The 70,561-nt window shown below is 42.6% G+C and overlaps 4 protein-coding genes across 6 annotated transcripts; 2 read left to right on the forward strand and 2 right to left on the reverse strand.

The window, feature by feature from the left end:
- Positions 1 to 9,509: 9,509 nt before the first annotated feature.
- Positions 9,510 to 41,057, reverse strand: kdm4b (lysine (K)-specific demethylase 4B). Its single transcript, XM_030791101.1, has 22 exons — positions 40,965 to 41,057; positions 40,484 to 40,659; positions 40,041 to 40,155; positions 39,119 to 39,312; positions 32,694 to 32,743; positions 29,647 to 29,750; positions 26,693 to 26,830; positions 21,729 to 21,925; positions 20,840 to 21,057; positions 20,219 to 20,421; positions 19,710 to 19,833; positions 18,595 to 18,773; positions 18,174 to 18,378; positions 15,541 to 15,617; positions 15,060 to 15,115; positions 14,839 to 14,947; positions 12,422 to 12,610; positions 11,697 to 11,864; positions 11,247 to 11,366; positions 10,308 to 10,400; positions 9,782 to 10,094; positions 9,510 to 9,526 (listed from the first exon to the last, which is right to left on the reverse strand). The coding sequence occupies exons 1-22, from the start codon at positions 41,040 to 41,042 to the stop codon at positions 9,510 to 9,512; spliced, it is 3,123 nt and encodes a 1,040-aa protein (XP_030646961.1). The 5' UTR covers positions 41,043 to 41,057.
- A 10,862-nt stretch (positions 41,058 to 51,919) lies between these two features.
- uhrf1 (ubiquitin-like with PHD and ring finger domains 1) lies at positions 51,920 to 56,956 on the reverse strand. 3 transcript variants are annotated; one of them, XM_030791853.1, is made up of 16 exons: positions 56,786 to 56,956; positions 56,294 to 56,551; positions 56,019 to 56,197; positions 55,422 to 55,637; positions 55,204 to 55,319; positions 54,793 to 54,979; positions 54,536 to 54,659; positions 54,205 to 54,312; positions 53,928 to 54,032; positions 53,700 to 53,806; positions 53,421 to 53,583; positions 53,098 to 53,235; positions 52,884 to 53,010; positions 52,654 to 52,802; positions 52,172 to 52,270; positions 51,920 to 52,066 (listed from the first exon to the last, which is right to left on the reverse strand). In XM_030791853.1, the coding sequence occupies exons 1-16, from the start codon at positions 56,936 to 56,938 to the stop codon at positions 51,920 to 51,922; spliced, it is 2,376 nt and encodes a 791-aa protein (XP_030647713.1). In that variant the 5' UTR covers positions 56,939 to 56,956. The 3 variants fall into 3 exon arrangements, with proteins under 3 accessions (XP_030647713.1, XP_030647714.1, XP_030647712.1); XM_030791854.1 differs by having other exon boundaries at positions 52,654 to 52,805; positions 52,896 to 53,010; positions 56,786 to 56,941; XM_030791852.1 differs by having other exon boundaries at positions 52,654 to 52,805; positions 52,893 to 53,010; positions 56,786 to 56,938.
- A 2,471-nt stretch (positions 56,957 to 59,427) lies between these two features.
- ticam1 (TIR domain containing adaptor molecule 1) lies at positions 59,428 to 63,208 on the forward strand. Its single transcript, XM_030791102.1, has 2 exons — positions 59,428 to 59,489; positions 61,247 to 63,208. Exon 2 carries the CDS (start codon positions 61,373 to 61,375, stop codon positions 63,197 to 63,199), a length of 1,827 nt encoding a protein of 608 aa, XP_030646962.1. The 5' UTR covers positions 59,428 to 59,489; positions 61,247 to 61,372; the 3' UTR covers positions 63,200 to 63,208.
- Positions 63,209 to 65,200: 1,992 nt separating this feature from the next.
- On the forward strand, positions 65,201 to 68,744 carry LOC115827233 (interferon-induced protein 44-like). Its single transcript, XM_030791044.1, has 8 exons — positions 65,201 to 65,288; positions 66,190 to 66,706; positions 66,884 to 66,932; positions 67,027 to 67,222; positions 67,318 to 67,470; positions 67,575 to 67,746; positions 67,997 to 68,097; positions 68,228 to 68,744. Exons 2-8 carry the CDS (start codon positions 66,229 to 66,231, stop codon positions 68,405 to 68,407), a joined length of 1,329 nt encoding a protein of 442 aa, XP_030646904.1. The 5' UTR covers positions 65,201 to 65,288; positions 66,190 to 66,228; the 3' UTR covers positions 68,408 to 68,744.
- Positions 68,745 to 70,561: the final 1,817 nt, after the last annotated feature.

The following is a 70,561-nucleotide window of genomic DNA, read 5'->3' on the forward strand; positions in this document are numbered from 1 at the left end:
AAACTAAAAAAGCGGAGAGGGGAGGGGCTTGGATACAGTGTCAGATGTTTAGAAAGAGGATGTAAAGATGATGTAGTTATTTTGCCACACCTTAACCCAAAAAACAAACAAACAAACAAACAAACTTGCCATTGTACATTTACCAGCAAATAGCATAATCACAGTAAACAGTAAGGACTGTGTTTGGGAGGATTTTGCATGTGTGTGTGTGTGTATGTGTGTGTGTGTGTGTGTTTGTCTCAGAGAGGATGATAGATATAGCAAGCCCAGACTGAAAGATTCTGCAGCCACTCCAAGACTAATGGGGCGATTAAGGGCTTTGGTGGGGGGAGCCGTTTGTTTGTCTTCCTTGACTGGATAAAGATGCACTTCATTAATAAGCCACACACTCACCAACATTGTTTTTCATTAAACTTGGAGGATCTGTCTCTCCCTCTCTCTCTCTCTCTCTCTCTCTCTTTCTGTCTAGTCACAGCATCCCACAGTTAGGCTGAGCCAATGAACCAACAGATTCTTTCTCTCTCTCTCTCTCTTTCACACACACACACACACACACACACACACACAAAACCTCCTAAAACTGAGGTAATAAATTGCTAAATTAGTGGATTAACCCTTACCTCAAATGGCTATACAGCACTCATCTACCACGAAGGGCATTTCATAGACTCTATATTGCTTTGTATTTTATACACATTTCCATGGGCATGCAAAAAGGGGAGGGGGGGCATCCCTGCTCTTTTCATTGCAGGCATGCAAGAGGCTTTTCCACACAGATGTCAAGTGAAAAAAAAAAATATTTCTCACATCAAATGTGTGTCATTTCTGCCCCTACTGAACTGACTTACCCTGAATGGCCCATGCATGTAGTCTCTGCTTTAGCCCTCTCTGCCCCAAATGCCCCGGGAACAGTACAACAGACCCTGCCTCAGCCCTCTCTGCCCCAAATGCCCCGGGAACAGAACCACAGACCCTGCCTTAGAACTCTCTGCTCCAGGGGCCCAAGGACCAACATCAGAGGCCGTGACCTGACCCTCTCTGCCCGACAGGCCCTGTGTACCACAATCCCTGTCCCGGCCCTCTCCGCCTCACAAACTATGAGTGTGTGTGAGTTCTGTGGTTTAATTTAAGTGAACAGGCAGTATCTCTGAAGCTGCACTGAAATGTGTTGAAAGCAACAGAGGAAATCTCCTCAAGCCAGTAATTTTCTCTTAACTTATGCCTAATATTAATATTAATTCATATTATTTCAGAGGAACATCAGTTGATACGGTTTATATAGATAGGAGACTCATGCAGTAGTCCAACTACTAATTTTAGGACATTTTCACAATTTCATGAACAACTGTTGTCCCTTGTGATCTAAGAGTAAATTAAGTAAGATAAGAAAAACTCAGCTTTCAGCTCAGCTTTTCTTCAGGTTTGTGCTCAGTCATGATAAGAGGATGTACAGACCAAAGGAAATTACAAAATTCAGCAAAGGACTCCGACGGGTTAAATTAAACAGTCATTTGAAACTTCTAAGCTAATGTCAGAGTGCCAAGGAAAGAGAGGTTAAGAAAGCAGAAATTAAAAGACTTCCCAAAAGCAGCTGAAAGCAGTTCTACATTGACCCGCTGGCTTCATGGTAAGTCAGGAGATGAGAGAGAAAATGAAGGTAGGATTTCAAAGAAAGTACAAAAAAGGATAGGTAGCATCCTCTGGAAAACTAATCGCACCTAAAAAAGTGTAGGGCTTTAATTTTGACATCATGTAGCATAATCTTGAACTTCAAATCATATAAAATGATCTGGAATTTCTCCATTTTGTGTATAGTTTCTGAGGAACAAGAAGTGAAAAGACTTGGTGATAATTGTAGAGAGGGAGATATTAAAATGATGAAAGAGAGGAGGAGGCTGGCAGGGAGAACCATGTTGAAAATAAGGAGGAAGTTCTCAGAGAGAGATATGTTGAAGATGAGGAGGAAGTTGATAAGGAGAGAACTGATGAGGATGGAAATAATAGGAAGACAGACATTGACAGAGATGATAAAGAAACAGACGCAGGAGGGTGAATGTTTAATGGAAAGAAACAGTGAAGATTAACGGGATCGTGTTGAGTGGGCAGACCGATCAAAACATGTTTCATCTCCGGCCGTATCCAATCGATCCTTCACATGTTCAGAAACACAATAATACACTGAGCCAAGAAACTGATAGGATTCTATTGCTCTGGTGGGCCCTGACAGTTTGTTCTAAGGCATCCAAAGACAAATGGATATTCCATCCAAAGGGAATGGTGTCGTGGAAACCGCCCCCCCCCCCCCCCCCCCTTTTTGGAAAACTCAGCACTCTGCCTCAGATGCCGGTCGTTTTTGAGAGATTACAAGAGCAAAAAGGCGTGGTGAACAGGGGCTGTGGACAACTGGGAAAAAGGAACAGAAAATATCAAAGTGCAAACAAAAACAGAAGTCCATATGATAAGCATGGTCAGGTGGAGCCGTTACAGAGAGAGACCAATAAGGAGAAAGTACAGCAAGGATGGGGCGAGATTTACAGAGGAACTGAGACATATTGTGCATGCTGATAAGTGCGGAATTACATCTTGCAAGGCAAGATTTGGCGTTTAGAGTTAACAGTGAACACATCAGAACCTTGAACCAAGGCAACTACCGTACTGATTGATCCGCTTGCCAAGTACAATTCAGTCATCAAAACATGCATGGGCTCTACTGTTCAGTATCAAAAGAGAAAAGAGGTGACATCGCTGCCCAATAGGACATGGAATGACATAATCAAGTCACTGGCCATTTATGTCAGAGCAATCGTTAAGGAGCACTTTGCTCAAGTATGTGATGTGACGTCATCAGTAGGTGCAGAACTCGAGAGTGTCCTGATGGAGCTCCTACATGTCAATGGATTGGAGGCAGAAGGTGGAGGCAGCCAAGGTTATGACGGGGCAGCCAATATGAGTGCCAGTTATAAGGGACTACAGTCCAGAATCCAAAGCTGAAATGAAAAAAGCGTTGTATGCTCTTTGCCATGCCCATGCCCACAACTCAGTTTTGGCTGAAACCATAAAATCCCGCTGTTTTTTTTGGGGGGGGGGGGGGGGGGGCGTTGATTTGGCAGAGAAGCTGTATGAATTCGTCTCATCTGCAAAGTGAAATGTGGCATTTGTACAAAAGCAAAGGTCGGTCTATCACCGCGAGAGAGTGCAATGGCTAAAAAAGCATGAGTGAAGATGCTCTCAAAACATTTAGAAAAGTGTTTTTTGTTCTGGCGCAGTTTCCACGAGACATGGCAGAGAGTGACCACCTGATTCTGCTGCTGGGGTTGCCTAGATGCTCCTCCATGGCATAGATTTTGAGTTCATACTCTGTATGGACATTGCTATACTGGCCATTTCAGACACTGCCACTGCTTCAGACAGGCGGCAAAACCTTTATCTGGTATCATTTTACAGAATCATTGAGAGAATTATACAAAGACTGGCGGTCCGAAGAACAGATGCAGATGATGAATTCAATATTTGGTTTGCAAACGTCCAAGAAAGACAGAGTTTTCAGGAAGTGAGATAACAGACGACAGTCTTTTACAAGCCAGAGAGAGGACAGAGCCAGAACCATATAAATACAATGCAACATCGATGATCAACAAGGTTGGGCCAAACACCAGTCCCTCACTCTAAAGAAAATACCACGGGGTGAAAATGTACAACGCCTTTTGAGATGCCATCACAGCAGAAATGACCAGATGGTTTCAAGGAAAAGAGAAGATCACAATAAGAGCCATTCTGTCTGGTTTGCGCAACTCAACCGCTCCCTCACATTGGACCAAGCAGACACACAAAACCGAAAGAACTGCCCATGTGGTCAAAACCGTGTCTAAATTCTAGAGTATAGATGAGGAAAGACTGTTCACTGAACTCAAAGTGTTCTACTCCTCATAATCCCTTCCCAGGAATAATGTGCAAACCATGCTGCAAACCTTAATGGAGAACGAGGTAGAATCTGTGTTTCACTCTCTGAGTGAACTCCTCAAAACCTGCAGCACATTGCTTGTTACAGTGGCCTTGGCTGAGCACTTGGTTTCAAAGCTGAAACCAGTGAAAACAAAGCTACACCAAACTACACTGCTTGGGTAAAGAGAGGCTTTCAGACTCCCTCCTCATATCTACTGAGAAAGACATTTCCATAGATCACTCCAAAGTTATTGGTATATTCAATCATTAACCGTCTGACGGGATGATTTTGCTGAATATTCAGGAGCAACCTAAAAATAAGTTCACAGAAAGTTTGAATAATGTCACATTGTCTCATTTTGCATATCGTCAGATAGATGTACGACCTTAGGGCAAATTTTATACAGGTTACATTTGGTTTGCTTTCTTTTTGCTGTTATTTCGAAAGAAACCTTTTGTTTTGTGCATCACTGCATATGTTCTTATGTGCTACACTATTGATGTTGTAGTGATGCCTTGAACTGCCAAATGTTTTCCAGAAAACCAGCTGTGAATGGAGTATCTGGAGCATGTGTCATTTGCTAAATAAACAGAATAATTACTATAATTGTGTGAATGTGACTACTGCCAGTATTCACTCAACAGCAAGGGCAACAGTTGAGGGTTCTGATCTGGACATGGACGTAGTCAGAGATACTATGACTCAAAGCTCTAATACAAACTTTTGCATAAAGCACCAAACCATAAAACTTTAAAAAGTCACATGGATGAGTTTGCATTTTATTTATTTATTTTTTTTTTTCTTCAAGGATATTGCGTTGATGTTTTGGTTGTACTTGCATTACTATAGCAGTTTTATAGCATTCCATCAAAGACCTTTGTCTGTCTCAGAGATGTACCCTTTTTTGTTTTTTTTAACCCTGCTGCTAGAAGAAGCACACCACCATCATCCTCCATAATATACTGACTATTGACAACATTTAATAGGCTTAGTAAATAAATAAATAAAAATTAAATGTTGCTCTCCTTGGCATGGAGTTGTCTACTTCAAAGCCATTTGAGAAGTTTTTCTGAGCCCTTTGCCAGTCATATCCAAAATTATGAAGAAAAAAAACTTTCCTAAATGCATTTTAATGTTGGTAATTGCAGAGTTGGCGGTGCCCCACAGCTCCGCTTGAAGGAAACTGACACCTTCAGAATGCTAATGTCCGCTCTGCATTAGAGAGAGGTCATGGCAGGCCGCGGCATCTCCAGCTCGACGGCACCCATCGGATTTGTAAACGGCAGCTCGGCGCCTCCCTCTGGCGTCCAACCTGGTGGCTGTAATTAGTTGTCCGGAGCACACATCAAAAAGTATCGGGGTCGCCGTGTGGTTTGCAAACCTCAGCCCTCGACACGTCGCCGCTTTTCATCCCGGTGACTGCAAAACAGCTCTCACTAGATAAACGGAGGCACGCGGGGCCGCGCTGGCCCGACAATGGCATCGAAAATCAGGAGTGAGGAATTCCTCTCACGTTTGTCGACTCAAAACTGAGACGGAAAGTAGAACAGACGGGAGAACAAGATTTTTGTTTGTAGTCTCCACTGCCCGCAGTACTTTTCACTTTGCCTCGAGTCTAGATAACTAGGTACTAGCATATCCCTCGAACAGAAGTTATATATCACATGAAAGTTAAAATGAATGGATGAATAAATAAATAAATAGACGCATGAGCAATTGCCACCGGACACAGAAATACAATGTTGAAGGTATAATGAATGATTTTGGAAGAATGCAGTAAAGTCCAGAACCAGTCTAAATCCGTGTCTAAGAAAGTGATCCACAAAGTTGTAGCTAATTTAACAGAGCACTGCATTCAAGTGGGAGTTTTTATTGGGAGATTTGCAAATATTGAGTGGTGGTACCAAAGCCACCAACGTGTACTCAAACCATAAAACTATGGTGTAAATATCCGTGCAATGCGATTTAAAGTATTATCTCACAAAAATCCTTTCCAGCTGTCCAACCGTCAGCCAAATGGGATTGCCAGGTTACATCACTACATAGCTGCAAACTGATCAGAGCTAATACTGCAGGTCTTATACTATAAAAACTAATTGAACAGATAACTCCAAAGAGCATCACGCTTTTGATTCCTCAAGCTATTTTTATCGGCTTTAAAACACTTATCTTCACATGTGACTTGGGACATGCCTGGACGATAGTGATCCACAGCGTGTTCACATTTGACGAGAGTCAGCTTCGTGACAGTGAATTAATATGATGTGGATAGAGAAGCCTACACGTGACCGCCTCTGCTGTGATCAGCATGTGAGCCGGGGCGAATTAATGAAGAGATGCACATATGTACTTCAGTTAATGAGCACGGGTGTCATCTTGCATCGACGCAAAGCATCGCGGCTTCAGTTAAGAAAACCTAAGACACACATACACACACATACACACACTCTCCCTCTCTCTCTCTCACGCACATACAGTGAAAATGGAAAAGCCTGTGAAACACACAAGACCCACCATCTGTGCCATGAACATATAGTTTTACATATATGTATTTATACAGATGACCGGTTCCACTATAGCAGTAACATAAGCAATAAACTGTTTTTGGATTGAGAGGATAGGAAGAACGTCGTAGATGCCTTTTTGTATAAAGGGGAAGATTAATTTCTCAATCACTTTATGTATCTTCTTTGCAGCGAAAATGTCGTTTTCTGTGTATAGCACTCTACTAGCGCAAATAATGCTGCGGTAGACCGTATTTTCTGTGTGAGGAGAATATTCACTCTGAGGTGAGATGGATGTCTTGAGACAGCCATTTGCTTTCAAAGTACCGTCTCTCTTAGATGTTAAACACATGAGTTTTTCCTCAGTGTCTCTTAGGAACACTATTATGTTATCAAACAAAAGGCAGGCTTCAAAAACGGCTTTCATGAATTAATAAGCAAGTCTTTCGAGGTTGATTTCCTTGGTCTTTGAAAGTACACCACAACTTCTCTTAGATAATGTGTGACAGCAAAAAAAAAAAAAAAAGTACACTGACACGAAGAAACGAATTTAATGTGTATTTAATGTGATCTGTCTATTAAGTGCTGATAAGGGAGGAAAAAAATGTACGTACCACGATGGAAATATCACTTCACATTTTAATAAGATTTTTAAATTTATTGAGTAACACATATATAAACATCAGAAAGGGTATCAGTGTGGCTCTTTTTTGTTGAGATGCCATCTGTGAGGTTACAAAAGTTATTGCAAACCAGTAAGAAACCCCGAGTGGAGGGAAAAAAAAAAAAAAAACTTTTCAAACCAACAGCCTCTAATCTCCTCAATGTGGCAAGAGAAAGGCATCAACTGAGGACGCGGGAAAGCAAATAGCATGTTTGATTATGTAAGCAATGAGATGAGAAGGGAGGTTGTCACATCAAACAGAGAGGGAAGAGCAGCTTCCCTGTGACTTAGGGAGGATCTCACACAGGACCAGGTTCACCTTCTGAAGCACCCCCCCCCCACCCCCCCTTCTCTCAAGTCTTACCGTAAGTCTGCCAGACTGACAAAACAAAACACAGAAGCGTGGAGGTGAAAATCAACACATTCTGATACAGAGACACACACTGAACATCTACATACTTAACAAAACTCATTCTGAATTTTTGTTGTTGTTGTTGCTGTTGCTGTAACACTGCCTTCAGAAAAAAAATATTCACCCGTTCCAAATGATCAAAGTGTCAGAGAGCCCTGAAAAACTGACCAGGTTGTCAGTTTGGTTTTTTTTTTCCTTTGTGCTGAGGGTAAACGGTGGAAGGAAGGGGGATGAGAGGAAAAGCGTCTTGCTGGAGTGTTTATTTAGGGATGACACCTGGCTAGGAGAGCGAGAGCTGTTTCCTGTTCCCAGCAGGGAGTTACTCCAATCTTGCAGGAAACTCTGGAACAGGCAACCTGCCTCCCACTTAGCTATTAAGCCTGTGTACGGCTGGTGGGAAGGGGAGGAGGGAACACGGTAATAACGGTAGTTATACCTCCACTGGGCTCAGTCACACCATTAAAGCAAAGTCAAAACCCAGGCAGCCAGAGAGCAGGAGGGTGGCTGGCCTGTGCAAGGACAGATGGATGGATGGATGGAGAGGGAGAGAGAGAGGGGGCAAATAGGTCTCTCTCCACTCTGCAATATGGAGTTCACTTAAATGCTACAAGCTGCCTCCACCCCTTTTTATTAAAGCATGGTGACGTTATTCAAAAGAGAACAAAGAAAAGGCTGCTTTGACACAGACAGAGCGGGACAGCCAGTTTATCCACAGAGAGAGACAGAAACAGAGAGAGAGAGAGAGACACACAGAGAGAGAGGGAGAGAGAAAGAGAGAGAGACAGAGACAAAGAGAGAGAGAGAGGGAAAGAGAGAGAGAGAGAGAGAGGAGGAAAGAGGCTGTAATATCTACACCACAGTAAAGGCTAATGCGAGATAGACCCTTCTCAGTAGTCTAAGACCTCTATAGCACCATGAGAAGACAGCTCACACACCTTCCTACCTTTTTTTTTTCTTTTTTCTTTTGGAAACTGTAGAGTTTGTATACAGTCAAACTTGACTTCATTCTAAAAATAATAATTATAAATCTGTCAAACTCATTCTTTTTTTTTCTTTTTAAACATAGTTTCACAAAATAAAAAATAGAAATAACAATATCAGCAACAACAGTGATAGTAATACAAAAACAAACAAAAAAACAAAAACAAAGAGAATAGTATCCAATATTAATTCTACAGTTCATGAAGGATGCTACAAAAACAAAAGAAAGAAAAAAACAAACAAACAAACAAAGCCCAACATCTGGAGCTGGAAAACATCTTACTTTTCGTGTATAGTTGCTACAAGAAACTCATGAAAACGTTCATATCTATCATAACACAGTAGCATCACACGAATCCCATACAGAAAAGTCTGGCCTCTAACAAGGGCGCATTCTCATAATGCTTTATACAAATATTTAGTCTATAATGCGACAAAGACATTTAAATACTATAAGTGGGACAAACCCCACCCTGGACACTCCCCCTACCCCTACCCCCACCCCCCCTCCACACAAAAATACCTTATTGAAATTGTACAGAAATAATGTTTTCCCCCCCCCCTATCGGTTAGCAGTCCGTTTTGTGTTGATTTAGAAAAATACTTGTGATTGGTTTGCTGACTATAAAGCAAATATCACAAACAGTAAATGAAAGAGTGCCTGATTATGTTAAAGCTGTTAGCACATGCAAAAGTGTTTATAACTTACTATGAAATATCACAACATGATCAGTGATTAGGTCATAGCAAATACACTGACCAATAATTGTTAATACTACTTTTTTTTGTGTGCACATGTGCACCACTCACTCTCACTTTACCATGTGCTAATGGCTTTAGTAAACCTGCCATCGAAAAACGTGGTGTGGTTTTTCCTCTGTCACCAGAGAGACAGAGGAGAGACAATAAGAGAGAGAGAGAGAGAGAGAGAGAGAGAGAGACACTGATACAGAGAGTTAGAGGTATGGCGTAAACTCCTGGGGAGCCGGTTATCTCAGCAGTCCTTCACAACACCAGATGCACTGAAAAACGGAGCGGGGAGAAACACACTCACACGCTTACTCTCCGGCCACAGACGACGGGAGAGCAGAACGGAGGGGCGTGACAGCGACGAGAGGAGCGAAAGACAGGAACATGCAAAAAAAAAAAAAAAAAAGTGTGCTTCTCCATTGAGCAGTCAATAGGGGGCAGAAAGCAGAGTGTTTGGTTGATATGTTGGTGTTCTTGGCTTGGTTACAGAGGGTCGGTGAGGTTGGGGAGGGGAGAAGGACACTAACACATGGGCCCCCCTCCTCCCCCTGTCTCTGATGGAAAGTCTGAGTTGAGCAGAGATTCCATGTAGGCTATATAGCTGGTGCTGTGTGTGAATCCCTGGCTTGGCTTCGGGGCTGATGCGGACTGAGGGACGGGGGCTGTAGCGGAGGTGCTGGTTTTAGGGGTAACACTGGGGGGCAGTGAGGCAGTAGCTTTGGGGCCGCGCGTCGCGGAGACCCCGTTGGCAGGCGTGGGCGGTGGGCTGGGAAGGCGTGGCCGCTTAGCCGCTTGAGCTTCATCTGCTGATTGGACAGCTTCTTGTGAGTTTGAAGAGACCTGAGCAGGTTAAAAAAAAAAAAAAAGAAAAGAAAAAAGATAGATAACAAAAGCAAATCAATACACAAACAATTTCAAACTGAATGGATACGCAGGTATGAAGTATGCAGGATAGGATGCAGCCGTTTAGGCAACATGCACAGGGCCTAAAAGTGGGTCCCGGATGCTTAGCGTGGGCAGTCCTTCCTAAACATCTTACAGCTGGTCGCTTACCAGGCGAGACTGGACCCTCTTGGGCAGTTCCTTTTCCAGAGAGTGGATGTCAGTACGCTTCAGCAGCAACTGTGACTCATCCTGGAACTCTACCTATAGCCAGACAGAGCACGGTGGAGAAGGACGTTCAGGAACATTCCGGGTCAGTGCTCTTTAGAGACATGATTAACAAGCAAACTAACCAAACTATATAGCATGTCTGAGAGAGGCGTCCGGGTTCAGTGGTTTAATCGCCTCTTCACGGTAAAGAGTAAAACTTTTGACTGCACTGTGAAATAACCTGATCAGAAAGGTCAGCTATAACTACCTAAAAATTCATAAAAACGGGTAGAAGAACTGAACAAAATTTTGTTAGAACGTCATTTTTTTTTTTCTTTTTTTGGTTGACTAAATTGATTTGACATGTAAGTCAGTAACCACCTAATAAGGATGAGTAAACAAATTTCAAAAGAATATTTTCATCAAAAAGCTCATCAGGAAGCAGTGTTTGAAATGTAGCGCTAGTTAAAGTCAGCTCTGAGCAGGTGATAAATAATACACTGTTATTTTTTCAGTGGAAACCCAACAGAGATTTCTGGGAGAGTACGCCACCTTCCTGGCATACACATACCCCACCCCCCACTGACATCATGAGAGACACACAGCAGGACTCAGCATATGTGAGCAGGAGCATGAGGATGTATGTGTGAGAAAGAGAGAAAGAAAGAGGAGTGATAAAATGAAAGAAGTGAACCACATAAGAAAATCTTTTTCTCCTTTTCTAAGCTGTACAAATAACAACCTGTGTGTGGGTGTGTTTATATATAAACAGATATTGCTATATAGACATATAGATATAGATAGATAGGTACGTACACACACACACACACACACACACACAGGCTTAAGGGTTTTGCTGGAAGGAGCAAAGGGAATGGGAACTGTAAGGGTGTCACTCACCTGATAAAACCAGTGGACATGCTTCTTGACGAAATAGGCATTGACCACCTGGTCGTCTAAAGTTTTCACCACGATGTGTTCACCCGTGGCTGGAGGACCGGACCGAAGGCAGTCATGGCTCTGAGAGAGAGAGAGAGAGACAGGCAGGAGTCAAAGGTCACTACTGAAATCAATGCTGTAATTGGTTCTGGCAATTTATGTCAAAATGGCACATTCATATTCAATCTGGAAGATAAGCTCTGGTATTTTCAAAAGCCCACAGACAAAAAGAGAGAAGAGAGAGGAATCTACAAATTACAGAAGTGTATTTATGATAATTCTTCCATATCTGAGCCAATATGAAAAGCCACAGAAAAATGACATTTATCTCTTTTTTTGCCCATACTTTAACAGAGAATCTCAAAAAGGGTACGGAAGTTTCTGGAAGATTAGGCTTTAGCTGTAACTCACCAGTACATTCTCAGGGTAGATGTTGTCACAGTAGGACCCGTCCCCAAAAGTGACCTCGTAGAGAGTCTGAGAGCTGATACCGATGACGGTGCAAGGATAGAACCAACCGTCACTGCTCCTCCCCACCACCTGCTGGCCCAGAGACAACTCCCGAGATCCCAACTTCACCTGGACCACACCAAGACAGAGCGGCCGTCATGCACTGAGTGACGAGCCTTCTACGTTATAGGGCTCCCTTTTTGGGTCAGCCAACAGTCTTTATAAATCACAATAAATAACACTGACAGAAATGATTCAAAACCCAGGGGCAGTACGTGAGTAAAGAGAGTTAAGTGCTTTGGAGCTAGTGACAACATTGGAGGTAGGTTTGCTCTGTTTACTCTATAATGTTTTACTCATTTAGTTAGTTAGTTAGTTTTATGGCTGTCATATTAACGATGTTCTAAAAGAAAAAAAATGAAGAGATATATTTTTCAGGTGTGTTTTGTCAACTTTTGTCCTATTTGCACAGTTCAATTTAATCCAGTTTCGCTACAAAAAAACAGAGGCCAAAAAGGGACATCCATTGACGGGTGAGTCATAACCCTAAAAACCACTGCCTTTATGTAGGGGGAGCCTCTATACCGAAATCGCCGTGACTGTACCCACAGTGCATGGACAGCCAAAACTTGTGGCGGCTGTTTTGAGAGATTGGGCGTTTGCTTTGAGAAAAACATGTAACTTACCTTTTGGATCTTGTTCTCTTTGTGATTGTGACAAGTGATGGACACCACGTACGGCCAATCAGCAGGCTTCATGACCACCCCTGCGAGGTGGGCGCAGGTGACGTGGAAGGAGGTGGAGCAGTTCTCGTAGGAGCACTGGATGCAGGCGCCACAAATCTGCTTTGTGGTCTTGTAACAGTAAACACACTTCTGCGTTTCGGAGAGAGAAAACAGGCATCTCTCAGTATACTGACTATTTGAAACATCGCTGGAAATTCACAGAGAGTAAACAGTATGAATATCGAGCCCTTTTAATGGGAGTCGTAACCTCTCGTCCTTACATCTGTCGTTTCCCTGGATCTCTAACACACTCTAACCCCCCCCCCCCCCCCCCGTCTTTCCTTCTCTCCATCCATCTGTCCCTCTTCCCGGACGTCTTTCCTTGTCTATCCATCATTTCCCAGGCCAGCCCACATACAGGCTGCTGTGACCAAGGGAAATCAATGAAAATAAAAATTCTTTATTACATTGTCAATACTTCATTTTAGCACCGGTAGGGCAGCGTCGGAAATGTACAACGGCTCTCACACGAAGGGACCGGAGCGCGGAAATATTTCACTGACCCAAGCGTCGGCTGATTTAATATTCCGACGGGAAGAATCATGAGACAGGCAAAACAGACGACAAAAAGAGCGTGGAAAAAAAAAAAGAAAGAGGTGCGCAGAGAGGTTTATCGACATCAATCCCTCGTTCTTTTATTCATTTATCTACCCGCCGTCCCCATTTTGCAGGAGGGAGCGAAGAAATGGCTAAAATGAAGATTCAAGATGTTTATTTGTTTTTGTACGCTGCTGAGCGCGATGACACGCAAAAAAAAAAAAACCATTCATATTCTCATTATAAAAACTGATAAATGTGTTGAGAAGGTTAGGTTATGCTCTCGTACATACACCCAGAATTGAAAGCAATGAGCAAGAGCCGAGAGAAGTGCATCCTTAAAGAAAGGTTTGAAGTAATGTCTTTGCAATTGTCCATTATCCTAAGAGCTTTTTGGCTTCAGTCAGGTATTCATTTTCTACCCGCTATTAGGCAGCTCCGGACTGCTGGTTGAATAAGGGAAAACGCAGAAAGCTTCTCTGGATGGTGAGATGATAATTTAAGTGACTTAAATAATAGGAGAGGTACCTCCGTTGTATGGATAGCCTTGTAGAGGACTGATCTGATGCCTGATGGAAGTAAACGATTCAGCAGCAAATCTCTGGCTTATTTGATAGATTATTCTGCGCTGGGGCAACATTATTCTCACATTTGTGACAGTGTGCTGAGTGACATTGGAGCTGGGTTATGTGTGTGTGTGTGTGTGTGTGTCTGTGTGTGTGTTGAAAGGCGTGGCAGTGATGGGAAATTGCCTCCTGTCTGAGGGATTGGTGCAGTTCATTTAGCACACAGAGAAATGACACCTGATTATTCAGCCATTCCACATCATTAATAATGCAGAGCCTTCCTCCACTCACACTCATCCAGGAGGGAAGAGGAGGGGGGAGAGAGGGAGGGAGGGGGGGGCTTTCCGCTGCCTGTAACACTGCTTATCTCAAAGACAAAGTGTCTGTGGGTCTCTCCTCCCGTCTAATTGTCCATCTGTCCGTTCATCCCTTCAGTTCAACTGCCCGTGTTTCTGTTTACTTACGCCACCGTTTGTCTTCGCACCCCTTCCTTCATCTCTGTGCCTTTAATTGATTTTTAAATGATTCATTTGTCTCTCTGTTCGCTTGGCTCTATGTTTCTTCACTGATTTGTCATTGATCTTTTAATTCCTTTATATCTCACTGGTGAGACGACATGAGACAAATTGGTGGCACAGTTGGACCAGAGCGACAAATTGGTATTTGGGCGCTGATCAGAAGTTTTCTAACCACCTGTTTTGGAGGTAGTGCGGACAGACAGGGAGAGGCAGCAGTGTTAGCCCTTTAGCCGGTCTGGGAGCGCGGCGGTGTTTACAGAGAGACAAGCATGTTAAACTAAGCTTTGGGCACACGCTCCCTGTATAGAAACAGAGTCTGTCTCTACCAGCCTGAGTGAAATGACTGCGTGCGTGTGTTCCTCTACCCTAGAGGAGGATATCGTTGGCATGTCCAAACAAAACTACAGCTGCGGATCCTCAGAATAAAGTGTTAGGTTTGATCCTCAAACACAGCAAAAGTGCATTAGCCATGACCTGCTGCGGAGCTCTCTCAGAGTCTGAACAGTGACACAGCACAGACTGTCCCAGCTACACATACCAGGCACATAACAACTGAACGATGGAATGTTCTGGGACTTTGCAAGGAACGAGAACTTGCTCCTGGCAGCTGACCAATCAGAGCATTGTCTCTGAGATTGCTCTGTAGAAACACAGTACTGTCCTCTTTTTCTATCTTTTCCATAGGCTCTACACTCACCAGGCTTTTCCTGGTGCTGGGGATGGCCGTCACGTCCACTGGCTCTCTCTTAACAGTGTTGACAAATCTAGCTTCAGCCACGGCGATGGCACAGATCACATGGACCCACCTAGAGATGCAAACACAGTCAGCATAAAGCGAGACAAACAGACATGTGTGAGGAGCCAAATTTGGAGGGGTGGGTACGGTGGGGCTTGGGGTGGTACGCTGAAAGAACCGACCTATCATCCGTGGTCTTCTTTAAAGCACCTCCCCTTAGATTGCACAAGCAGCAGCCCTTTAATATCACAGCAAAAAAAGAATATTGTTAGAAACGGTTTTTAGGGAGGAACACAACCAAAAGTAAACAATAATTTATGCAAAAATCAAAGAGAAAACATCTTAACTATACACAACTATATGAATTATATAATTAATACATCAGAAGAGATGACAGACTCTTCTCCAATGCAGTATCACTATTTTCAATGTTTTGGCAGCCAGATGTTCGTCACACCCAAAATATGTAATGAACAATCGCAAATGACTGATTCTCATTTGCATCCGGTTTCTTGAGAGTAATGTTAATAGCTGATGAAAGCCTGAGACTCTGTCAGCAGGGTTCAGTATACAGTTGCATCTGTGGTTGAGAGTGAAGGCAGATGATTGTGTGGGTGTGAAAACAGGAGAGGTGAGATCGTAAACACTGCGTGTGCCGCTCACCGCCGTCCAGGCCACCGCGGTGCACCGAGAACACGTCCAGTGCTTCTCCAACGAGTCCAGACTGACGCCATAGCAACCTGGAGAGAGAGAGAGACAGAGACAGAGACAGAGAGGGAGGGAGGGAGGGAGGGAGAGATGGAGAGATGTAAAAACGTGAAGTGTTGACACACACAGAATACGGGATAATCTGAAAATATGCTTTTATTTCTTCTTTATATCAAAAATGCAATGTGCCCATGGTTTGTGGTAAGTTGTGTTGAATTATAACGCTAGGTGACATATATTTGAGTGATTGTCCTACAGATGGGTCAAACAGCAGAGTTAAAAAGTTGCCCTCCTGTTCTTTTTTCTTTTTTTTTTGTTACCCAGAAAGCACTGGTCAGCCATGCCCCAATAAGGAGTCCATGATGGGCTTAAGCCATAAAACTCAGACATTGTGTAAATGTATTTTCAGTATGGACAGAATTCCTGTCAGAGTTCTTCATCCTCGGGAACACAGTTTCTCACACACAGGTGCACAGACACGGAGATATGCGCCCTCCTTTTCACTCGGAGAAAAACAAAACAAAACGAAAAAAAGAAACCCATAAGAGCTGACACATCTGTAAAACACATTATAAGCATTCCATTTCCTACCAGCTATCTATCACTGAGTGTGGATGTTAGGTTAGATCTACCTCAGTCATGGTGTTAGATGCTTGAATATACATCCAACTAAACTCACCTGCCTACAGAACAGAGAGGACGCGTCTGATGCACACAGTCACACAGACAAACATTCACGCTGACTTGCTCTTACACACACACATACACACACGCGCACACACACACACACTTTCACACACTGCTGGTAATAAGGCGCCTGACATCTGGTGCAGTGTTTTGACGGATGCTTTCAAAACCCCGAACATACTTGGGGAAATAACAAGAAGGAGTCAACAGTGGAGGGAAGCAGAGTGTTTTTTAGGGCATTTCCACTGTTCAATCTACCGCAGGTTCACCACTGCCAACCAAGCAAGTGGAAGAGACTTTGAGCTCTAAGGCCCTTAAAGTTCCACAGGGGATTTGAACCACCAGTTTGGTGTGTGCTTCTGTATGTGTGTGTGTGTGTGTGTGTGTTTGTCTTTTTCCACAACCCAGCATCTCTGGCTCTCTGACTGTGCCTAAATTTAGCTCTTGAGCAGCTTGAGGGCAGGAAGAGTAAGGCAAGCGTGGCACCAGGTCTGCTGCAAAGCTGTTGTTTTGGGTGAATGATACTGTGCGTCTGTGTGTGTTGTGTGTTGTGGGGGCAACTTGACTACAACACTGTGGTTTGTAAACTCACATCCTCCGTACCTGGGGAGCGAAAATGTCAGTATGTCTGTCAAGCACCGTTCTGGAGCAACTGCATCCTTTTTACCATTCAGAGGAAAGCCAGTGGTGTCACAGAATGTGAACATTATGTTTAAAAAAAGAGAACACTAAAATTGTTATTAAATGTCTACAGATTTTGTTGGTAACTTTAGAGGTTGTTTGGAAAAATACATGAAAAAGAGTGTGTGTGTGTGTGTGTGTGTGTGTGTGTGTGTGTGAGTGTGTGTGTGTGTGATTTGCTTATGGTGCTGGTTACAGTGGTAAAGGAGTTGCATGATGAAAAGCAGAATAGAAATGAGCATCGTGTTCTGTTTTTTTTTTCAGTTTGTGTAAATTAGGAGAGACACAGAGAGGAAGCGAGAGAGAGAAAGAGAGAGAGAGACAGAGAAGAAGAAAAGGCAGGAGAGAGGGGGCAGAGAGATGGAGAACAGGAGTCTGCTCAGAAGCAGATGTTCCTGTCCAAAGCAAGAGCAGCTTTGAGCAAAAGCAAGAGCAATCAGAGCAGTGTGTCACTCCACTGAACATTCTTCACACATACTCTAACCCCCCGCCTTTACCACACACACACACACACACACACACACACACACACATACATAGCCTAATTGGCTACGGGGCTTAGACTTGGGCAGAGGAGAGACGCACAAACTAAACAAATGGCTTTTTCCCACTTCTCTGTTCTCCCCTCCCCTCCCTCAACAAATAACAACTCCTGAAGTTCAAGCTGAGTGACAGTAAATTGGCTCCAACAATTTGATTGACATTTTGATCCCCATGGAAAAGTACTGTTGAAGCCAGGGAGGGAGGGGGAGGAGGGAGGGCTGACTGCATAATGAGAATACTGATTAATACAGAATTCAGACACTGTGTGTGTTTATAGCAGTGACTGTATTTGGTTTGTCTTGAATGTTACAGAAAAACTGAAACAAACCATGCCCATTTCTACACCACAAAAATGAGAGACTTGGAGTGACCCATCTAATACAGTGGACACAAATGGCATGTGTGTGTGTGTGTGCGTGCGTGTGTGTGTGTGGTTTAGTTTCTTGTGAAAATGTGTAGGCTGTAAAATCCCCATGAGAAAAAACTAAGGGAGGAGAAGCTGCAGGTTCCTGCTAAGGGAAAAAGTATATTTATAAAGATGACATGGCTGGTATCACTGAGTTAAAATATATCTTTGGTTACATTTCCATTATGTTCAGTTACAGTAACATGAAATTCAAGAGGAGTCCCCATAAGGATATAAGCATATATGTGTGTGTGTGTGTGTGTTTACTCACTTGCATGAACCTGTAGACAGCAGCTGGAGCAGGACAGTAGTGGGCTGGTGCCATCGTCTCCAGTGTGTGTGTTGGAGGGTGGAGGCTCTGTGTTATCTGACCCAGCGCTGAAGCACATTTCTGGCACCAGCGGCCGAGTCAGACTGCCACAGCGTGGAACTGGGCCAGCAGGGCTCTCAGTGGGGTGGAAAAGATCCTTCAGAGGCTACATACGCACAAATTCACACACACACACACACACACACACACACGCAGACGCATGCACGTACACAGGAAGGGTATGTCAGTCAGGGTGTTGAACGTAAGGGAGAAGATTTGCCAATGTGTTTGTGCAGACTGTTGAGAATACGAGGTGTCGGGGAGCTGGCGGATTCTTTGACTGGAGCACATGCGGGTGTAACAGACAGCAACAGAACTTCACCTGGGTGTACGGGCAGAACAAGGTGCACACGCCGCAGTAGGGCTCAATGGTAGCCATGGCGGCGTTGAACTGCCGCTCTGCCAGGAAGTCGGGAGAGCGACTCTGCCACAGGTGGCACTGCTCCGTCTTCTTCACTTCCTGCTCTGCACCACCACCTACTGGAAGCCCAGGGTACAGCTCTGAAAGAGGAGTAAAGAGAAAATAAAGAGTGAAATGTTGGATCAAACGAGCCATTTTTACCACTCTCACACAGACCAGAGGGAGAGACACAGAGAGAGAGAGAGAGAGAGAGAGAGAAAGAGAGAGAGAGAGAGAGAGAGAGAGAAATTGAGACAGACAGGCAGTGAGAGAGGCAAAAGTCTGGATGAAGACACTTTGAGGTCCAGGGTTCTGGGTCAAAATAACGCCGACACGTCGTGCTCACTTTTCTGCTATTTTCCCATCGCCCTGTCTCCATCTCTCCCCTCCTCTTTGTTTTTCTCTCTGTGTGTGTCTCTCTCTCTCTGTCCTATGAGCTATAGATAGACAGGGTTGAAAATGTTCCCCTGCTGCAAGCTCAAAGTGACTTTGAAAGCATGTAATTGGGAGTCATGATCCTCGGATCAATAAGTGTCAGTCGCGCGGAAAGGGGAGGTTTTAAAAAAAAAAAAAAAAAAAAAAGAAAGAAAGAAAGAAAGCAAGGGGGTGGAGGAGAGAGGGAGGGAGAGAAAGAGAAAGAGAGAGAGAGAGAGAGAGAGAGAGAGAGAGAGAGAGAGAATAGAGACACAGAGTCTGGGAACAGCACCTTCAAGCACTGCATCAAACCCTCTACCAAATATGCAGAGGACAGTACATTTAGTATGATCTCAGTGTAAAGATCTGGGGATGAGTATGATTCACTGTAACGGTATGATAGAGAGGATCCTATAGGAAACTGTAAGAGGGAGTTGAAGGAGATGTTGTTGTGGCTGGAGGCCACACAGAGCTCTGTGTCAGCTCTGGGGAGACAAGAGGTCTTTCGTAGCCGTGGTAACAGAGAAGTAGCAGAGAGGTAACACGGAACTCTCAGAAACTGTTGCGTTCTAATGATGAATATTTGCGTTCTCTGGAACACAACGTTATTAAAACGTTCTAACCTTCGTCGCTGGAAGCCTCCTGTTTGACGATAAAGAGCGGCGAGCGCATGGGCGGTTTGCTGAACGGGTGCCTCCGACTCTTCTTCACCTCCACCTTCATCTTCAGCTTCGAGTACGAGTGGGACTGGGTAAATGAAAATGCATTTCACCAAGCGCCTCACATACAACACAGAATATGAATGCACAAAAGATTCTGCCTCACAGTAGAATTGCGTGTAATTAATAAAAGGCTTTGTCATGCACCAATCTGTTCTAGTCTGGGCACGTGGCATCTGTTTTAGTGGCTTTTAAACTAAATCTGGTCTTCAGATTTCAGCACAACTACACTGAGTTTAGTGCATTAAGTCTTGCTTTTGGCTGAAAGGTGAATCATAGTCCTTCCTGTCTCCCACCTGTTTGCTGTTGCTGTCTGGATCAGCCTTAGTGCTCTCTGCAGAAAGTCAGCTCTGTTTGCTGTTGCTGTCTGGATCAGCCTTAGTACTCTCTGCAGAAAGCCAGCTCTGACTCACCTGTTTGCTGTTCCTGTCTGGATCAGCCTTAGCGCTCTCTGCAGAAAGCAAGTTCTGACTCTCTTCTGCTTGACTCGTGGCAATGTTCTCAAAGGTTTCCTGGAGGGAGAGCTGATCAGCCTTCTTCACCTTCCTCTTCTTCTTCTTCTTTTTGGCCACCTGCTCCCCATCCTGGGCTGGGGGCTGAGGCTGGGCTTCTTGCTCTAAAAGTAAAAAAAACAAAGGGTATTCTCATGGAAACACAGTCGAAGGCACAGATTTAACTGACCAATATGTCATAACATGGAAGTCAGTGAATGAACTACAGTATTCAGCTGTTGTCTCATTAAAAAAAAAGGCAGGTGGGTCATCCTCATCAAGCCAATATGAGTGCACACATTTCTGCTAACCAATGTCTTGAAGACCCACCGCTCAATAAAACTTGGTGTGTTAGGACATAGTTATTACATGATTTGATATCAGAGTAAATCTCCTTTAAATGTATTAATCATGATTAACTGAAGCCTAAAAATCACCATTTGGTGAAAAAACCCAGAGTCTGGGAGCAGAATGTGACGTGAGGGTTATGTGGAGATTGTATGAATGAAGATTCTCAGATGGTGGATGGTCTCCTCATCTTACCCTCTCCTTCTCCTTGGGCTGCTTCTTGTTGCTCCTGCTCCCTTATCTCCAACGCCTTCTGCAGAGCTAACCTGCGCTCCTCTCTCTGCTGCCTCCTCTGGGCCTCCCTCTGCTCCACCTGTTTCTGGTAGTCAGGGTCCAGCTCAATGCCCTCCTCCGTTAACACCTTCACCTCCTCCAGCTTCAACCGCTGCAACATCTTCTTCTTATGCAGGGCCCTGAGAGAACACACACACACACACACACACAAAGCCAAAGGCCAGAGCACACAAACACACCACAAAACAAAAAGCTGGTTTATCTCTGGTTTTGTAAATGCTTTGTTCTTCATCTGTGTAAGTGTAGATAGAGTTTTGTCGGGTTGCCCCTGACAGCGTGTTTTGGAAGATGAAGTCTATGTCGTGTTGTCATGTGCCAGACAAGACATGAACATTAGGTTCACGTAAGTTAACGTGTGACGGGCGACGAACGATCCTCAAAGAAACAATCCTCAAAGAAGTCTTCGACAAAATGAAGTGACAGGCCTGTCACACCTCTAACAAGCTTTACCGTGCTGTCATCACCTTCAGTAGCACGAATGAAATTTTTAACACAAAGACGAGATGTTCCCCATGTCTGAGTGTGATATATCTGTCTAGTATATAAACATTTATTGTATGCTTAAAATGACAAAAGTAGAATCCATAACTAATAATTGTGACATTGGAGTGGTCTACACCTGCATTTCTCGTAACCAGGTACGACATAACATTCGTTAAGTTATGACCTAACAAACACGCTGTCGCTCAAACTGCGTGTCCCAGCCGAAAAGGACCGTGACACACGGTTACCATGACAACACTGTGTGGCATTTCGTATTTGACACGGTTCGATGTCACACCCCATTCACCTTTGGAGCAGCCTCTCCCTGTAGGGGACACGGTTTTTTCTCCAGTGCTCGAGTTCGGGACAGGTGAGGGTGGTAGGCCTCTGGTGATCCAGCACAGTGACGTCTTTGCCCTGTTTCCACTGTTCGTACCGCTCCGGCTGAAGGCAGCGTACAAACACGTCCATGGAGATCTTCACCATGTCCTTACGGCACGTGCACTACAAGGGGACAAGAAGAAGAACAGTGAGACCTGATTGGTTGATGTGAAAGGAGGGGGAGTGGTCTGAGATCATAACATTATGATTATTAAAATTCTAACTGTCAGACGTTCATTGGGATTTGATCAAGAGAATATACGAGAACCTGAAAATAATCCAGAACAGGTGGTGGACTTTCCTCCTCTGTCTCCTCACACACACCCGCACACATACACACATGTATACACAGACGCAAAAAAGGAGAGCTTTGGGGAGAAAAGAGGAGATTTTCAATCATAGAGGATGAAAATAAAATACACTCCTGTGTGAAGATGTGCTTACGGCTAGAAATGCACTGTTCAATTCGGATGGATCTGTGCCGTTCTATCACAGGAGAGCGCTGTCCTGAAATGACTTGACTAACATATTCTGCTCTCTGAGTGTGAAAGAGATTCACTCTGTTCCTAAGGAGACAGAGTGCAGACCTCTTCAGTCAGCTCAACATTTCTCCAAATAAAAAAAAGCTTTCACAAAGGCAAAACCCGCTCGATGTGATCCCAGTGCAGATATTTTTACTCTCGTGATCAATAACCCAACCCCTCCAAAAGTACTAAAATAGAAGAATTGATCCCAAAACAGCGAAAAGAACAATGCCTTTAGTCCCTTTTGAGACATTACTGTCTTCATCTCCAGAAGAGAAAGACTAGACCATCAAAGCCGGGAGTTAATGAAGAATTTCTCAGACTAGATGAGTTTTTCCATCTAATGATTATGACACTAGTAATGACTGATGTGGCTCGGCCCAGGTACCGGAAATCAGGGATTAACAGCTGCTGTGAATGCAGATGAATAATCTTGTCTAAAGGCAAGGCAACGCTGCCTCTTATCTACCATCTCATTAGTAACAGTCTTTAAAAATGCAAGACTCCAAACTCAGAGAGAAAGAGAGAAAGAGAAAGAAACGCAGACACATGGAAGGGGGGGGGGAGAGAGAGAGAGAGAGAGAGAGAGAGAGAGAGAGAGAGAGAGAGAGAGAGAGGGAGGAGAAAGAGCGAGAAAGATGGAAAATAAAAACTAATTTTCTCGGAGCCTGAGTTGGTGTATTACATTTCTGCTTTATTTCCTGCACTGTGCTGAGAGCCTTGTGTTCAATTACAAGAAACATTCTTCAGCGGGGCCATGTCGAAGACAGGCGGGCGAGAGAGAGAGAGAGAGAGAGAGAGAGAGAGGAGGGGGGGGAAAGAGAGAGAGAGAGAGAGAGAGAGAGCCAGCTACGGAAAAAAGAAGAGGAGGAGGAAAGGGGGTAGGGGTGGGGGCGTTTGAGAGAAGGTAATAACCACAACAAACAGGCAATAGCCCTCACAAAGCAATATCAACACTACATCTCCCAACGCCGCTCGGGGGCTTGACAATCAGCGGCGTACCCCGGGCCGAGCAGACCCCGGCTTCTGCCCGATTGGAAGCGTCATAAACCGGCAGCACCACGCAGGGAAAAGGTGAGGGGGATGTCAAAGCCCAAACAAAGTACAGATAAAAGTGTCTCCTCCTGATGAATCTGCCACAAAACAGCACCATGTTCGCGGGCTTATTGCCACGACGACGCGGACCGCGACGGCGGCACTGGGAGAGGCGCCGTCGCCCCTTGGAAAATGTTTGGTGAGAGTTGCAGCCGCAATAAAAAGACCTTCCCTCGTTCCTTTGAAGGGCGAATGGCAAAAAATCGAAAGAAAGCTCTAAAAAGAACAGGAAAATCCCTTTGGGCTTTCAGCCAATGAGCCCCGTAGCCCCCGCCCGTCTCTAATGATGTTAAACGATCACGCGCCATTTTACTTCACAATCCTAAAGGCTGTTTATTCCCATTAAAGCAACAGATATGGTTGAGAGACGACACAAAAACGCGGCCCTTTATCTGCCACAGCCTCCTAAATATGTTTTCATAACGTTTGTTCCGGAACGTTCTTATCTATGGCTGTAATGAAGCAGCCTTACCAAGCGTCTGCTCACTTATAGATACATTAATCTAATGTGTTATAAAGAGACACTGAGTGTAGCCCCAGGATAGAAAATGGTGTAGCGGGGAGAACTGCTGGAGAGACGGAGAGAGAGAGAGAGAGGAACTGAGTGCACACAGCGCGACGGGATTACAGGCCGTCTGATTAATGGACTGAGCCGAAGATCAATATCTTTCCTCTGACCTCTGACTCTGAACTCCGATTGGCTGGATAACACCGCGCATTAGGCGCGACGTCAGACGATCCCCACGAGCGATGCTACAAGTTGCACTTGGTCCTCTGCCACTAAAAATGGCTGAGTGTGTTTGTGTTTGTGTGTGTGTGTGTGTCTGTGTGAGAGAGTGCATATGAGTGAGAGAGAGAGAGCGAGAGAGAGAGCGAGAGAGAGAGAGGGAGAGAGAGGAGCAAGCCCCCTGCAGCCCTGCTTCAAAAACTTGCTACTAATGAGCTCTTCCATTAGAGACACACGGAGACCAAAAACCTGGCAAACTCCAATAATGACTCGCTCTTCCCCATCTCCCTCCATTTCCCAAGTTTTAATGATAACAGCTGTGTCCTGCGCCAGCAAAAACAACAGAGAGAGAGAGAGAGAGAGAGAGAGAGAGAGAGAGAGAGAGAGAGAGAAAAAAAAAAGACAGGAAAAGTCAGAAGGCCAGAGCGAAACAAGCATTTTTTTCTGCATGCTCATAACTCAAGAGGCCTTCAGTACAGCCACCCAGCCACACGGTCAATATAAAGTCCCTTCAGAGAGGTGAATGAACCACTGACTGTGAACATTAATGACTATTCTACATGAACAGACCATTGGTATTTTAAAATACAACCCATTTCTCATTTCCGTTTGAAATATTTCCACTGCGGGAATCTTCCCTTTTCCTTTGCAATGAAAACTTCCAGAAAGAGAGCGGCTGCTGAGCTTATTACAATGATAATTGCAATGACAAATTCTCACAGATGAACTGATTAACGCATGATTATGAATATTAAGTATTGGAAGTAGAGCATTCCTTAAATGTTTTTTTAAGCGTTTACATCACAGGATACTTGTGTCAACCCCTCTCTCTCTCTCTTTTTTGGATTTCGCACAACTATTGCTTTTAACAATTTAACGCACAGTCTATCATACAGCAATGAACAAAGAAAATGACAGCCACTCAAAATGAGCCAAGAGTTGCAAGTGAATATTTCTAATGCCCAAAGAGAACATGATGTTAAAAATAAAATGAGAAACTGCCTCAATCACAAAAAAAAAAAGAGAAAAGAAAAGAAAAAGAAAAAAAGAAACCCTCAACATCATGTATTTTCGAAGGCTTGTAGAAAAACCATTGAAATTAACTTTGATCATTTCTCAGTGAGTCATCACTCCTGACTCACTTCATTTCATTTTTTTTTTTTTTTTTTTTTTTACAAACACACCTCAGAGGCCGTCAGTGGTCACATTTTCACAGCTGCTCTCTGTGCACATAGCACAGCACATCCAATTAGGCCATCAATGCAAACTCGCTAAGAGGTGAGTCATTTGAAAACTCCTGCAAGAGGATAGAGTTTATCAAAGGCTGCACACCTCATAACAAGTCTCCGGCTTGGGCTGAGCTCGGGTACACTGTCATTTTTTTTCCCCTGTGAAAACAGAGCACTGGCAAAGCCAGTGGGTTATGGAACTGAAATAACTGACAGAACCGAGTTCTATAGTGTTTTATAATTCTGTAGATGAGAGAGACAGAGACAGACAGAGAGAGAGAGAGGGAGAGAAAGATGAAGGGAGGGAGATAGAGAAAGAAAAAAGAAAGAAAGGGAGAGAAGGAAAAAGTGGGGGTGGGGGAGAGAGAGAGAGAGAGAGAAGAGAGGGAGAGAAGGAAAGAGAGGGGAAGGGAGAGAGAGAGGGGGAGAGAGAGAGAGACAGAGAGAGGTTAAGAACCTTTGTTTCTAAGAAAATGTTCAAGTGCCTCCTTGGTTTGGCACTTTATAACTGCCTGCCAATTCTCTGATACAAATGACAGCAAAGCCATGTCAATCATTTATATCAGCTTACATCAGCTCACAAGACAGCTGTCCAGCCCAAAGATACAGAGGAGAGAGAAGGAAAGAGGGAGAGAGAGAGAGACAGAGAGAAAGAGAGAAAGAGAGAGAGAGAGAGAGATGCGGTGGGTGAGGTCCTTTCACTCCTCAAAAGCTGTTGGCCACACTGAGAGGACTCGGTGCCACAGAGAACTGAAAGCCCATAAATCTGTCACGCAGTCGAGCAGGGAAAAGTGCTTGATGTGCGTGTGTCTATGTGTGTGTGTCTGTGTGTGTGTGTGTGTGTGTGTGTGTGTGTGTGTGTGTGTGTGTGTGTGTGTGTGTGTGTGTGTCTGTCTATGTGTGTGTGTGTGTGTGTGTGTGTGTGCGCACAGCAGCCCCCTCACCAACAATCCACAAAACACACCACATACCATAGAGCACTCAGTGGAGGAGGAAGAAACTGCTCCTCTCAGTAATAGAGGAGAGGAGGGTAAATAATGTGGAGCACATGGGAGTGAAAGACCAGAGAGGAAAAGAGGAGTGAGAGGAGGAACGGACCTCCTCGGCTCTTAATGAATTCACCTTCACAGAGCCGACAACACATCTATGGGTCAAGGCAACGTTTTCACCTTCAGTCTATAACTCACACATTCAAATCCATCTGAATTACACCGAGCAAAGAGAGTTTTGGGCCCAGGAAATCCAAAAATGCTAGAATGTTCTGGTAATGGCCATTTGTACTGAATGGATGTCATGTGACTGGTGCTCCACCCACTTGTGTGGCCATTTTGCCGTAGTCGACCCAACGCAGGGTGGCAAAGTTGGTGGATTCGGCGCAGTTGAAACCGTGGTTGAAACCGGCGTGGTATCCATACGGAAACGTGATCATGAACTCCCCTTCCTCCTGAGTGATCTGCACAAAACGGACAAAGAGACGCTCACACACAAAATATTCACATTAGCATGGTCATTACTCTACACCCATTTAAAAAGATACTGAAAAAAAATACTGAATAAACATACTGAAATACATATTTCCCAGTCAAACTATAGATTTCAAAGAGCTTTCTCAGATCTAAACAATTTACTCAACAGGGAATGTACATTCACTTCAGAAGTTTAATTGCAGAGGCAGCATTTCCAGATCTTGCAGTAAAAGAAATTCAAAGAACACTACAGTAATGGGTTGGGTTGGGGTCACTTTAAGAGTTATTGAACTGCGCTTTGATGAAGGAGCCAATATCTGTTAAATGAAGTTGTAAATGACATTTAAGACATGCGACTCTGCTATGGATGAGGGGCCGTGGAGGGACCCCTGTGACCAAACTAAGCCTGATAAACAGATAGGGCTCCAGACCTTCATAACCACAGCCATTAGGGAGTGATGGGGGGAGAAAAAAAAAAAAAGAGATTTTCGGGGAAAAATCTTTGCTCCCCCCCCACGCTTTACCCTCCTCTTCCTCTTTTATTCACCATCTCACTTTCCTTCTCTCCTCAGTCTCTCTCTCTCTCTCTCTCTCATCTGCATCTGCATCTGCCTGCCTAGCGGCTGGAGAGCTAGAAAAAGCTATTTCAGGCGGTACAAGCGCAATTAGACGGAAGTCAGTAAGCATGGCGACGGAAATTAACCAACCACTGCAAATGAATATTTTTCATTTCACTCCATTTTCGAGTCTCCGCCATCATTTATGGAGACGTGTGGATCCCTGGAACGTCACAGTACACCAGTTTGCTTGCCTTCCATAATAACCTAACTTAGATGAATAGTGGTAATCTTCTGTTTTATTTTTCTACATGTTCCCTGCCCATAACTTTCTCCTCAGACATCGGGCTCTGATTATGAAACACTGTGAAATAGTATATTAGTTTCATATGAATGCAAATCCCCACGGTTTCCACTACAGCTTCAATGACTGCGTACAGAGTGGAGTATAATCGGCGGAGTTCTCAAACACGCATCTACTCGCTTAAAACACATTCACAGTGCCTGAGAGAGCTCTCTCTCTCTCTCTCTATTTTTACTCTTTCTATCATGGCTGCGTTACCTTAGTGGGTGTAGACTGAAAGCTACACCGTAGTTCTCAAAACTAGCACTTCTAAAGTATGACTCAAAAACAGTGAATCAGTTCATATCAGGCAAAGAGAGAGAGAGAGAGAGAGAGAGAGAGAGAGAGAGAGAGACAGAGAGAGAGAGAGAGAGAAGGGAGAAGGCAGCACATTGAGGAGGACTGGAAGGTAAAGGAGGAGGTGCTGTATTTTCACATCTTCCCTCCCCTTTCACTCAGAACAAAGGCAAAAAGGTTTATTTTTACACTCTGATCCAAAGAGCTGCTCTCTGAGCATCAGGTAACTACCTCAGTGACAGTGACGTCTGAGACAAAACGTGATGAAAAAACATTTAAAAAAAAAAAAAAGAGAGAGAAAGGAGTTAAAAAAAAAAAAAAGACACAGCAGACTGTAAAAGACTTCAGCCAATCTCGATAAGATAAATTTATTCCATTTCTCTAGCACTTTGAGTGTTCAGTGTCACACAACGGGGAATTATTCACAAGAAAGAAAAAAAAATTAGCACAGTAATTAATTTCCTGAGTACAGCAGTCAGGAACCATGGAAACAGAAACATAATCTGACTCCTTGGAGTTCAATGGCCATCATAACCTGAGGGTGACTATGCACAATGGAGTCTGAATATCCGCATTCTGGCTGGTCATCAGAGTTATCTAAACAATAATCCAGTGTCTGGCAGTGTGACAGAATAACAAAGCAAGGTGGGGAAGGGCGTAAGAGACAGAAGACTGTTGTGGTGTCTTATCTTAGCATTAGCGCTATGCATCGTAGTCATTCCTCATTGGCTCGTTTGAATCCAGTGTCTGATGTTTCACATAATAAGTATACATGACACCCCCTATAGTCCACCCAAGTAATGGCTTCCTAAGACAACAGCATCCGGTCATGTCAAAACGACCTCCTCCCCTTTAAGCTGTTTCTTCTACTCCAAACACAAACTCATTGGCTGTGCAGCAGGATGGGGCCTGGAGCTCAGCAGCTCCAAGAGGGGACAGGCAGTATCACGGCCGATGGTGGAGGGGTGTGGCTGAGTCGCTCCAACCGACGCCCCCATCCCTCCTCCTCCTCCTCCTCGTCTGGCATTTATACACCATTAGTCACAGAGGCTAGCTGAAGAATGACCTTATATCACAAACGCATGCTCAAACACCTCCCTCCACCCCCTCCTCTCTCTCTTTCTCCTGATCCAGCTATCCCTCTCACATGTGTCACTGACATCGAGTCCTGTCAGCCACGGACATGTCCCAGAGCTACGTTTGCTCTTCCTGCTGGAGCTCCACAGAAACACACGGGTTCTGCTAACAGGAAACACTTCAGTGGGTTCCCCCCTGACAGCCAATGGCAAGCCACTGAGAGGCATGTCTGTTACTACTGTAACACCACCCAAACTCCTCAAACAAAGACAGATATGTTACAGGCCGTTTCTGTTTAAGAAAGGGTCCATGGACGCGTATGGGCAGATTTGGTGTTTGGTACAGCCTGTCAGTAAAGCATACGAAAAATGTGTTCTTCTTTATATTCAAAAGACCGCCACCTCAAAGTATTCCATAACCCGTTTGATCTGAGGTCACTTTAACCCATTTCTTAATTATAACCTATTACACTTATGTCACAGAGTTTGACAGGGAAAACGTAGCTTTGCTCTCCGAGTGCAGCACTTACCCGATCAAAGGGGATGCCGTACTTCTTGAGGATGGAGGGAGAGATGAGAGTCATCTTGTGGCGGAGGAAGGCATCACAGCCCTGAGAGCTGCCCGGAAAGAACCCTGCCCAGCAGAGACACAAAAAAAAAAAAAAGAAAAAAAAAAGAACACCAGATAAAGTCCCGAACTGTTATTTCGCACTCGACGTCTGCGGAGGAGAGGAGATTGTTTTGTAATAGCTATTGAAATCACAGTTGTTGTTTTTTTCTGGACTGATAAAAAGGCAACATTTTCTACCTTCAGAAAACTGAAAATGGTGAGTAATGTAACGTCATTGCGACACAGGGCCGTGCTATGCAATTTCAAGCATATTTTCAGAAAAACCATTACGCACATAATAAAGAATGATTTATATATAAAAAAAGGGGGGGGGGGGGGGTGGGGGGGCTTGCTGCACTGCATTCTTCCAAAAGGACTAAGTGGTGGCGGCGTGTGAGCAGCAGAGATGAGGGTTTAAGAAGAGACGGAGCACAACAGAGTGTAAATGTAAAATATAATTGGTGGTTAGAGGTTATCTGCTGAGAGCTGTCCCTGCGTCAGCCCGCCGATGCTTACAGGTCAGCGAGTCTGTCGGCAAACTTAAGCCCATCAGGAGAAACCTTTAATTAACCACAATCATTTCCTTTCTCTGCCTGGGACCGCTGCCTGCAGGTCACACAGAGGTGGGCTCCGACGTGAGGCTCACATAAAAGTGTGTGCGTGAATAGTGTGAGTGTGTGTGCGTGTGCGTGTGCGGTTGGGGGGGGGGGCAATATGGCCAAACACAAAGCCCTCCTATGCTGTGTAGAATGAGTGTGTACCCACTGGGTTGAAAGTGTTTAAATATACTGCTCAGTGTCAGGTAAACAGGTACAGAATAATAGTGAACATCGTCAAAAGGTATTTTTGGGTGAGTGGGCTGGGATTAGTAACATTAATAATTATTCTCTACGACATCCACAATGTCCCCTTCTCTCTCTCTCTCTCTCTCTCTCTCTCCCTCCCTCTCTTGATCCTTTCATGCTCTCTCCTCATCCTCCCTTTCTTGAAACACTCGTCTCATGGTGGAAGAGAGCACTGTGCTTCATTTATGATTAAAGTGAGAAGAAATCAAATAAAAGCTGATCTGCACCTTCAAAAAGAGGAAAAAAAAAAAAGAACGAAAGAAAGAAAGAGGGGGGGGGGGGGGGAAACATTAAAGTGCCTTTTTGCTCTCGTTCAGCGGCAGCGGTGGGGCTCGGCAGAATGAAACCACTGCTCGTTTCAGCGCGGCTATCCCCCGGTGCCCCGTGGCGTACCGCAGAGAGATCTGATCACCGTTTCAACTTTAAGGTAACTGACAGGATAACGGAGACAATTTCATCATTCATTTTCATTGCATTGTTTCAGAGATGTTCCCTCAAAAAAAAAGGCCTTTTCCCTCCTACCTCTCCTCTCCTCCCTCTCCTCTCCCCCCTCCCCTGCAGATAAAGGAGAGGAATGGGCTCAGTAGCACTGGTTATTAATTCATATTAAAATGCAGCTGGTGCTGTGGAACTCTCCCCCGGAGCAATATTAACTTTAAGCCTCATTTTGTCCTTTAAGTCGGAAATGAAGCTCTGGAAGAAGCGGAGCAGTGACTGTGATAATGTCACCGCTAGAAAAAAAAGAGAGAGAGAGACAGAGACATTGACACAGACGGAGAGAGAGGGGTCTACAATACTAAGTAATATAAGTTAACACTTCTCTATACAGAGGAGAGAATATTGTATTACATCAAGAATGGCTGGCACTGGGCATAAAGGTATGAGAGAGATACAGCAGCATTGTTCTCCTTCTGTGTGTGTGTGTGTGTGTGTGTGTGTGTGTGTGTGTGTGTATGTATGGAGGGGGGTTGCGTATGACAAGCATGACAAAAAGTAACATTATGTCTGACATGCAAAATATATGATAAGCTATATGTATAGCACATCTGGAGCTAGCTCTCTCTCTCTCTCTCTCTCTCTCTCTGCACATTTTCACTCTGTTTATTTTCCGCTGTATAAAGGCCTTCTCATCCCTTCATTGCTGTATTTTTGTATGTGTTTTTTTCTGCTGCTGGTTGGTTTGTTTTTCCTCCTTTTCTTTCTCTGCTTTGTCAGTTTTTGATCAACAGAGAGAAGAGGGTGGGGGGCATGAAGAGGAGAGAGAGAGAGAGAGAGAGAGAGAGAGAGAGAGAGAGAGAGAGAGAGAGCGAGCGCTTTCATACGACAGCACTCCGATCTGCTCCGTCTGCTTTTGTAAGCACTTTTCCTTGCCTCCGTGTGAAGGATGTTCCACCACCAATCGATGGAAATGCAGTGCCGTGTTGGAGCACTCATTCATTAAATCAGCCCCAGAGAAGCACACAAACAGAGCTATTTGTTGGTTATTTGTTTAAGGCTCTCGCACACTCTCTTTCGTTTTCTCTCGACACACTACGACAAGCGTGTTCAGTGAAAACTGTCCTTTTTCCTTCAAACACGCCCTTTGTTTCAGGAGGGAAGACAAACTGCAGAGCATCTACTGTATGCGTTTGCATGACTTGGGTCCAAAATGTTTGAGAGTGTGTCAATGTGACTTCTGTCTCTCTGCGAGTGCGTGAGTGCGTGTGTGTGAGAGAGAGAGTGTGTGAGTGAGTGTGTGAGTGAGTGTGTGTGTGTGTGTGTGTGTGTGTGTGTGTGTGTGTGTGTGTGTGTGTGTGTGTGTGAGTGAGTGAGTGAGTGAGTGAGTGAGTGAGTGAGTGAGTGAGTGAGTGAGAGAGAGAGAGAGAGAGAGAGAGAGAGAGTGTGTGAGTGACATTTGAGGAAGATTTAAGTGGCTATTGTGTGTGCTTTGATTACAGTGTGCGGCATTGGGAAAGAGAACTTGAGAGGTGAGGACAAATAAAACCAGCAATCACACTTTCCCAAGAAAACAAACACACAAAGACCCGCGTGGAGCCAAAACGAGAGACGTATTCAAACCAGGAATGCAATAGGTCCACAAAAATAAACAAAATGACAGAGTAGACAAAAGGTGAAGTTTTACCTTGGGCAAGTCTTTCCAATCTCTTGCCATGTTCAGGTGGAATGGCATACCTAAGAGAGAATATGAGAAAGAGAGAGAGAGAGAGAGAGAGAGAGAGAAAGAGAGAGAGAGACAGAGAGAGAGAGACGGAGACAGAGAGAGAGAGAGAGAGAGAGACAGAGACAGAGAGAGAGAGAGAGAGAGAGAGAGAGAGAGACAGACAGAGAGAGAGACAGAGAGAGAGAGAGAGAGAGAGAGACAGAGAGAGAGGGCTCAATTAGCTGAATACTCAGTGGGGAAAGGCACTAATAAAGCACTAATGAAATGGAAAAACACAATAGTGTGTGATATAAGAGGCTGCCTGAGAAGAGACCTCTTTCTGGCCACCCAAACATCTTTACTCAGCTTTAATAGTGAAATTATGGCCCTCTGTGACTCCCCTATCGCTGTCTGACACCCCCCCCCCCCACACACACACACACAAGCACACAGACGCACACACACACACGTATGGACGCTAATCAGCCACCTCTCTTAACATCCCCAGTTAGCCAGATCCTCTAAAAGCTTGTGGTAATTGCTGACACAAAGCAGCTATTGTGTTTCACACTGTAAATTACATTGTTTGGCTTTTTCTAAAATCCTCCCATTTTCTAAATGACTTTACTTTTCTAAATCCTTGATTTTTTTCCCGATGAATCAAAACTCATCTGACTGTTAGAAATCCTCCCAAACATACACATGGCTACTCTATTATAAACTGCAGTCTTATGCAAAGGCAGTGTGTGTTTCAGCCCCAACCCCCCCCCCCCCCCCCGCCAACACACACACACACCATTATGAACAATAGGAAATGAAAACATTTGGCCACAGAGAACATACATAATACCCTCATTCAGCCCAACTTTTTCATTCCTCTTATTTTGATCGACATCCTTATATCCACAGTCTTTCCGTCCGTTGGGATAAAAGCTTAACCCTGCTGGACCTCCTGACGCTAATGTAAAACCTGCAAGTCAAGTTCTCTTTGAAAAAAAAGCCTTTTCGAAGCAGTAGCAATCCACAGTCATCTCCCTTCCTCTCAAAGCGTTTTATAGTTACACTACACTGCCCTCTGCTGGACGCCTTGTTAAGTCCACTATAGGCAAAAAGTGCTCTAGAGTTCCATAATACCACAAATAAAAGATGAACAGTAAGTACTTTACTTTTGAAAATATCACAGGATTCTTATGAAAACGTTACAAAATTCACAGAATTGCTTTACTCATAGTACTGGTTAAAAGATTATCAATAATCGGTAACTAATAAGAATACAATCACTTTAGGTCTTAATCAACCTGATCAGTAAATTAGACGGGATGGATGTCGACAAGTCCGCACATATGTTAAAATGTGTAAGAACACACATCATACAAGGAGAGAATGTGTGTGTGCGCGTGTGTGTACGTGTGTGTGCGTGTCCCCCACAACCAGAGCAGGAGACACTAAGACTAATTGGTTTTACTGAGAGTCTCTCAGAACCTGGGTTGGTGTTTTGACATCAGCAGAATGAGAACACACGGAGATGAATGTGAAGATGCGAGAACACCATAAGCTTCGTACATTTCGTTAATCAGTGCGTCCTCTGTAATTAAGCCATTAAGTCATTCTCAAGCCCTCTGTTGTCATGGCAGCAGCACGTCCGTAGCTTCCCAAAGACCAAAATAAGCATTAAAAAAAAAAAAAAAAAAAGGATATACACGCTGAGAACAGGTTTCTGCGCTTTTCAATACTGCAGTCAACACATTTCAAGTCAAGATGATTCTCCCCCCAGTCTCTGCTACACGATTTATTTAGAGTGTCACTGGAGAACAGTCTCTACCCTCTAGATAAATATAAAGTAACACCTACACAATGTAGTTTGAGAGGAGCACCGCAGTTTTGAGTTTTAAATGGCACTAAGCACAAACTGTCTCATTTGCCCAACGCTGATTTTACGTCACTGTTCAATTTGAACTAATATCGAGGCTGTCAAAGAAAAAAAAAAAAAAAAAAAGATTCCACAAGTAATAAAAGTTCTGGGGGGAAAAAAAAATATGAAAAGATTACCGTCGTTTTTCATTTGTGGACACAGAACTTTGGAGGGAAGCTTTAAGAGTTAGTTTATGAGAAATCAGGGAGGCAGCGACAGCTGACATTTGCTAAGCCATCGTTCATCTCCAGGCCCGAAGAACAGAGCAGAACCTATCTGGGACTGATCCATCTGTGTATTTGAATGCCATTAACTCAGGCTTAATGACACACTCAAATAGAAGCCTGTCCACAATTAGCCCCCCTTTGCTAACAACTCTAAGGACATCAGTGAGAGAAAATTGAATTCTGAGTAAGAGGTACCACTGCCAATCAATACTAATTCAATGTCTCTTTCTCTCCCTCCGCAGATAAAAACTAAAACCAATGTGGACGCTGCAATTAGGCATGAACGCTTCTCCAACTTCAGGAACCATCACCCGGATCAAACCGATAACTGAATCAGGCCCGATCCCGAAATCCACAGACACTCGATCGGATCTGTGCTTGTCCGAAGAGGAAGACAGAGGCTGATGAAGACTCTTCACACCGCTGTGGAAAAACTGTCTGTTGGCCGCACTCTCAGTAGAAGAGATAGTTCGTATCTGATTCGTCCAAAACTCACCTAACCCAATTCTGAACCCAAGTGTCTGGCAGCAGTATCATTAGGAAAGAGTCTAACACCTACCCAGGGTTAGTGAACAAAAAACCTTATTACATTTGTTTTGACTCAACAAGAAAACAACAGTCATTTTCTATTAAGATTTCACTTAGTCAATGGAATTTCAGACTGCGTTCTGAGGTTAAGGCCCTGAAAACAGCTATATGAAACCGTAGTCTCAGAAGCACCTTCTAGTATCGCTTCAACAGTCGTAGCTAAAACCTCTGTAAAGCTATCACGAATCCCACTTCTACCACCACACAAACGCTATTTTTCATCAGATCTGTGACGACAACTACAAGAGAACAACAATTGACCAGTAATGATCTCCGTCACTCTGCTCTCAGCACGTTCGCTGATTATTACCAGTCGAGCGTTCGCTACCCAGAGCCACTCCGCAATCTTTAAGGATCTGACAAGAGATCTGGGGGCGAAATATGACTTTGATGGGCGCAGACTTGGAGGGGAAAGAAGTTAATTTCACAGTGGCTGCACAGGGGGTTAGGCAAACAGCCACCACACACAGCTTAACATACTGTAATTACTAGAAAACTGAAAATGATTCAATTTCAAAAAGAGGAAGAAGGGGAGGGGAGGGAAGGGGAGGGGAGGGAGGGGGGGGGTGTGAGGGGAAGAAAAAGGGAGGGAAAAAAAAAACGCTTTCCGCTAAAACCCAATTGAGGCGCGCAGCCATGTGAGGGAAATTTACTTTTAACAAGAGACAAGAAAGGATTGCAATTCCTAGTTGGAAGAACACACTGGAAGGAGAGAAGAAGAAAAAAAAAGGAAAAAAAGGAAGTGGCGGAAAGTTAAGACTGGAGCTCTCGGGAGAGAGAGGGAGAGAAGAGTCAGCTCTCGACATCAAGAACAGCACTTCAGAAACGTCGGGGGAGAAAACGAGAAAGCAGCCGAGATCTTTCTGAAGGCGTAGGCAAGCACTCACTCTAGGTGCGGAGCCCACGTTTCAGTCCGCCCGCCACCTGCCACACGTGTGGGGCATAAACGCCATTAAAACTGGATGCTCTCCAAAATCTACAGTACACACTGCACCTGTTACCAACCGCCAGCGTTTACTGGACCAACTCCTTCAACAGTTCCTAAATAAAGCGACCAACCCCTGGCTGAGTTACTCATTTAGGGTCAACTATAAACTGACGCATGTCCCCAAAGCTGGAAGCTGGATTGGTTCCAATTTATTCTGAAGAGGGAAAAAAGAGAGAGGAAGAGAGAGAGAGAGAGAGAGAGAGAGTAGAGAATTAATCTGGGTTGTCTTTCATTTAGGGGAAGCCAAAACGTGTCTGTTTGCTGGTTCTGTTCTGCACTTTGGAAACTGTTGAGGGAGGAGGAAAGAAAAGAGAGAACGCATGGTCTTTAAAGCTCAGATCATTTATCAATCCTATCTTCTCCCAGGCTGGCTTTGTGTGCAGTGCCTGCTGATTTTCAGCATGATGAATGGAGGGGCGGTGTGATGTCTAATGAAACATCCCGCTTGATAAGAGGTCCGACTCTAACTGACTGACTGCCTCTAATAAAAATCACAACCCCCCCGAAACGCTGCGCTGGACAAAGACAAGGCAGTGCCACTGGGATCCGCTCTGTTAAAGGCACACATATACACTTTCCCCAGAGAGGGACAGAGGGACAGAGCCAGAGAGCGGGAGAGAGAGAGACAGAGAGAGAGAGAGAGAGAGGAAGGAAAAAGAATGGGTGCAGCAGACAGAGAGAGAGAAAGAGAGAGAGAGAGAGAGAGAAAGAGAGAGAGTGAGAGTGAGAGAGAGAGAGAGAGCGAGAGAGAGAGACAGAGAGACAGAGAGAGAGAGACAGAGAGAGAGAGAGAGAAAGAGAGAGTGAGAGAGAGAGAGAGAGAGAGAGAGAGAGAGAGAGAGAGAGAGAGAGGGGTGGGAGTAGGGATGGGTGCAGCAGACAGACAGAGAAAGTGAGAGAGAGAGAGAGAGAGAGAGAGAGAGACAGAGAGAGAGACGGAGAGAGAGACGGAGAGAGAGGGGAGAGAAATAGAGAGAGAGGGGAGAGAGAGAGAGAGAAAGAGAGACAGAGAGAGAGAGCAGTTAATAGAGCTGGGTAAGCAGAGATCCTGAGGAAGTCTGTCTAAACAGACTATACACAGATTTGAGTTTGTCCACATATATCACCTGCAGTGTGCCGGTTGCAGGATGGCGGTAAAAAGGAAGCAGTGCCAGATGCGCTCAGTTTTTTGGAAACAAGAAGTGGTTGGGCATTAAGTCACAAATAACTTGACACTGTCTGCAAAAAGAACGAAAACTCTAAAGCTCTCTCTCTCTCTCTCTCTGTCTCTCTCTCTCTTTTTCAACTCTGTGTTATTTTCACATAAAGAAATCCTCTTCCAGGAACAACACCGAAGGATCCACAAATCGATGGTCAGCATTTTGAGGGCTAAAGTGAAAGAAACGCATTCTTTTAAGTATCCGCATAAGAGGGAGCAAAAAAAAAAAAAAAAAGAAAAGAAAAAAAAGGAAAAAAGAAAAGCGTCTAAGCCATGACAGTAAATTGCAACTCTAAAACCTCGGCCTGTTGTCAGACACAACCTCAGAGGCTGCCTCTGAAGGCTCACTCAATCAATAAACGCAGAAAGCCAAGGCAGTGGAGGGGAATTGTTCGGGGAGCTGACGGCGTGGGCAAAAGAAGAGGCTTGTAGTAAATGTCGAGTGATAGGGTGAAAGACTCAGTGACTCAAGTCCTGTATAAAGCTATGGGATAAATGCTTTTGTGTATTACTAAGAAAAGAGGTGCTGTAAGTGAAACCATGCATTTGTTGAACCCACTTATGTCATCTGGTTCAATCGCTGTCCACTTTGCTGTTTGCAATCTCGCAGCCGCGAAAGCCATCATATCGTTGTCCGGCGTGCTAACGGCTACCTGGGCTTTCAGAACTGGTTGTGGCTCAGGAAACAATTAGTCACCGCCATTTATTATATAAGGGAGGTGGTGAATCACCTTTTAGTGCAAAGGTCAGGCTTTTAATATTGTTACCTCTTAGAAGAGTAGACTACCATCTCCAAATAACATGATGCACTACTGCGCCCTGGTGGCATAAAAAGGAACAACAGCCTGGAGCTATGTCTGCTGTCAGCATGAAGAATGAGATTACGTACGAGCGTGTATAGAATACAAATGATACAACCAGCCTGGCAGTCCACACACACACACACACAAATACACACAGTCATGAATGCAGAAATGGGTATCTAAATGACAGGAGTGTCCCCAAGTGGTCAGCCTGTGGAATTACATCAGCGTTATTAGCCTGTTAATGTAACTAGCAAAATATTACAAATTCCTGATAAGCTAACTGACAACTAGTTTGGGTTTTATTGATAAATTGGATAGAATTCTTCGATCTAACTTGAAAAAAATGTTAAACAAGCAGAATGAAACTTTAAGAGGATTTTAGCTTGTTACTCAATTAATGGAGTAACAAGCTACTGCAGGTTTTAGTTAGTTCCTCTTTCCAGAATATTCAGAAGGGCAAAGCCAGAGGACAGAAGGGAAAGTGGCTACAGAGCATAAAGTGCCCAGACGCAGAGAGTCAGAACCTGACTTAAAATACAAACAATTAAATTCCCCATACCTCCGAATGAAGCACTACTTTTAAATTTGTGTCAGTTCTAAAGAAGCAAAACTGGTTCCGACAAGGAACTGGTGAACAGTTGCGTTCGAGAGAGAGAGAGAGAGAGAGAGAGAGAGATGAGATGCTCACCAGGACTTGGGCTGACCAAAGTGCAGGTAATTAATGCTATAGAGGTCCATATCCTCTGTGTGCCAGGCAAAGGTGGTCTTCCACATGCCAAAATACAGGTAGGGTGTGTTCACTCCCTCAATCACAATGCCACACTCCTGTTCCACCATGTCCAGTAGTGTGTCCAAATGGCCGATGTTCCACTCGCCGATATCCTGAGAGCAGACAAATCCCAACACCTCAGTGAGAAAACTGAAACAACGAGGTTAGCGTTCAAATGGACCATGCCTGCTCAAACTATGTGACAGGTGAGAGATAAAAAAAATAACATGAAAAATGAATTCATGTTCAAGACCTACTTGAACTGATTTGATTAGCAGTTAACTGAAGTGAATGAAGTCAAATCCTAACTTGTCAAATAAATTAATAAAAATACAATCAGACCACTCCAGATTTAGGCATTGGTTACATAAACTGTATGAGGATTAGCAGCAATAATAACAGTAAGATATGCTTCAGAAGTGAATCAAGATTTTTCTCTGTCACTTTGACCTTCCTCCTGTACATTATTTGGACACCAGATGGCGCTGACGTCCTGTACTTGAGAAAGAACCGAACTGTTGCATCTAAATGACTACAGGTTGAGATGGAGGGGGGAAAACACACCTACGAGATATATTTCACACACTGAAAATAATACTCTGAAATGAATCATAATATCTAGCATCATTAGTCATCACGAAGTTTGCGTTGGTGTTTTCCACACGGGGGGGTGGGGGGGGGGATTGATTATCTGAATCCATAATAGAAGTTAATGACTTCACATAAAAGAAAAACGAATTCCCATCAAATGCATTTGTATCCTCTTATATTGAACACAGGCATTACACTGAGGCTTTGCTGCTCTAATCTAGTGAGGAAACTAAGGCTCTTTCGCGCATACCGAATCATAGAGGGATCCACTGATGTCTGCGCCGTAAATGGGCGACACAAAAGTCAGGTTCTTCCAGTACTTTCTCTCCAGGTCATCGAAATCCTTGTGTGGGGGCGTGCAGTACCTTAGTGGTGGTGCAATTTCAAACCACAAAGGTCATGTTAGCAACGGCAAAAATTCCATAGTTAAAAAGTTTTACATTCTGTATCTTATAGCAAAATGCTACACTGGAAAAAAAGGAACAGCACACTGGCTTTAGGTGCCAGCAGCAGTTGTGCTAATGTAGGTAGGAAGACCAGAAACCTGCGAAAAGACACTAAAGTAATATTCCACAATATCCATGACCCTGTTTAACCTGAAAATACATAAAGCAAAAATTCTCCATGCAACAGAGGTGAGAAATACATGCAGGGGGGAGAGGGGGGGGCAAAGATATCAAAACTAGTGCCTACTTCTTGCTGTTGGCCAGTTTGCGGTACTCGCCGACGGTCATGGACTTTTTCTGGATATTGTACTGAGTGAAAAGGCCAGACTGGCCCGTGACCACCTGCATGATGGGGGCTGGGATGACCATCTCCTCGATAGTCTCGTATGACCTGCGTGGCCTCCACTCCTTTGGAGGAATCACCTGTAAGTTGGCCAGAGAGTGATAGGAGACATACAGTGAATAACTTTTAACTCAACAGTGGTGGAAAACTGGAAAATTGAAAATGGAATTTCTGAGTAATAATATGAAAGAACGTCATTTCTGCGGCATTAGTAGAAGACTGAATTTTACCGTGAGTTTTCCATGAAAGGGAGCCTGGCTAGCATTATCTAAAATAGCATTATCCAAACCTCCCACAACAAACAGTTGTTGTCACTTACTAGAGAAAAAGTAGAATCATGCACAGAGCAGGAAAGATAACATGATACGTTTCAGGGCATGAGTACCTTAGCTAATCCAGCACGATGTGCACCCTGGGTCTCAATGTAAGCTATATACTTTGCAAAGTCCCGGAACTCCTCCATAGTTGGCCTGAAAGTCATGATCTTGCAGCCCGCGTTTGGGGCCTGGGCAGGCGCCGGGGCCGGGCCTGAGCCGGGGGGTGACGCAGACATGGGGGCCGGGATCTGGGTTGACTCCTGGGTTACGTCTGGCATCTGGGATGATTCCTGGGTTGGCGCTGGGACATGGGTTGACTCCTGGGTTGGTTCTGGGGGCTCAGGTGTTGGAGTCAGGACTGTGGGGTTTTCCTGCGACATGGTGGCAGGTAATACTACAAGCAAGGGGAAAAAAAAACCCACAGAAAAAGGTCAAATAAAGGCCAGTATTACAGTTAGACATTACTCACAAACAATAACTAAATAAAATTATAAGTTATTAGTCACATTCTGTAGCTTTCACATGGTCACACACAGTTTAATGGCCCAGTTAAGTACCCTTACAGATCAGCATTTGCATGTGGAAACCAACTGTGTGTAAGAGAGAGATCAAATTTTGACTGACCATATTTAAGCGCAGTACTTAATTTATCACACTGGCCTGTATATTGCATTAGTGATATTAATATAATCCAATGAACTTCACACTCTGAAAAGCACACCACCATTTTTTACAGTCTTTGATGTACCAAAAATAAACATTTCCTGCCACTGCAAGTATGAACCTGTCTTTTCTAGTGAGTTTTTGCATTTCCTAAGTTTAAATGTTTGGGGTTTGATTGAAGACTGACTTCCTGTTTCCAGCTGCAATGCTAAAACCCTGTGTAGCAATAAGACCACACCAGACTGTTTTTGTTTTCTTTTTTAAATATCAGATCAAAACGAGATATGTTCCTGATGATGAAAAGAATAGAACTAAACTGTCTAAATTGAGTAAGTTCTGGGGGTTTTTTTTTCTGTGTTCCAGTCGTCACAGCTCTCAGATCCTCAAAACAACCGTTAAATCCTTACATTTTACACGACGTTTTCTATCTTTTAAATCATTTATTTGGAATTTCAACTAAATAGTTCAACATTCCAGTAGTTTAAAATATAGCTGCCTCTTTCTGTACACGACACAAGGGGAAAAACAGGTACAAAATGATGAGACCTAAGACTAAGATAAGCTTAAAAGACTGAATGAAATCAACAACATAGATAATGAGCTATATTTCATGTTCAAGCATATGCTGACGTGTATAACTGTAATATAATTACATTTCTTTATTTTCATTCATATTTTTCAGAACCCCAAAATGGACAATTTGAGTTTGAGTGAAGAATTTGAGTTAAGAATTGTAAAGTATTACATAAAAACATGCCTAGAGTCTAACACTGGGTTTGTGCCAAACTCCAAACTGACAATGAATAGGACACAATGAATCCAAATAACTGGTCAGACTACACCCAAGGACCCCCACCAGCCAACCCAAATACATATCGTATATCATCAGCTCAACATGCCAACAAAACATTACGGAGTGCTGAACTGGGACATTGCTTCTCCAGTCTTCCCAGTTTGTTCTCAGATGGGGATGGGGATGGCCTTTTAGTCTCCATCAGCCATACACAGTACACACAGTGCACTTTAAGTCAGCGAAGCTCTTTGTCTCCTACCCCGTAATTTAGTGTCAACACTATTTTCTGACCATCAGATGCAACTGTTCTAACGTAAGAAAATGTGAAACTGTCATTACTGTTTTCAAAGCCCCAAACATGTAAGGATAAGAGTGACATAAAAATGCAAAATAAACAATGAGGTAAAAGGTTTCAGAGACAAACCAGCAGAGAGGTGTGGACAGTGAGGTGGTTGACTGCTCTATACAGTAAAGGATTTGAGCACTGAGGGTTTTGAGTGACTATTGAAGTAAGAACCCTCACAAACTTTCTTTTCAAATTCTTACATTTCAAACGTTAGCCTATGTTTTCAGTTGTAGAGAATAGCAACATGTAAATATTCTTAATCTTTAGATTGGAGTCTTGTTTGAGAGAGGCTGAGTGTGAACCCTCATTTTGCTTGAGTCTGAACCTCCTCCCCCCTCCCCCCTCCCTCAAAATAAAAATAAAACTACAATGAGTGATGCAGACTCCAGGGGAAAGGGAGAGGAGGTGGAATGAACTGTTCCATTACATGTACCGTTTGTTTGGTGGTTGTGGTCTGGAGATTTTTCTCCGAAATTCTACACTGTCAACAGACGAAAATAAAATTCCGGAAAGTGTTCTTGGTGCTACATATCTAAATGTTTCACCTTTAGAAGGTAAAGTTTTAAGAAAAAGGGGGGAAAAAAGACAATTTTGTAGTCTTTACCATTTTCTCACCAAAGAACAGTGGCACCTGATGGTCAGAAAACGCTGCTGACACGGATTTATTTCCTATGACGCTAAATAAAAAGGCAACTGATTTATGAATCTGTGCTGGAGACAGCAGTCATCATGATCTTCTCAGGAGACTACATCAGAAACACTGCTGAAGCAACAGCCTAGTCCTAGCTGGAACCTTATAATATGTGATCATAAAGAACTGATATTACACACTGTATATTGGGCCAGTGTCCAAATTACTGTCATGCGTAAAGATTCATTCAATTCAAATACAAAGCTAAATCTGCAATAAAATTTTAGAAAATCTGGTTAAAAGTTAATCCCAGTCTTAAGAAACTGTATCGTGGGCTACCATCACTTCCTGTTCTACTAGGACATAAAAAAAAAACCAAAAGAAACAGGTAACACATTTCGAGCCCGACCGATAAATCGGCGTGCCAATATTATCGGCTGAGATGAACTAATTGCAGATAAATCAGTATCGGCATTTATAACAGCTGGTAAATGACAATTAAAAAAAGAGACGGAAGATGGATCCTTCAACCACGTTACAACATTCATGTCAGCCATGCCTGGTTTCGCTGCAGTAACATGAAAGCTGGTACAGTCTGTCAAACATCAAAATTACGTTTAACGTTACCATAGTTAAGTGGTGTAGACTATGCTGTTACAAACCTGATTGTAGGTTTATTTACGAAACAGCGTGGCAGATCTAGCGAGTAAACAAACAACGGCCCTGTCATTTCTCCCTCGTCACTTCTAAAGATTCTCTGGTAACATCGCTTACAGCAGCATATTGCATATTGTCCATTGCTAAATTAGGTTACTGACAAAGCTAGCTAACGCCATGTTTTTCAGTGGAAGACCGTTAAAGTTAATAAGCGATTAAACTGTAGCGTTTAACTTGTTCTGCTTAAGCGAAGCAGTGGTAAATATATCTGCGACTCGCATGTCTGTAGTTACAGTCGGTTCATTGGAAATTATTAAACCAGAGGGGACACGTAAATAAACGTGAGCTGAGCAGGTATCTGACATGGCTTGGTAGCCAAACAAAGTTATCTAGCTTCTCTTTCAAATGTGTAGTGTGAAATCCCAAAGTCACAAGTTTTCTCTAGGTCACTGTATCAGTTTACTGCATTATTTACCAAAACTTTAATATATTTTGTTGTACTTTTGTTCAAAGTACTATTTATAACAATAAATAAACATAACAGTCCTCACTCTCAAGGTAATAATGAGAAAGCTACAACCATCTTGTCAGCAAGAGGAATCAAGTTCGCGTCATCACACAGTGGGTTGCAAAGAAGAATCCAAGAACCACAGCTCCCAAATTTCAGACTCAGCTGTCGCTTTCACAAAATCTCATTCAACCACAGGACATCTCCATACAAAACGGCTCTTTGAAAGGGCTGCATGAAGCAAGTTCTTTCTTAGAGCAACTTGTAAATATATGGACATATGCGCCATTCACACGTTTAGTGTTCAAAGAAGGATGCGTATGTGGACATTAATCTTATAGGAAACGTCACATATGGGGGTAGATCATTGATGCTTTGGGGTCATTTTTGCACTAAGCGCTCAAATCACAAACCTAATAGCTACTAAAAAGAACCTGAGATTTGATCCCAGGTATACTTTCCAAATTAATGTAACTCAAAGCATTCCTCAAAGCCAACACACTTGACAAAGCTTTCCACAACAGTCATCTCAGTTCCTGGACGTAAAACCTTTGGAAAATCTGAGGTCTGATTTGAAGAGAACTGTCCATCAAGGCAAACAGAAGGACCTGAAGGGTCTCGAAAAATTCTTACAATGTGCAGCAGGGCTGAACGATTAATCGATTTCAAATTGAAATCGCGATTTGAAACAATGCGATTAGCAAATCGCAAAAGGCTGCGATTTAGCATATATGTTATGCAGCGTGTCTGGCCCAGGGTTTAAACTGTCCTATCAATGGTTTTACAAATTCATGCTGTCCTCCTTGTGTGACCGTCATGCTCAACAATCAGGTATCAGTCATGCTCACCACTTAGAAGTGACACAAGGTGACTGCGGATATGCCCGCCACCAACAAAAACGTGAAACGCAAGGAAAAGGTTACATTCGTGGTGATGAAAAATGGCCTCCGCTGAGCCAGAAGCAACCTTGGATTATTTTTACATTTTTTATTATTATAATTACTTTATTTATTCAACTTGACACAGTCACAGCTTTTGTGATAACTGTTCTATGTTCGATTGTTCTGGGTTCTATGCCAAATAAGTAAGGGATAATGTACAGCGAGCCAGTCATTATTGCGAAATAAACCCCGACAGGGTGATCCGCGTTGGGGTCCTGCATCACCCTGTCAGGGTTGATTTCGCAATAATTATCGCCTCACTGTACATTACCCTGCTTATTATTACTACTTACTAAAAAAAATCAATCATTTGACACAAAGTATCGATTTAAAAACGATTTTATTGCTTCTGCTAAAAAAATAGTCCGTTAGTGACCAGAACTGCATCCATGGCAACGTTATTCATAGCTGCAGTTCGCTATTCAGAAATAACAGACCGTAGAATGTCGTAAGAAACCAATAAGAATCGAGTATTCAGCAAAGCCATGTAAAGAAATGTAATGAATACATGTTGGAAGCAATATCTTCCTCATTACATTGTTGGAACATGTTGGAAGCATACATGTTGGAAGCAATATCTAAGTTCTCACTGTTGCATTAGAATACAGAGTTGTTGATATTTTGATGGTATCTCATGTGGTAATGCTCCATCTTATGTTTTAAATCTATTACACAGTGAATATTGAACTGAAGCTCGACTTCGACTTGTATCCTAAATCGCAAGGGTGCGGTCCACCCTTGTATGACATTACAGAAACAGGTTTGTTTCCTCACCAGCTGTGGTTGCACAAAGTAATCAAATTAAGGGTGCCAATAATTGTGAACCTTTTTTTTGACAGAAATTAATAATTTGATAAATGTTATTTTAATCCACTCCATGAAATCCTCCATGAAGCAAAACGGGCTATTTTCACATGCTGGAAAATGCTAACGTGTCTAACAAATTAAGGTGTCACGGTTCTGAAACCGAGACCGAAACTGCGATACAAACGTCCACGGTCTCGTGGCGCGGTTCCAGAAGACAGAACCGTGATCCCTCGACCCCCCAAACCCCAACTTACTGCCAAACGCTGCAGGTGCAGCCTGTTGAGCTCTCATTACGTTACTAATGTAACAAAACTCATTTTTCATATCACAGCTAACACTACCACACATGTAAATCATGAAATTATTATTCTATTTAAAGTTAAGCTTCATATTTTTTGTTAGGGGTGTAATGGTGCATGTATTTGGTACAGCACATTCGGTTCGGTGCGTGTTATGATCTGAGTGAATATAGTCTAGATTTAACCAGGTAGCCTAAGTTAGGTGCGTAACCTTTTTATGCTCTGATGGTCAGTCAACCGAACACTTCAGCGAATAAAGTGACACTTGACAAGATACAGTGTGCATTTCTGCAAGCGGAACTAAAATTAAAAAGTTTCCTCTTCGAATCCATGATGGAACCGTATCTTAACAACTGAATTAGCTCATATTCAACGATGCAGCCTTGTAAGTATGGCAAAGCCAGAGCTTGAGGACCCTCCTGTATCCTTCAGGTCTCCTGTTTGGGAACATTTCGGTTTTCCAGTGAACTACAGTAGCAATTGGCAAAGAAAAGTGGATAAGACGATGGCAGGCGCCGACACTGTTCAACTGAAATTGGCTATGTTGCTGGCAGTATGTCGAACATGATTACTCATTTGGGACGGCATCATCTAAATATGAATATCACCGGTACAAGTAAAAAAAAAAACAGAGTGGAGAGCAAACTGGAAATTATGGCCAGTTGACCATTGTTTACAAGTTTATTCGTTTACAAGTAAATTCATAATAAATGAAAAGGAATTTCATGTTTTGCATGTCTTTTTTCACTGTACCAAAACCGTATCAAACCGTGACTTCAAAACCGAGGTACGTACCGAACCGTGACTTTTGCATACCGCTACACCCCTACTAACGAATTGTACTATATGTAATGTACAGCCTCTTTATTCCATCAAAGGTGTAAATAATTCTGAATTTGACAGCATACACAGAACAAAGTTGGAATCCGTGAACGTTACCAAACAGAGTAACGAAACACTTAGGCAATACTCATGACCCTACATTACAGATGAATTACCCTCCTGGACCTAACTGCTTAGGGCTCTGACATCTACACGGTCCATCCTAAATTATTTGTGGCTTCTTTGTTTCCAATAATTATGTTCTATACATGTTCAAAACAGGTCCCCTAAATCACAATATTTTCGGATTTATATACTGTTTAACTGGTGTAAAGTTGTTTCACAAAGAATAATTTCAAAAAAATTAGCAGAATTTCTGAATTCACATTTGATTCTGAGTTCACTGATATTTCACAGCTGTTTCAGTCATTGCGAAAAGAGGACAACTGGCATATTTACTCTGCCCACAACATCTTCAAAGCTAGGTTCCCATGCAAAACAGAAATAGTGTGGCTTGCATATTTATCTGTTAAAGAAATTGGATGGAAATCATAGGATGTATGGAGGAACACAATGTATAAGCAGGATATGCAAGTTCTGGTATTAAAATAAGTCTTTGAGATTGATGATTAAAAGAACAACAGGACTGCAATGATTCAAACTACAATAAGGTTTTTTTTTTTTTTCAACAAATGACAATCTCCATTTGACAGCTTCCAAGTAAGTACTCTGCAATTAAATTTGTAAAAATGCTGGTCAAACGACAATAATCGGGGCTAAATTTAACTTGGGTTGAACTGAAGTCATAACTTTTTACTTAGCCATAGTATTGAGTGTTAATTCGGCAAGAGATCCTGAGCCATATTATGGACTGTCTTGAAAATACACCACGATTTATATAATGCTTTCAAAATGTGGTACGTTATGTATTGTTGTCTTTTAAGGAAGTGAATGCAAAAGCATAAAAAATGTTTACTAAAAATTCTTCCAGGTCTTGAAAAGTGGAGTCAGCGGCTTAAGTCAACAGTCATTTGAATTTACGTTTTGGTTTCCATTTGGAGTCCATATTAGACTATTCAAATGACAGAATAATTTGACACTTCCAGCTCAAACGACAACATAAACATCGCCAGTGCATGAATGTGCTTTGTTTAACAGACAGCGCAGGAGTTGTTCAAATTTACCAGAAATGACAATTCTTTCTCTCCCTCTATCACACACACGTACACACACACACACACATCACCACCTACTATAACAACAACAACAACAACAGAACATAGTCAACAAAAGCCACTAGAAAGACTTGCACTATGCAATTACATTATTTCGTCGTGTCCAGTGTGCAATTAAGTAAGACAACCTGTTATACATAAAAGAACTTTCTGAAAAGCCAATAACCGCAACTGTAAACTCTATGATAAGGTCAACTGCTAAAAGTAAGTTGTTTCGTTCACAAAACAATGCACTCTTGGATCGAACTCGTTGGACAGCAAATGTTCCAATTTCCGACAGTGCAATCTTGTTATATGCTACAGTGACCAAATGCAAATTAACTAGCTACCTTCCGAACAAGCGTACGTGCGAAAAGGAAGCTAGGGGGGCTAGTACTAGCAACTGCATTGTATTTAGCCTGTGATAGCTTATTCGCTCACTAGCCATAAAGAACATAGGCTTAGCACGCATTTATTGCTACGAAACAAGCAATATTCACAGAATTCATTCCGTCTAACACATCGAATGACGAGAGAAGCCAGTCGTCAATGGCCTTTCCATTGTAGATCCACATCTAGCTAATCTGCTGTATGCCAACAGTTACAATGATAGGATAGGATACTAAAAGAACACTGCAGCTGATTTTACCTGCCACATTACAAAGACTGCCTATAACATACTTCGAAGAAATAAGCTCACTCTGTACACCAGAGGACCTCGGTAAGTGCAAGCTGCACTCCAATCGATTCATGTTTTCTTTTGACAACCTCACCTCCAAGCTGCCCTCCTACCCCCATTCCTCCATGAGAAAGAAAGTCAACAAAATATCGCACGGCTGTCGACATGCATTTTCCAGTATCCCTCAAAAATAAAGCATACAACAAATTAAAATTGCAATCCTGGACGAAAAACAAAACAGAGCATAGCTTACCTCCTGCGCCAAACTGAGTTCCTTTACAGTTATCGCTTTCGGTAATTCAATGTTTCCCTTTGAAAATATACAAAATCGATTAGCTCCCAACAGTAGACACAGAGAAGCTGGGCCTCACGCCTCCTTGCAGGATTCCGTGCATTGCGATTGGCCACAAAGCATGCTGATACTTGGACATGGGCAATGAGAGTCACATCTCGTTGGTCCAGGCCCTAAACAGATGGAACGACGCACCAATTGTACAAGGTCATATACGTACGGAAAATACGCTTGTATTTTCAGTATCTCACTTTCCGGTGTTGAAGTATGAAGTTCTTTTGCACATTTAAAGGCACAATCAGCTGGGTTTTAATCGTTCGGTCACCAATAAGCTATGTGCTCACAGATCCAAGCAAAAACGGATCTGAGACACCCTAATATGCAGTGTTTTAATCCTACTACAGCCCTGCTGTCCATAAGTCTTGTTTCATTTCCTCTTTACAAACCACTCGGCTCTGCCTGATGGAGGAATGTACATACCTGTTTCACAGGTAGAAACCATTTTGAGATGTGACACAGTCAATGCCAGATGGACCAGATCTGTCACTACATTTTAAACAGTGTGGATGTTCATTTGTTGTTATAGCATTTGAGCGCACAAATAGCTGGAAGATTGCATCAATTTATGTCCGTGTTAATCGCTGCAACATTCTAATAAGTGTATTATTTGTGGTATATATTGTACACAACAATAATTTTATGTACTGGACATTGCACAAAACATTTCCTCCTAGTAGCAAAAGAACACACAAGAAACTCTTGTTTCATTTTATAAAAATGTCATTTTCAAGGTTTATTGAAAAATTCTGCTCTTAGCCAAGTGCAAGAGAATAACTACGCACCTAAAACTAGACAACACTGCTAAACAAAAACAAAAAAAAAAAACAAAACAAAAAAAAACAGCAAGTGCTAAAAATGTACAATTTCAAATTTCAGAATATACAGTTCTTCTATGCAATATTAGAAATAGTTGAGGTATAGCTAAAAAATAAAATATAAAAAGGAAATCTGCAGCTTTCGGCATTTATTTAGAAAAAATCTTGTAATAAAAAGTCAGATAAGGGAGAATACATCACTGGGCCAAAAGACAAAACGTGTTCATTAAATAGCTACTGGTGGAAAAAAAAAACTTGAGGGACACATTAGAAATGACAAGTCCAGAATTAATAGGGAAGTCTTGCATACGTGTCATAGAAGTGACCAAATTGCATAACAGTAAAAAGGTTAGCAACGTTGCAATTGCATCTAATGTAAATTCTAAGCACATTTGGCAATAATCGAGCAAAGCCAAGACAACAAAAAAAAAAAAAACACATTAGGGCAATAACTAAACTATATATACTTATAAAGGTGATTAAAGTTTTAAAATTGTTCAATTAAATGTTAAAGCAAGAGACAATGGAGAAAAACAGGCCAAATTGTGAAAAGTTGAAGCAAAACCACTGGAATATTAAAACTAAAAGCAAGAATCGTGCCTCCATGAGTTTCACATGTTTACCCCCATATAAGTGTTTTTTTTTTTTTAAAGGGGTGCCAATGCCAGTGCATACCTACTAGATCCCAACAAGATCTATCACACATGTACAAACACTGACTACTTCATGCCCCTGAAAATTTGAGTCATTTTCAGAAATCCATAAGACACTATATGGCCTCCACCATCTACACTGTACGTACACACACACACACACACACACACACACACACACACTCAGGTTAGACAATAAAGTAACTTGCTGACCAGCTTTGCTTTTACCCAGAGTCCTTGTGAGTCACCAACCTTGCAAATATGTGATAGCTTTTTTTTTTTTTTTTTAATAAAAGGCATCTGCGCTAGAATATTTGACGGACCTGGACAGAACCGCAAACGAGTAGTTACACTTTTCTCCCTCTCCTCGTACAAAAAGGTTACGTCTAGTTGTGTGCAGTTGTGCGTAGTTGAAATTGTCCCGAGAAATGTGCAGCTGCACAATTATACAGACACTTGATAAATGAAGCACCAACATATGACTACGACTCCAAGAGAACCCCAGTTTACCTGTTAACAGACTGTGCAGAGAATTAAAAAAAAAAAATAATAATAAAAATTCAGGAATTCCGAGAGAGAACATTTCTGCATGACACGAGAAAACCTGACTGGCATAATAAAGGCAGCTTAATTACACTGAATTCTGTTAATATGAAAAACGGCAAATTTGAACAAAAACAGAATGACCACGAACCATTTTATGCCCTGATAAAGTCTTACATTTGTTAAATATATTAAAAGGAATTGAAATTTTTTTTTTTTTTTTTGTTCTTTTGCTGACTGCTTAACTGCCCTCATAGTCCACGTCATCTTCTGGTGGGTGAAACAGCGGTTCCAGAGGCATCATCGTCCACTGCTGTACCCTGGGAAGAGCTGATTGAGAATGGCTTGGAGCGTTTTATTCACACTCATTTGGTAGCTCTTCCCCAGGTCGTATCTGCAAGCCGGGCAAGTGTACACTTCTGCTTTGAAGGACCGCTGAAGACATTCCTAAAAAAAAAAAAAAAAAAAAGGTAAGGCAAGACTTACAGTACACCCACTGACTTTTGTGGGTAACTGGTTAATAAAAGTTATGGTATGCGTTGCCAGTCTTACCCTGCAGACATTGTGTTGGCACTCTGTGGTGATGGGCTGGAACACAACCTCTTGGCAGCAAATGCACAAAAAGACTTCCTCCACTTTGTTCAAAAATCTCTGCAGAAACACAAGATCAGGGAGACGTGGAATTTCAGATTTAAAGCATGAGAGACAAAAACAGTGAACTTAAACAGTGGTGAAGGCGTGCTCGCCGTGGAACGCTACAGAACTGAAAAGCTACATCACATCACATCCGCAGCTCAGACACATGGAGGGGGGGGTGAGTCATTTAGGTCCAAGCTCAGCTTTGATGCTCAATATTTCAGGGTACTGAGCTCCAATAACATTTGTAATGAGGAAACCTCTCAGTGGGGTGCAGTGTACCTACCCAAATCTATTTTATATTAAAGATTACCATTACCATAACATCACAACTTTCTTCTCAGGATCAGGTAAATGTAACATTAAAAGGTGTGGGCTAATGAGGACGCTGAACCTACTGGTCCGAGATTTAAAGACTCCATGGCCTCGTCCCACAGTTTCTTGTTCAGCTCATCTTCCTTGATCAAAGCCTTCTGCTCTTTGGTCAGTTTGTAAGCTTCCACTTTGATCTTTTTGGGCGTGCCTTTGGCTGGTGAGGTCTTCTCCTCTGCTTGGGGTGGGGGGAGAGAAAATCAGAACAAAAAAAACAAAAAGACAGCAACAGTGACAAATGTTTGTTTAGTGTCACTTAACTTACCACCCTGGGATTTCCTCTTCCTCTTGCCTTTGGTAGGCGTGTCACTAACTTCCTCTTCATTCTTATTCTCCTTTTCTTTTTCTTTGGCTGCCACAGCCTCCAGATAACCTTCAGGATACTGAGAAAGACGGCAAATTGACCTGCTTAGAGAAGATCAAGCGATTCAGGGGAGTTCCTATTAACTATTGTATATGTATGCCTTTACCTGCATGGTGAGGCCAAGTTTCTTGATTCGTTCCTTGCCGTCACGAGTCCACGGTGCCGGTTCATCGTCATTCCGTTTGAGCAAGTAGCGCCACACCAGAAATCCTGACTTGCCCTTCTCTGGCCAGTACTTCACCACCTGCCGTACATATAAAACGCCGATTTCATACGCACATAAAAAAAAAAAAACAGGAGTTTCTGATCATGCCCTTAAAGTTGTCTCAGTTTTTAAAAACGGAGCTCTTGTACATATTTATAAACAACATCAAGTTTCTCTCAATGCAGATAACCAAAATACACACACACACACCACACTGGACTTACCTTATAGATTCCATCATATCTGTTGCCGTCCTCAGGGCAGTACTTGCTGTGCTTGCGGCCTTTGGAGCTACGAACCACACGCACTGGTTTTCCTGCCTTCCAGTCTTTGGCCTCCGCCCCGTCCTTCTCGTTTACGGGAGCGTTACAGTTCAGAGCCAAAGCCCTACCAAACAAAGGCAATTACATTCAGCAGAGCGTCTGGTCACCGCCATTCAACCAGTCCAGCTGGGAATGCACACGGTGGTAACTTCATACACTGACTCAGCAGCGCCTCATCACCTGTTCATGTTGGTGAGTTTCTGATCACAGGACTGTTCCGCGGTCCTTTTGTTACCAGACAGATCTCTGCCACCGGAGCCGGTGTAGGTAAACTCGTTTCCGTCATCCTGACAAGAAACACAGCAACGATATTGGAGGTCATGGAACATTTGCAAAAGACAAAAAGGTTTAAAACAGTGGGGAGGGGGTAGAAAAGAAAAAACCCTACAGTATAAATTGACCACATACCACATCGTCCTCATAGCCACCGGCCAGTACGAGGGAGTAAGCTCCGTCATTGCTCCTGCCGTGGATCCCAGCCACATGTGGTCGATGGACCCCAGACTCACTGACCTGTCAGCGGACATTCAAAAAAAAAAAAAAAAAAAAACCAGTCTCTGCTCTGTAGAGAAGGTCACTCGTATCTGGAGAAACTAAACTATTCTTTCTTGAAATACTTCTTGTTTTCTAGATGTAGGATATCACATGTTTGAGGGAAAAAAAAATAAATAAACAGAACACTTACTTGAACACGAAATTTCCAGAGAGTTCCAACCGGGACTCCGGGAACAGGCCCGTAGTGATTGGAGGGGACGATGGTGCACTGTTTGGTGCGGCCGACACATGCCATGCCCTTTACAGAGGAACGCCAAAATTAAACACAGTACAATACAACAGCTGCCAGTGACGCTACACAATGACATGTCAGTTGCACTATGAAATTCACCCAGGTAAGTCTTTAGGGAGACCAAAGAAAAAGAGAAACAGCCAAACAGAAAAAGCCTCAAGGCTTTCATTTCACTTATTTGTCTGTTATTTTATCGTTGTTGTTGTTGACATAAATGCAAAGCCATTACCTTGCCCCAGTCTCTCTGGCTAGAGGAGCTTGCAGAGGCCATCTTGGCTTTCTTCTTACTCTCTTTCAGTTTCTCCCCAGCGAGTACCACTTCGCTAGAGTCATTCCTACACTCAGGACAGTACCTGGACACACGGAAGAGAGAACGAAATTACGACCATCAAAACAGACACTTAAGACCTCACAAGATCCAAACTGCGCTTCAGATGTCCGTCACAGAAAAACCAATCCAGTAATCTTTGCAATGGAGTTTCTTACCAGTCTTCGTCATCGGGGATGGAGGTGAGCGGTGGGTTGAGGCAGTATGTGTGGAAGGCCATGTCACACTCATCACAGAGTAACTGTTTGTCAGGGTCCTGCTTCACCCCACACACGTGGCAGTTACACCAGCGGCAGTTCTTTTTGGGGTCATCTTTGCAACGCTTGCATTCTGGGCCATTAGATCCTTTCAGAATGGAGGGAAGATGACGTTTAACCGTAGCCACATACAAAAAGGCACCTGGTTATCCGCTTGAGCATGGGCCAAAAAATAAATAAAACTTTGTTCCGCAGACAGATGTAAGTACACAGTATACTTGCAACCTCTTAACCCCGCCCCCCTCAAAAAGAAAAAAAAAAAAAAAGAGAAGAGAAAAACTCAAAAGTGAAAACTCAGGAGTTGATACTCACTCTTCAAGGGACTGTCAGATGCAGCTCCTGAACCATCAGAACTTCCTGGCTCCTCAATCTTGTAAATTTCAGTCACAAACATAATGCGGCAATCGTTGAGAGAATCACCAGCGTCCCTGCAATTTTCACACAAGTTATGCCATTTACACATTGAAGGCCCAGAGTGCATGAGGAGCATTACAAATATGTTCGGGAGAAACTCAAAGAGAGGCATTTACCCAAGCAGTATCTTGGCATAAATTTCATGGTGGGTGCGTGTCTCCTTCTTCCTCTGTATCTGAGCGTCATACCAGTATCCCCGTTCCTTGGGTTCATCCGGGTTGTAGTTTACCATTACCACCATACCCTCCTCCAACTGGTGCCACTGGTAAACGGTGCGAGCCCGAGGACGCACATCCTTGGCCTTCAGCTCAACGATCCCATTCTCAGGGTAGCTAGAAAAATCACATGGGGAAAATCTCAGGGGTGCACACTGGAGAAACTTTGCTGTGAAAGCAAAGTGACTACAGAAGTAGTTCAAGTCCTAAGGACACCTGCCCTGCAAATTCTGGCTACAGACTAGGACATGCACACCTAACTCCACAGATCAACTAAATCAAAAGACTTGATTTAATCAGTTGGGCTCGTGAACAGTTAAAACAAAGAAATGCAGGACATGGGGTCCAGAGGACTGGAGTTGAGAGCAGCTGAAACACATCCAATTCAAACACCAACAACAGAATCAATGCAATCTCTCAAACCATTTCCATGTGTAGGGGAATGATTCAATGACAACACGGGGGGAAGAAAAAAAAATATACAGGGATTGCTCTCACTCCTCATATTTGACGTGGTAATGAATCTCCTCTTCTCCAGCTTCAATCGCAGTGCTCCCAGCTTCCGCCTCTGTGCCATTCTCTGCTGCAGATGGCTTGGTGGTCTTGGTAACATTTACAATCTGTGCCTCAAACCAAGCCCCCATGTTCAAGTCTCGAGCATCCACAAACTCATTTATCTAAAAATACAAAGAACCTCAGTTTGTCAGCTGGGTAAACATTGCACGGATTATATTTCTTCCTGCAGATCATTAACAAGAGCTGTTGTAACCTACCTTGTAAAGGCCAAACCCTGGATCGATGAGATCCAGTGTTTCGCCCTGGGCGGAGGTGCCTGCAGACTGGGCATCAGTCTCTCCGTGTGTGGAGCTCTTGTCTGATTCACTCTGGGCAGAGCCACACCCAGAGTCAGAGTCAGAAAGCTCCCCCTCTTTATCTTTTGAAAGAGGAGGAGGCAGGGTTTGTCGAACGAGAAGCTGAACAATGTCGTTTAGCCCTACGTTGTAGTCGAAAATGGTGTGGCCATCCTCCATCTGAGACGACCAAAAAAAAAAAAGAGGGAAAAGGGAAAAACAGCAGATCTCAAGTGATTTGCAGCCAATTGTGAACACACTAAAAATTCGGGGAAACACTACACAACTGCAAGTTTAAGTCATCTGATTCGGTGATTTCCAATTTGTGCATAACACAGACTCGTTTAGTGCCGGGTGTAATCCTAAACTATGAAGGAAAGCGATCGCTAGGAACTGAAGTAGAACTAACCCTACCTGTTTTCCCCTGTAGAACAGCCTCTGTCTCTCGGGCTCAACCTTGAAGAGCTCCATGATCTTGATGCGCAAGTCATCCACTTTAGTGAGCTTGGACAGGGAGTCGACCCGATGGGTCTCTTTCCCATCCATTGTGCGCACCTGAATCCACATTGCAGCAGCCCTGCAATAAACCAGGATCGTGAATACAGGTCAGAACCATTCTATTTACTTGGCAAGAGAATGCCCCCCCCCCCCCTAAGATGGAGAGCCAAAATCTCTAAAAATATTTCTCTATATATTCCTCACAAATTACTCTACAAAAGTGAACTTGCAAATGTAAGATGGCCCTTGTTGACACCAAAGTTGCCCAAGCCACGCCTATATTTGCGGAAATATGATTGGGCGCCCCCACTTGTTCGTTGGGAGCACCACAATCAAGACAATGACAAAGTCACAATTTACTGTACAACACCCAATACAACTGGGTAAACAATTGTAGACACCTCCTTAAAGAAAGAAGAGAGCAAACCGAGTGGGTTTTTTTTTTTTTTTAATTTACGATTAACGGTGAACTCGAAAAAAAGACTTAAGTCTGAAGTGGGTTTCCTTCAGTAAACAGAGAAACGTTTTCCTTAATGTTTACTTAGTGTTCTTCAAAGTTATGTTAGCGATCAAAATGTCAACAAAGCACAAACGCTTGGGGACTTAGTGTTTATGAACCATGCTGCTCGTCCAAACAGGGACTGGATCAGTGACTAATTTGTTGCCCTAACTTGTATTATTTAAAGGCGCGCTGATCGTTTCTCATTAGCTGATTGGTTGTTAAGCTAAGTGAGCTGCTGCTTAGATTAATCACTGGTAGCTTTCTGCAGTCTTGTGCCTTGACATATCATCCATCAGAAGCTTTCGGTAATAATTTGACAGATTTTAATTAAATTCCATTTAAAAGGTTTGTTTTGCTCTATAGACATTCACTGGTAACAATTATTCAACAGAACACCACGCTACATTAAAGAACTGACGTTAGCTACCTCCGTTTTATTAGTCAAGCACCAAAAGTTCTCCAACCAGTGCCAAAACTAGAGCAAATCAAATGTAACTTGCCAAAAAGCGCGCTTAGAAAAACTTAAACTTTCATTGGTGAGATGTGTTATTCCTCTGCCAAAGGATTACAATTCTATTCATACAACAATGTTAGCAAAGTCACTCAGCTCATTTCAACATATTACAAGTAGTTTTAAAAAATTATGATTACCTGTGTTTGTTTCCACACGCAAACGGATAAAATAATTACTGTTTGATTGATATTTGTGAGGGTGGCGGATTTTATACTATTTAAACTGCAGATGTCCTCTACTCGGATAGTAGTGCTCTGAACCCGAATCAATAAGACTGTTCAACAACGTGTTTCCACTCCCGTCGCAAACTCTTCGCTTTGTCATTGGTTGTCAGGAGTTAAGATCTTAATTATGATTGGTTTTTCAATACATCAGTCAGAACTTTGACCGGAGCCTAATCTCAGCGCGCGAAACTATGGTCTCGTGCTGCACACACTTGCCTCTGAGAATTTACCGCGAGATTATGTTAATTGTTTTGGCACAGTTAAGTTATCTGTACATAAAGAGTGTCGACACAAGGAATGAGTGGCGTTGAGAAATAAGTTTTCCGTTTTTGGTTTTACAGTCGTTATGTCTGTTAAGTATGTCATAAAACGTCAAACACATATACTATATTTTCTTTTTAAAGCGATTATTTAACGTACAACTGTACTACACCGCTGCCCACACTATTCCTATGTTGCGGCTGATCTTTGATGTACTTGGCGGGAGAACATGTGAAACGCCTAATTCAGAGATTCAGTCGGACAGAAACTTGTTTTGGTCACTAATAAGGCAAGGACTTTAGGTTCATGATTTACTGAGAAATCTTACTGGTATGTCCCGGGGATGAATTCACACGTAAGAACGGAGTGTAGATGTTAATCAGTGTTTAGAAGAACAGGCCTTGACATTGTAAGAGCTTCCGTAGGAGCACATTCACATATTTTCCCCTTCCTTTACGGCTTTTGACGACATTTAACATTATTTTTTAAAGGCTCATTTTTTATTATCATGACATGGCATTGTTACGTCAAATGCTTGCAAACCTTGCAAGTGATTATATGTTTTGCCCTCGAAATGCATTTTGATATACATTTTGTAGTAACGTAATATCCTGTGGTAACGCAGCTCATAGCGCTGATATTCAGTTTGGATTGTCAAGTGTCTATGAGCCCTCTGTACTGGTTATGTATAGGTAATAATCTGCAGAATCAAAGAGATAAGAAAGTTTTCATTCTGTGCTACTTGATGCCAATATACCTCATGCTCTCTGCGGGAGCTGTCAGATGTTAAACTCCTTTATCACTTTGTCAAGTGTTTGCTACCACCTAGTGGTAATTTAGAGGAACGTTTTCGGTTTAAGATTGTACGCTAAAAAACTACATATGTATATATAAATAACTAAAATAAAAACATCCAACAGAACGAAGTGTTTCATGTCAACCAGCGGTGTAATTTACCAGCAGTATCCTCCCTATTTTAGTTTAAAGAGAAAAGTTAAAAAGAAAAAAAAGGGGAAAAATCGAATACGTGTGCTCTGACCTCATGATGTCAGTCTTGTCCAAAACGGCATTTTCTCTTCCTGCTATACAACCGGTTAGCTTTTTCGTGCGTGGCTGAGGGTAAGTTTATAATTCAACCTTTTCTGTCATTGACTCAGATTTACAATGCCTGTTTCTGAAAACTGACGTGTCTCTATGAGTTTTTAATAAAGTTTCAAAGTTTAACGTGGTAGCCAGTAATTGATATCTAGCTGAAATACAATAGCCTGCTTATGTAACTGCATTGACAAAACAGGTGGTGCCACACTATGGTGTAAAACACACAGCAATGGCATTGTTAACTGACAATCAAAGGGAAGTTTTTGTGTCTTTTCGTTTACACTAGACTATCACTTCTGTCACGGACTGTCACCGATTTACATTGATCACGTATAGGGTTGTTGATTGCTGGTTGGTGCACGTTCCAGAAAAGCTAACATACCCAAATTAAATTTACTGAATAACATGTGTCCTAAGAAGTTATGGCCGTAATGGTAAGAAATTGTTTCCTGCTATAACACTGAGTGTGGATAACCTTTGCCTGCACTGTAATATGTCATGATAGGAATTAAGCACGGAGAAACTGCATTCCATCTCTCGCTATGGATCCTTGTAATGAACAGTGGTGTATAGTAACGAAGTAGGGATACTTTGCTGTTGTACTTCAGTATGTTTTGGAAATATTTGTATTTTCCTCGAGTATAAATGTTTCTGTCACCTCTCACTTTCACTACAGTTCCAAAAGCAAATGGCAGCTTTGCCCTAATGAATTTCCACAGACATCTTCGTTATTTACTGCAGTATTAAATCAGCGGATAAAAACAAATATGCAAATACGCAGTTTCACTCAGTCATTCAACTGAATTACCTCCTCTCACAGACTAGAATTATCGTCCTCGAGATTACCATAGCTCGGGGGCGTCGCCAGACCCTGTTTACTCATGCATGGCCCCCGTTAGAATAAAGCTGAGCTACACTTAATGATCGTAAAACATAAATAAACTGTTTTTGAAATTGATTACAAATTGCAAAGATTAGCAAATTTGGTGGCGATAAATTTTTGGTCAGTTGCAGTAGGTATCTTAATTAGATCACTGTATTACCTAATATGTTTGGCAAAGTTGCTGTTACTTCACCCATGCTCGGGTGAGTGTAGTGGGACTCCTAGGTGTTCATGTAAAGTCACTGAAGTATTTGATAAAGGGGAAAGACTTGACCACCTGCATCTCTCCTGTGATAGGTACAAGATGGCAGACTTGATTTTTTTTTGTTGTTGTTGTTGCTGACCATATATATAATATATAAAACAACAAAGAAAGGTCGCACCTGCTTTTCGTACTTCATTAATTGTACTATCGGATTAGATTTATAATGGGTATAATGGGTTACTTTTACTTTAGTCATTTTAGAGAGAGATACCCAAGCATGTTTGCTCTGTACTTTGTACAGCACTGGTAATGCATAGTAGGTTATTATAACATAGCAGTTATGCATTTATACACATGTTTTGGGTAGTTAGCTGACTGATCGTGGGCTTTCTTTTTAGAGGAACCTCAGGCCCAACAGCTCGTATTTAGAGCCCCATCCCTTCTACGGTACACCTTACTCAGTATATTTAGATGCTTATTAGGGCATTGATTGGCTGTATGGGGTCTGTTTGATTTAGATTGGATTGAAAGCCTGCAGACATAAAGGTTCAACTGAATAGTTTGCAGCCTTTGACCTGAGCCTATGATCGGACTTCACATCCAGTCAGACCTAATGGATGCTAGGCATGACATTAATAACCAAGAAGCAGGTAACAATAAAATATTTTTCTCTTCCTCTTTTTCTTACAGTGTGATAGCAGTGATCAGCCTTGACCCACTTCATAATTACAAACTTAAAGGAAAAATGGAGTAATTATAAAAAATGTTCGCTGTGCCTGCGATCTTGAGCAAGATTTTCAAAATTCCTAGACAGCCATGGCCCAGAAGGACACTGAAGATGGAAAGAAGCGAGAGACGATGGAGATGGATTATGACACAACACTGGGCAGCGTCTTTAATATCATCTCCCGTGCCCCCCCTGAGCGAGTCCTCAGTCTGACTTTTAAACTTGGTCACAGTCTCGCTGAGGAGATAGTGCACGCCATATGTTTGATTTGTCTGAAGAAAGGAGATGAGGCACTGTCCAAACTTGACACACACAGGGGCAACACTATCGCAGACTACCTTTCGGAAATCGTCTCCCGTTACAAAGATAGGATGGAAGATGTAAAAGTCAACACTTTTCAGGTACCTCCATCTGAAATTGAGACGTTATTGGACCTGGCAAGGGTTTTTACAGTGATGGCCAAGGAGAGGTTGTGTGACAGTTCGCTCAGGGACCAAGCCTACAGGGCCCTTCTTTTGGAGAGCGTACGGAAGACTCATAAGGAAGGAGACTTGTGGTCTGTTCACAATGACAGAATTTTTGAGGAAGCCAGAAATGAATGCGGCCACCAGGTCACTGATGAGTTCGACCCATCTTGCAGAGGAAGCTCAAATATATCAAAACTATCCGAGCATCCCGGTTCGTCGGACTGGAGCGACGTTCTCGGCTCACCCTCATCGCTCCGATCCACCTCAACCTGCAGCTCTTACAGTCTGGAAATTAGTTCATCTTTCTCCGCTGCTTCTGGGGCAGACAAGGCAACGGTACCAACCACTTCAGTGTCAGATTCATCCAAAGGCACTGCTCCACAGCCGCTGCTGTCCACCAGCCAAACTCAACAGACAAACACTAAACCTGCACAGTGCTCTGATCCCACTGTCCCTAGTCAGATTGTAACCTCCAAAAACACAAATCAGGAGAGCAAACAAAATGATGCATTTTCATTCTCCGTAGCCTCTAGCAGTAAGCCTGAAACGCCACCTTCAGTACCAGTATCAGAAACCAAGTCACTGAATTCCCACTTCTCACCATTCTCACACGAACATATTGCCCCAGGTGATTCAAAGACATTTCCAACAAAAGAGGAAAAAGGGGAGGAGGAGGAAGAGATCTTTTACTCTTTTGTGGTACTACATGCTGCTGAGGACTCTGATGAAGCCGAGAGATTGAAAGATAAATTAGAGGGTTTGGGCATTGGGGTTGGAGCTACCTTCTCAGGGGATTTTGCATTACCTGGTAAACCCACACTTAAGTGTATTGAGGACGCCATTGATAATTCAGCGTTCGCCATCTTGCTACTCAGCAAGAACTTCAGCTCCCGTCTAGAGGAGATCACCACTAATTCAGCACTTATAAACTCAATTGAAAACTATCACAAATACCATACTGTCATTCCGTTCTTGCCCCGGGAAAACCGTATACCTCGCGCAGACTTTCCAAAAATCTTGCGAATATTAGTACCACTTGATGAAAAAAACAGGTCCTTTGAAAAGATGGCGATAAGAGCCATGTCATCTGACAAGATTAAAGAACAGAAACGCATATGGACAAATGAACAGCACGTCAAGAAGCTTAAGGAACAGCGAAGGAGGCAGCAGGAGGACATGAACCGTAAAGCCGAGCTTGAAAGACAGATGAGGCTTCTTCGGATGCAGGATCCAAATTTACATCATCCATATCCTTTCCCAAATGGTCCACCAGGAGGGACAGGACAGCCTGGTGGGCCTCCGTCCACCTTATGGACGGTGCCTGGACCACATTGTGGGTGGTACCCCCCCCAACCCAGCATCCAAATCCAGAACGCCAGTTACATAATGATTGGCAACAGCTCCACCATGACCTGTGTCAGAGGGGAAAACACAGGAGATGAAGACTAGCCATTACAGTTGTCCAGTATGATAATTATCGGAGAATGGGAAATAATATTACACATTAGCATTCTATATGGAATAATGTAGGGAAATATCCAGTGCAGCTTAGATGCCTGTCACCCATACCATACCCTTATGCAATGCTAATTCCCAGGTTAGATCATGGTGCTCTGAAAATGTTCCTGTCTTTTCTGTGACAGGCCTGTTAGGAGTATGGAGGTATGGAGTAGGGTATGGAGTTATTGTGAATGAGTGATTAGACCCAGGACACTGCCTAGTTACCGCTGTGCCTCTGGAGAATTGTTTAGGCTGTACAGTAAGTAGCCGAGTTTTAACATTTGTATTACATCATTCCCTCTGAGTCTATACCATAATGTTTGTCTGTCCATCTGTTCAAACTACAGATAAGAACTAACTAAGTCATTTTTCAGGTAGTTTGATCCCTTGTGCTCAGTTGTAATAAACTTCGTTAAGCTGAGTCTTCGTTCCAACTGATTTGTTCCTACTGAGATCACTGGGTTCGGGGTTTTTCAGCAAAGTCTCTCCCTACTACATGGAATGACCCCAAGACCACTCTTTTTTTCCAGTCTGAATATTTACTCCCAGCCAGATGGTCATCTCACCTCTCATTTACTATGTATCTCCTATCCTAGCACTGACAGTATTCATGGCAGGAAATAGCTGCTGAAGATAAGATTTTTCAAATTAATGTAGGTCCTTTCAGGTTAATTATAAAAAAATCCACATAAAAAAAATCAATTGTCATGAAAGCTATTCTCCCTTCTGATCTAATAAGGGAGAGCTATGTGACTCACTTCAGAAAGTTAACTTCTTTATGTACAAAACCAGTATTCCTGGACATATGGCAAATATATTTTACAAGAAATCTGACAAGAGTGGTCTCACTATCATTGTGGGCCAGAATGTGTGGAATATGTCGGCTGTATGTTTAGAGGCCCAAATAGGCAAGAGCTGTGTTGAGACAGGAGACAACAATAACAATGAAACAGCTTTCCTGTTCAACTTTCCAGGCACTCTGTACATTCTTGTCTTAACAGCCAAGACCCTTGCTCTGGGAAATATTTGGACATTATTATTATTATTATTATTATTATTACAGTTTTACCTGTTGGAATGAGCACTGAAGTCAAAGAGTAATATGTATCAGATGTTGTAAAATAGGTACTTCTGCTATAGGCTACACTATATTCGTTTTGTGTAGCCTCTGGAGCAACAAATTAGGCAGGGCTCAGCATAATAATAGGGCATTTTTGACACCCAGATACCCCAGCCTCTTTCACTGGCACATTAAATTAAGTAAAGACCAGCCTACAGGGCTTATTATAGCTACCATCGGTTTCGATTTACCTATAAAAGGCCTGAGACGTTCTATTACATGTACAAATAAAACGGCCTATAGAGGAACGTTCATATGCTCGATTAGAATAGAAAGGAGGCGGAGCTGTGTATGAAATAACAACACGTGTGTTAAACCTTACTGATATGGTGCCCCATCGCTACGACTGCTCAAGGGTCCCTGTCGAGTGAGGTAAGGATTTCCCGAAATACTCTGATCATTACGTCCAGAATAGCAGTATTTTATTTGCAGTGGGCATTTAGGAAACATTATCCCACAGTCTGTTAAATCAACGCTACCTCCTGACTTTCAACCCTCTAAAGTGCTCCGCAATTGTTTCTAATAAGGTAATAAACACAAATCTGGGAATTGCAAGATGCTATCGAGTAACCTGGGATGATTATTCATTTGTCCGTTATGGACTGTGAAGACAAGGTGAAGAAGAGTACCTTAGTAAAGCTTGTTTGATTTTAACCAATACTTGCACATTAACATTTTATAAGAAAAACATAGACGCTATTGGCATGTTTGGCACTGGTAATACTGGCATGCTATAATGTCAAAGCTATTGATTGCTGGTATCTATTATTTCGCCAGGATTTTAGCGTCACCCAATGGCTTTAATTAACAGTGGCGGTGTGTATTGCCGAGTACTTTTCATTTGACATTCGGATGTTTGCAACGAGGTTCAGGAGCTTTATACGTGGCAGACGAGTTCTAATACAACACTTGTCTTTGGTGAGCCTTTGCTTGTACGTTTTTGCGTAAATGTAACTTTATGATGTTAATTTAGTTTGTTCACCGTCACATTACCTTGTTGTGCGTTTGTTTGTGAGTAGTGTCGTCGTAAGAGTTTAACTTACCTTGCCCAACGGTTCGTTTCTGACACAGTGTGTTCGCTAAAAATTGCTTTGTAAACGGAATGTAACGTTAGCCACTTTATATTTAAACAAAGTTTATACTTTATCCAAACTACTTTATGTCATCTCTTGTGTGGATAACTTCAACTTTTTTGTGATAAAATTTACACTGAGCATTGTGTAATTTCAGTTTATCTTTATTTTCAGTTTTACAAAGATTTGTACTAGACAAAAGAATTCAGTAAACTTGAACTGCAATGTCTGTCTAACTACTGCGAACGCATAGCGAGAACAGTTTCGTTTCTTGGGTAAGGAGGATGATGGTGTGAGAGGAGGGTGTGCCGGAAATAAATGGAGTCGGTTGAGCGGGATCGACAATTTCAACAGACATTTCTTGAACACATTGTATGTGAAGATAATTGCGACGTGATATTATTGCTACGTAAAAGTGGTATTCGGTCATGAAATAAAGAACACTTTTTTGAATTCCCACAGTGTATGTATGCAAGAGAACGGTATATTACGTTTATAAATTGTGTGAAGGCTATGATAAAAAGTCAATTCAGTTAGTAGTATTAATAAACAATGTCTAGTGTGCTTCATCTGATCACTTATAATAGCTAAAATATTAGATTTTATATATGTAAGACAGTTTTAATACATCTTAATAACATTCTTTTACTGAAAAAAATGTCCTTTCCAAGCTGTATAAATAAGCCGGTACATATTATTTCTTCCTCATGTCAAATATTCCTACATTCCCTATTTTTTTTTTTCAGGGCTAAATTCTAAACAATCCACAAGAGACAAACCCCATAATGGAAGCTCTCACTTCTGATCTAACAAGTGCCCAAGAAAGGCAGCTGTGTGACTTGCTTGGAGAAGTCAGACTCCATCTTCTGTACAAGGCCAGTGTTCATGGATACTATGCAAATTCCTTCCATGAGAGATGTGACAATAAAGGTCCAACAATCACTGTTGGCTATAACTCATCAGGATACGTCTTTGGTGGCTACACAGCCAAGCCCTATGCTCAAACAGGACAGTATATTAATGACAACACAGCTTTCCTGTTCACCTTTCAAGGTGGAAATATCACCCGCTTTCCAGTTAGCAATTCTGTTTATTCTCGTATTGACAATGGTAACGGCCCAACCTTTGGCCAAGATCTGTATTTTCTCTACAATAACAGCGCAACCATTCACTGCAAACCAGGACACTACTACACGTTTAATGCAGCCACACTCCATGGGAACAACCTTCAGTTGACTGAGTGTGAAGTTTACCAGGTGAAAGGTGAATAAAACATACATGTTCTTCATGATCATTCATGATGTGATGAACACCAAAACCATATGATGAGATTGATGAAAACAAGCTTTTAAGTAGCAAAATGTCAGTTCATTTCAGAACAGATAAAGACTGCATGGAAGGGGAAGACATTAGCATTCTCAAACTCAGAATCTTTTCCAGAGAATACGTTGCTGTCTAAGCCATGGAGAAACATTCAGTGGGAGGCTGAGTATGGTTTTCTTTGTACAGTCTTCAAACATGCATTAATGAAAGAAGCGAGAAAAAGTTTGGCCTTACTTTAACTTTTATTAATCATCTTATAGGAGGAGACAGAGTCTCATGGAATCAATCAAAAACTACAAACCACTGATAAATTCCGTAAGCCAGATTCGTGTTCTGCTCATTGGTCCTGTGGGTGCAGGAAAGTCAAGCTTCTTCAACTCCATCAACTCTATCTACAGAGGTCATGTAACAAGTCAGGCAATCTCAGGCCATGCTGCCACCAGTCTTACAACACAGGTATGGTCCTGTTAGTATTATTGTAGCCAGAGAGGATATGATCTGTAAATCATCTTTAAACGCTTTCATAGTAATTGATCATTTTTGTTGTGTAGTTTCGCACCTACACAGTCAAATCCAGTCGGGAAGGAAAACCTCTGCCCATCGTGCTGTGTGACACAATGGGATTGGAGGAATCTGAAGGTGCTGGGCTGGATATCGATGACATCAGTAACATTCTGAAAGGTTGCGTTCCTGACAGATATAAGGTAAAGTCAGAGAATGATGATATAATAGGATGTCTCTTTAATCTACATTTTAAATTTAAGACATAACAGAAGACAAATTCTCTCACTGACTGTGTTTCTTCTAGTTCAATCCCAAGGCACCACTTCAGACTGATGACAAAGAGTTCTGCAAATCAGGGTGTCTGGAGGATCAGATCCACTGTGTGGCCTACGTGTTAGACTCCTGCAAAATCTCCATCATGTCCTCCAAACTGGAGGAGAAACTTGCTGCAATCCGCAAGAAGGTCAATCAGATGGGTCAGTCAGCAGAATTATGTAATTGCTGAAGTAGTGAATTGAGATGTAATTCTCTGAAATCTAAAAGGCCGTTCTCTGGGAATCTCTCTACTCTGCCATTGAGTAAATTCTGTTGATTGGAAGTTAATTAAAACAAGTCACTACCTTTTCTCAGTTCAGAATTTTTTTCCCTCCATCATTAGATTTGTGGCCACAGAGGTAAGACAAGAACTTGACCCGTCACAGTAAAACCTTTTTTTCACACTTCCAGGCATCCCACAGGTCATTCTCCTAACAAAGGTAGATGAAGCTTGTCCCTATGTGGCAGAGGACCTTCAGAATGTCTATCTCAGCCCTTACATAAAGAACATGGTAAGGGATGACAACAGTACACCCAACATCATTTTTACTCTCAACGTTGTGAGTTTAAGTTGAGAAAGTGTGGTAAATGGGGGCGATATAACGTATGTAAAGTTTAAAAAGTCTTTCCGTAACCCTGCAGGCCAAGGAGGTGAGCGTTCGTGTCGGGGTGCCCTGTGTACTCCCCGTGAAGAACTACAGCCAGGAGCTAGAGCTGGAGCTCAGTAGTGATATCCTTCTCCTCACTGCTGTGGTCCAAATGCTCCGCTTTGCTGACAACTACTTTGATGATATAAGTCCAGAACTGGCAAAAAAAGTTTAAGTTTGGAAAACCATTGAAGCTCACAACTTCAGTTCTAGAGTTGTTGCGTTTATGTGTATTAATGCCCAGTAGCCTTATAAAAAAAGTACCTTTAAACCTTCAGTACAATATGAAGTCTCCATAGTGACGCACCGTCAAGATGGCTGTCGTTTTCTGGGCTCTTCCCCAACTTTAATTTTTTGTTAGTTTATTCACACTGCTTTTGAACAGCAACACTACATTTTCGAACGCCATTATCAATCACGACAGACAGACTTTGGTGGACATCATTTGTCCGTTGGATGCGCATTTTACAGCCAAGGGTAATAGAACTGACTCAGTGACCATCTTGGACTACCATTTGTATAGATTTAAATTGTATAGCCTACCTGCTACTATTACTATAGTATTCTAGCAATATTTATATACCTCTAGTGATACTTAAGTGTGGCTTTGTTGCTTAAAAATAGTGCAATAGGATTAAGTCGACTGTGTTGTTCTCTGTTACTAACCTGTTCTCCTCTGTCTGTGCCAAGTAATCATAGTTAATGCATGTACTCTCTCTGTTCTTTAATTGCTTTATTAATTTCTGATAACCCACTAATGCTCTCCTTTTCCCCCTCATCTTCGGCGTGTTTGTCTCATATGCGTGAGTATGAATGCCTTGTGTGAGTGTGACCGTCTTCCTAGCAGGTGTGCCTCCTCCTCATCGCCATCCCCCTCGTCCTGCTTTTGTTGTCTTTATTTTGTCTGCTAGTGTTTTTGCATTATGATTGTATTACTTGTAATTGCCCACTGGGTTGGCACCTACTGCACACCTGTCTGGCCGGGAAGGGATCTCCTCTTTCTGTGGTCCTTCTCAAGATTTCTTCCATTTTTTTCCGTTACTCCTGGGTTTCTGGAGAGTTTTTCCTTGCCTGCTATGAGGATTAAGTCAGGGGGTGCCGTCCTGTTTTATTTGCTGTGGGCATGTAAAGCCCTTTGAGACTTTAAACTGTGATACTGGGCTCTAAATAAACTTGAACTTTGAACTTATGCATCATGTGTGGAACAAATATAGTGTTCATGATTTATTAAAGTAACCTTAAATATATGATACAGACATACTGCAGATGGCTATGGAGAACTCTACAACTCAATTTAACACTTTAGTTAAAAAAAAATTTGATTTAAAACAAAGGTTGTTTAACTTATTGCTGAATGAATATGTTACTGTCTTGTTAATGTCTATTACTGAGATGGTTGAGTCTCCTGTATCTCAAATACACGACAGTGAATTAAACCAAAGCATGACTGGTGAATCAAGAGCCAGTTTATTTATGTACGTCAAATAATTACTGGACAGAAGAATACCAACAGAATGAACAAAAACGGATAAAACCCTTTGATGATGCCGATCAGTGTTAACATGACTACAGGACGGAGTCTTTTCATATCTATTGCCCATTTTGAACTGATAAACGATTGAAGCAGTAACAAAGACATTGGATTGCACTTAAGAAGTAGTAATCAACATTAATGGTCATATCATTTTCTCTTTAATTAGCTTGGAGGCAGCATTTAAGTTATTAATGGAATAAAGGAGTGAATATATAGTTTGAATTAGAGATGAATGAACAACGCTGTCCACAGCAGTGACAATGTCCTTGTTAGTGTACATAAGTCATGCAATTCTGTTATTATGACAAGTAGATTCTTACTGGACACCTCCTTGAGGAATGCACATATGTTGACAAACACTGACAAAGACAGATGCATTGACAAGTTTCAGGTGATGATATAAAAAAAAAGAGAAAAGAAAGAAAGAAAACAAGACATCTTTGTAGTGTTCTGTCTGAAATTCTGATGGCTTACGGCAGCTCAGAATGGACCGGCACTGTCCAGATCAGCGAATGGATCCATTTCATGTAGCACTATCATTACATCATTAGTAGTTATAGAGCAGTGACCACTTAAGAAGCAAGCCTTGCATTAGTAATGACTTTTCCCTAAGAACACCATTGCTACCTAGGTAAAAACAAAACAAAACAAACAAACAAACAAAAAACAACTGAAACTAAGTCTGAAAAAAAAACCCCGAAACCAGTGAAACTGCAATTAATACACCATATCTAATTAACGGTGCAACAGTGCAGAGTTCTTGGCACGTTAAATGTTTGCAGTGTGGCACAGGAC

Source organism: Chanos chanos, chromosome 14 (assembly GCF_902362185.1).
Source record: "Chanos chanos chromosome 14, fChaCha1.1, whole genome shotgun sequence".
NCBI lineage: Eukaryota > Metazoa > Chordata > Actinopteri > Gonorynchiformes > Chanidae > Chanos > Chanos chanos.

Bases quoted from the DNA above. Each gene is read 5' to 3' on its own strand.
- kdm4b (XM_030791101.1), bottom strand. From the start codon at position 41,042: ATGGAGGAGTTCCGGGACTTTGCAAAGTATATAGCTTACATTGAGACC. The intron at 40,156-40,483 runs GTAGGCACTAGT...ACCACCACTAAG, and splicing joins AAACTGGCCAACAGCAAGAA to GTACTGCACGCCCCCACACA. The intron at 19,834-20,218 runs GTGAGTCAGAGC...TCATTTACCCAG, and splicing joins CAGACAGGAACAGCAAACAG to TCCCACTCGTACTCGAAGCT.
- LOC115827233 (XM_030791044.1), top strand. From the start codon at position 66,229: ATGGAAGCTCTCACTTCTGATCTAACAAGTGCCCAAGAAAGGCAGCTG. The intron at 67,747-67,996 runs GTCAGTCAGCAG...TCACACTTCCAG, and splicing joins CAAGAAGGTCAATCAGATGG to GCATCCCACAGGTCATTCTC. The intron at 68,098-68,227 runs GTAAGGGATGAC...GTAACCCTGCAG, and splicing joins GCCCTTACATAAAGAACATG to GCCAAGGAGGTGAGCGTTCG.
- uhrf1 (XM_030791853.1), bottom strand. From the start codon at position 56,938: ATGTGGATTCAGGTGCGCACAATGGATGGGAAAGAGACCCATCGGGTC. The intron at 55,638-56,018 runs GTGAGAGCAATC...TGATTTTTCTAG, and splicing joins TACCACGTCAAATATGAGGA to CTACCCTGAGAATGGGATCG. The intron at 55,320-55,421 runs GTAAATGCCTCT...TGAAAATTGCAG, and splicing joins TATGCCAAGATACTGCTTGG to GGACGCTGGTGATTCTCTCA.
- ticam1 (XM_030791102.1), top strand. From the start codon at position 61,373: ATGGCCCAGAAGGACACTGAAGATGGAAAGAAGCGAGAGACGATGGAG.